This window comes from Nelumbo lutea, chromosome 3, assembly GCF_056320005.1.
Source record: "Nelumbo lutea isolate HS-2025 chromosome 3, American lotus-T2T, whole genome shotgun sequence".
Classification (NCBI taxonomy): Eukaryota; Viridiplantae; Streptophyta; class Magnoliopsida; order Proteales; family Nelumbonaceae; genus Nelumbo; species Nelumbo lutea.
In genome coordinates this window covers 19,430,057-19,502,145 of record NC_142686.1, presented here as the reverse complement: position 1 = coordinate 19,502,145, position 72,089 = coordinate 19,430,057, and the positions used below count along the sequence as shown (strand labels likewise).

General features: G+C 38.4%; 2 protein-coding genes across 3 annotated transcripts; one reads left to right on the top strand and one right to left on the bottom strand.

The window, feature by feature from the left end:
- The first annotated feature begins 16,090 nt into the window (after positions 1-16,090).
- LOC148863387 (dof zinc finger protein DOF5.4-like) lies at positions 16,091-17,584 on the top strand. Its single transcript, XM_088979301.1, has 2 exons — positions 16,091-16,263; positions 16,352-17,584. The coding sequence occupies exon 2, from the start codon at positions 16,361-16,363 to the stop codon at positions 17,270-17,272; it is 912 nt and encodes a 303-aa protein (XP_088835427.1). The 5' UTR covers positions 16,091-16,263; positions 16,352-16,360; the 3' UTR covers positions 17,273-17,584.
- Positions 17,585-22,604: 5,020 nt separating this feature from the next.
- BIG (auxin transport protein (BIG)) lies at positions 22,605-59,863 on the bottom strand. Of its 2 annotated transcripts, none has more exons than XM_088978536.1 (14): positions 59,440-59,863; positions 59,173-59,279; positions 52,318-52,483; positions 46,141-52,214; positions 40,166-40,783; positions 39,893-40,073; positions 35,668-35,902; positions 30,982-35,544; positions 30,675-30,897; positions 30,051-30,455; positions 28,193-28,336; positions 26,616-27,641; positions 24,828-25,331; positions 22,605-23,621 (listed from the first exon to the last, which is right to left on the bottom strand). In XM_088978536.1, exons 1-14 carry the CDS (start codon positions 59,678-59,680, stop codon positions 22,797-22,799), a joined length of 15,312 nt encoding a protein of 5,103 aa, XP_088834662.1. In that variant the 5' UTR covers positions 59,681-59,863; the 3' UTR covers positions 22,605-22,796. The 2 variants fall into 2 exon arrangements, with proteins under 2 accessions (XP_088834662.1, XP_088834663.1); XM_088978537.1 differs by having other exon boundaries at positions 46,141-52,211.
- Positions 59,864-72,089: the final 12,226 nt, after the last annotated feature.

The following is a 72,089-nucleotide window of genomic DNA, read 5'->3' as shown; positions in this document are numbered from 1 at the left end:
ATCCAGTTGTAGACACAGTGGACCTTTTGGTTCCACATGTATAGACCATAGAGCCATGCGGAGTGCTGTTTGGAGAGCGCGTGATGCGTGATGCGTGATGCAAGCAATAAGCTTCATTGTTAATTTGGTGCAGCTGGCCACGAGGACGAGGTGTCCATTTATGCAAAGTAGTAAATAAAGGGACGATGACCTTGACCGCGTCACAGTCGAGTCAGCTTCAAGTTTCATTCTCACATGCGGTTTTGTTCATTGTTTACTTAACTTGATCCCACCCCACCCAGAAAAGGAAAAAGGGATTCCGGGTTAAAAATAAATAAATCAAGAGGACGAACCCATTCACCATGTGGATTCCTTCAACCCTTAATTACAAGATCAGATTTGTTGCGCAGGGAACTAGTGATGAGGACTCACATAATTATAATCCCTCTGAAGTATGAACTCAAGATGATTTTCATAGTCAATTTCTCATGGGTTTGCACTCCTGTATCAGTGCTTTTCATTAGTCATTACTGAATCAGGCCAGATTATCATACATGGTTTTTATTTTATGGAACCAGACATCTGTGATTTTGGTTCAGGCACGAACCCAAGTAGTAATTGCTCAGTGTTGCTTCCAAACTCCAAAGCAGTATTAACCCCTTTTCTTTTTCTTAGCTTCTCTAGTCTTCCTGCATCAATTTGCTAAAATCACAAAGATTTGGTGCTTGTTTTTTTTTTCTTTCACACACTTCTACCATCTCTCTTTCCACGCCAGGAAAAAAGAAAAATCATGAAAAAGAACTTTGACACAATAGTATTAATATTTTGGAGAAGAGATTTGAAAGCTGTGTCAACTTCTTAATTTTACATGTTGGATGAGGTTAAGATTAAGAAGCCAACCTCTTTCCTTCTTTCCTTTATGCACTACTCTGAGTATAGATGATGTTCTATTGTCTCACTTAGGAGCCATAATCCAAATTCTAAAGATTGATCATTTTATGGGTAAGTACGATAAAGACTGTATTTTGTTTTCTATTTCAAATGAAGAAACAGGTTACGTCCAAGTAGGCCATACCAGAAACATACTCATTAAGAAGAAAAGGAAAATGCATCAAGGAGAGCGTCTGTACCGCCCTCCTTCTGGTACTACGGCCCATATCATATATAGAACATATCATGTGTTCTTTTGGGGTCCAAGATCAATTCATAAGGCCCCATTTTCCTTTTTTTTTTTAATACAGGAAATTGGATAATTGGAAGATCCCATGGCCTCTGATGATCTTTTCTGAGGAGTCGGAAAATAAGGAAAATGGGATCTTAATTTTTTTTTTTCTGATATCCACTTCATTTGAAAAGCTTAAACTGAAAGGATTGCATAGGGTGATCTCCATCACTGGGTCCTACCCATCGGTGCAGAATCAATGGATGTACTTGGAATAGAAATTATGGGAGGAAAGAAAATGCAGATGGGTGAGGGTCCCAGTAACACATGTTGGATGTTGGATCCTAATTCCTGAAAGCTGCATTCTTCATTGTTCTATGACATATGTTCAGATACCTCCAGAACATGAACTGTTGACAACAGAACACAGAGAGAGAGAGAGAGAGAGAGAGAGAGAGAGGAAGGGCTGTGGAGCTTTGGTCCTGTGGAATGTTTTTCATCAACCACATGTTATGAATTCCAGAAACCAGACGTCAACTTATCAATCAAATGGTTTTGGTAGAGAGAAAAACCAGCCTTACAGTTTTGTTTTAATTTACTCTCTCTCCCTCTCTCTCTCTCCAACGTAAGAAGTGAGAAGGTCTAGAATGGGTTGTCATTTTATATGACATACTTGAAACGTAAAATATAGACGCGGTCTATTCCAGCCTGATAAGGCGAGCAGATGATCTGCAAAACAAAGATCCTATGAATCAGAGCTAAGATTTGCCCGTGAAAATAAATGGTACGCACAGCAACAAGAGGCACTGTTTGCTTATTTCAACTGGGTTTCGATTTTCCAGTAATATTATAATAAGAAACGCTTCATATCATACATCTAGTACTACTCTTACCTACACCTATCTAAATAATTAAATTGGAGAAACTGGAATAGATAAAGCTTTTTCAACGACTGTCTTGACTTTAACCCAAAAAACGACAGTCTTGACGAGTTTTTTCTTCATGATATTAGAGGAAATAAGGAGCTAGATATAAGAATAATTAAGACCTTATAGATAGGAGAAATGCTAGTAAACAATATATCTAACTATTAGACAAACAGGGTCCTAAAGGTAGGGTTGCCAATGAGCTAACAAGACCCGATAGACCCGAACCAAAACCGTTCGAATTTTATAGGGTATCAGTCTACATTATATTGTCTGATCATAAGTGGGTGGGCATCAGTTTTGATTGTTCCAAGTTAAAAAGTAAGGCTATCAAATTATCAGTGATAATTGCCCACTCCCGGTTCAAGACCCTATAGTGTCTAGTTCAAAATGGCTCTGCAATTTACTTATCGAGTTAGGACCGGGTTTATCCTGACCCGGGTCAGTCAGAACCGACCAACTGATAGCACTACACCTTAAAGGCTACAGACATGGTGGGACCCGCACATGGGTGGCTTTTCTTGTTGTCTTTGTTTTCATGAGTCCCACAATGACTGTAGGGCCTTACATGTTCATCAGCATTCCTCAATTATATTATTAACTAATTTAAGACATATAATCAATATCACTACTTCATTCATCTTTTGGTTTATGCTGTTTTTCAGGGCCCCACCCCACCATGCTCTACAACTCCCTTCTCCTCCTCTTCTTTCTTCTATAAAATTATGAACTAGTTTAGACTTTATTTGTTTGTTTATCTCTTTCCATTTAAAACGTAACCGTGGAATTCTGGTTGTCGAGATACAAAGCTTGGTGGTGGGAGCAGATCACAGAAGAATCAAGGCCAAGATCATTGCAGTTTGATCATCAATGACTGATCCCTCTAGCTCTAGGGATTAATTAAATAATTATCAAAATATTGATAGTACGAATACATGTCTACATGGGCTGGGTGGCCCATTTTTCAGTTAAATGGCAACATCTTTGTTCTTATAATCTTATGCCTACATTAGAGATTTGAGTGGTGGAGGTGGGTGACGGGTGTTCTCTTTGAGTTGTTGGGATGTATTTGTTAGATAGAAAATAGACCCATTATTTGGTGGATAGAGGTCTGGCCCACGGGATCTTATTGGGCTTTCCTCCCTTCACATCAAGGCCTCGATTGCCCCTTGTTGTTCTCATGTGAGGGTGGGCCCCATATCATGTGCCTAATGGGCTTCTGAAAACATGTGTTCATCACTTCATGAATCATGACCCCCACAACATTTATTTGTTTTTTATTTTTATTTATTTATTTCTTAAAGAAAAGGAAATGGAAATGGAAATAGACTACAATACAGTTACAAGTGCAAGTTAGGCATTGAATACCAAAAGCTCGAGGTCATTAGATTAGATATTATAAAGAAAGGACAAGGCCCGCGCCCAACACATCTTTACAAAAATTAAAACAATTCTCACTCAAATCAAGCTTAATGTCTAAATTAACTGATAACTACTAACTATCAAATGTGCTGATAGTAGATAATAGTAATAATATATGCGTATAAGGCCCTCTTCTCCCTCCCCCGAACTTTTGTGGGCCCCTTATAAAGTATGATCCGTGGGCCCACCTAGAATTTTCCAAAACTCATAAGTTACCCAATTATTTATTTCACCATCCAACGGTAGAAAAATTGACACCTGGAGGATCCAAGAATCTTCCATCTGGCAAGGGCTTCTTGCCTTCTCGGTGCATGCAATGATACAGTAGCAGGCAACACATAAGAAGAGCAGAGTAACTATGATGCACAGCTCTTGGTTTGTATGTGTGAATACAATTCAATGAAGAGAGAGAGAGAGAGAATGCAGGACCAGTGTAGCAGCATTAATATTTTGAGTGCGTGGTTTTGGGAAAGAGGATTTGACTCGCAGAGGGGAAGTGGGCTCTGACGTCACATGGACATGGGGCTTGGCCTAGTGGAGTGACCCTACAAAGGGAGCAACTGTCGCCTTTCCAACCGACTGGACCATGGACGACTGGGGAGGAGATGAAAGGGCTAAGCCCACACCACAGCGACGTCCATCTCCACATACAATCCAATACCATTAGACCCCAACGTCCAATCTTTGGATTGAGAGAGATGTGCTCACAGAGTATAGTCTAGAGAGAGAGATTGTTTATGCATCCAGAAAAAAATAATTTAGTTTTATGTGTAGGGAAGTTGGAAGAAAAGCTTGTTTTTTTTCAGAAATAATCAACTGCCATGTCTCACAAGAAGGTTCAAAATATCAATACGTTTGATACGCCCGTAGGGGCGTAGGGTGTATCGGGTGAATCGATACTTTGTTTTTTACTTTTTTTTTTTTTTTTTTCTGAAACTGGTTCAGGGGACTGGTTTAGGGCTCTTTCACCTCTTGAACCGGTCAGACCCTGATACACTTATTGTAGGAGTGTATCAAAAGGGTTTCGGAATGATATATATTGACCGATACATATCGATACTTTAAAACTTACCCACAACTATATCATAAATGTTAAGAAGATAAGTCTTTAAAATAAGGAATGCCAAATACTGCCTGAGTTGCTTTGAGTGGTTTTGTGAGATTGTGTTTTAATTTATGGGTATATTTGACTTTTTCAACTCCTCTCTTAAATATAACGGTTAACGGTTTGGTTTATGTAGTTTGAGGGAGGTCTTAGTCCAATTTAAAAAAGAAAGGGAATTTTTAGTATTTACATGAAATTTTAAGTGAGGTTTAAGTCTTTTACCCTTCTTTTTGTTCAAGTTTTATTTTGCTTTGCTTCAAGATTTTGCATTGTAAAAAAATGAAATAAAGTAAAACCTAAAATAAAATTAGAATTTGATCAAAATTTGCTTTCAGTTCATTTATACTACAGGTTTAATTTAAAAAAGTACAAATATATATAAAACATGATTTTTATAATCGAACCGGACAAGATGATTGGACCAAAAAAAATAATAACATGTTAGATTCTCCAAAAACTAAATTTCACCTCAAAACTATTATTGATTTTGATAACAATCAGACTGTTCAACCCGATAACCAAACCCTAACCGATTCGATCACCGAATCGATTTTAAAAGCCATGTATTAAAATAATATAATATACAAGGCTTTACGCTCTATATATTTATATTTGGACTCCTTCCAAAGTGAGCCATCGTTTTGCATCGCAAAGAAAGCGAACCCTAATCTTGTATTAAACTGCAAAGTGAAGTTGACGGACGGGGCATTGGATTGACCCACCCACCGCCATCGCCACCGGTCGGGCGGTGGTCAGTGCACTGCATGCTTAGCCAGTCGGTACTATAATAAATGGGTGAGGAGAGAAAGATAAGCAACATTGGAGGAGATCACCATTGAATGTCTGACATGCCGTATTATAATCAATACTATTCAATCAGGCTCAGGTGGGGCTGCCCGCGGTACGGCCGTTAGTTGAAAACGAACCAACTACTACTAGCTTAGCCATCATCCTTTGAACGTTCGCTCGCTTCCATCACCTCTCCCCCTAATCCCTTCCTTATAAAAAATTATAGGAAAAAGTAGGGAGACACACGATCCAGAATTCTGAATTCCAGCCCCCTTACAATTACCCCTATCTCCTCCTAAATCACATCAGGATGCATTTCCCCTGTACGCCTAGTAAATTCTGAGATGGGCTGATCTGTACTTCTTCCAAAATTATAACACCTCATCCAAGGGGTGGATTCGAGACAGGCTCGAGCTACGCTCACGACTGTTCTAAAAGGCTTGAGTTTGGTTGAAACTAGAATCTTGAATTCGAGTTCAGTTTGAGTTAAAAATTTATAAGTTTGAATTCCGCTCAGTTTGAGCTTAATTTTGAGAAAAAATTATTTTATAAAAATAAAAAAATTATATATAAATTTTTTTTTGTTTGATATTTAAAAAATTAAAAATTATAATATTTTTATTATATATATTATTTTCTATCTACCTATCTCTATATATATATTCAAGTTGGCTCGTGAGCCAAACTCTAGTAGGTTCGAGCTTGGCTCATTTAATAATCGAGCTAGTGAATTGGGCTCAAGTTTGGTTGAAACCGAGCCGAGCTCGAATAGCTCGTGAAAAGCTCGGCTCGTTGCAACTCCTACCCTACCCCACAAAAAAAAAACCACCTCAAACTGGTCAACCAAGTAAAAAACAATATAATTCTCCACCATAGGTGTAAACCCGTGGCTCGCCACGATTTTGGATCGATTTGGCATAACGACACATGGGTTGTGTTGGGTTGAGGGTTTAGGTCCATGGGTCAGCAAGGCACAACACGTAGGGTTGGAAATAAGTTGGATCAGATCAGATCTGATATCGGTCCGTTAAGAGGTGGATTCAAATATTCCTCTTGATCCTAACAAATCAAATTGGATCATAAAAACCGATCCGTTAACTTAACTGTTCAAATTTGGATATTGGCTTATTCGATCCGTTGTAACCCGATTCGATCTGTTAATTATGAAATATTATATATTATATATTTTTTACATATTATATATGTATATTCTCTATATTATTTATATAATTATATATTATATATTTTAATATATTATTATATTATATAAATAATATAATATATTATTTTGTAAATTTAATTCTAATCAAATCGGATCCAATAATATATTCAAATTTGAATCATACTTTTGAAAATCCAACGGATCCTTATCAGATTTGGATCAGCCAGATTTTCTTAACGAATATAATCCGATATGCCCTTATTGAATCTGATCCAATCCGTTTGCAACCCTAATGGCACGACCCATGGGTCCATAGTGGGCCAAGCACGGCCCGCCCAAGGAACTAGCCATTAGGGGATGGCTAGTTTCAGTTTTTTTGGGGCTTTTTATAAAAATACCCCCCAACAGCTATAAACAACTATATAGGGAGAGTATCTATGTATTTTGGCTTTGGGGGAGAAAATGATAAAAATGCCCCCCATTAGCTATATAATAGTTAGTTTGGGAGGCATTTTGGGTAAAGTGATAAATGACTTTATAATGACCAAAATTCCCCTTACAACAACTAAAAAATGAATAGTTTTTAGGGTATTTTGGGTAATTGAATTATTTTCAATTCCCATAAATAGTCATATCCTCCTCCTCCTCCTCCTCCTCTCTCTCTCTCTCTCTCTCCAATTCTCAAGTCTAGATTTTTTTTTTCAAGTTTCAGCAAGAAGGTTTGCTCAAGTATTTCAAGTTAGCAATTTGGGAGGTTTGGAGGATTCAACCGTTGAAATCAAGTTGAGATTCTGAACCGGAAATCCGAGTAAGTGCAATTAAATTAGTTTTTTATAGAATTAAAAAAAATGGTTGACTAACCCAAAACCAATTCCCTAACATATTCAATGCCGATGATGTTCTGCAACATGATACTATTAGCATTGATATGGATGCTACAAACATTGTTGGAGTTCCCACCTCTATTACTGTTACTATGGGAAAGAAAAAAGGGCAACAAGTTAACTAGTGTGGTTTGGAAATTATTTAAAATAGAGGAGGTTGAGGGGAAGGGAAAAAGGGTTATTTACAAATAATGTTGGAGTGACTTTAACTATTGTGGCAAGGGTGGCATTGGCCACTTGGGTAGACATTTGCTCACCCATGAGAAACATGAAAAATAAGAAGGGAAAGAAAAATCACAAATACAAATTAGGTGTGGGGGTTTTGATAATTTTAAATATTCACAAGAAAACATGAGGCAAGAGTTGGCAAAGTATATTGTACATGTTGAAAAACCATTTTTATTAGCTAAGGATAGTAAACTTGAAAATTTTTTTATGTAATTTTGTAAATCCTCAATTTAAAGAAGTTTCTAGAAATACTATTAGAGCAAATGCTTTGAAAAATTTTTACTCATATAAAAAAAATTAATTTATATTTTATCAAATCTTAATTCTAAAGTTGCAATTACTTCTGATATTTAGACCTCTAAATCTAATATAAGTTATATTTGTGTTACCGGTCATTTTATTCATGGAAATTGGCTTTTACAAAAAGGAATTTTAAGTTTTACACTTGAATGGCCACATACTGGCCTAGCTATTGCTGTAAGTATTTCAAATACTTTACATGCTTACGAAATTGACAATAAACTTTTTTCTATTAATTTTGATAATGTTAATAATAATGATTTAGTAAAAAATATTTTAAAATATTAATTAAAACCATTTTTAAATGGTAAATTATTTCATATTAGATGTGCATGTCACATCTTAAATTTATGTATTCGAGATGCTTTAAATATTATTTCTCATCATGTTTCTAAAATTAAAAATTGTATTATATATTAAAAGTTTTGGAGCAAAAAAACAAAAATTTAAATATTTATGTCATAATTAGGGTTTAAAATATAAGCATTTTCTATTACATGTTCAACATAAATGGAATTTTACCTATTTTATGTTAGAAAGTTGTATTCCTTTCAAACAAATTCTTACTGATTTTTATAATGCAAAAATGCCACATGATATTATACTTGAGGAAGATTGAGAAATGGTAATTTGTATAAGAGATTTTTTACATAATTTTTATAATGCAACTAATGAATTTTTTTTTATGTTTATTACTTAACTAGTTGTCTTTTAATTAATCAATTATTCATGATTAGTGAGTGTTTTTTCAAAATATTGAAAAAATCCACAATTTACAAGAATTGTTGAAGTAATGGAAAATAAATTTAAAAAATATTGGGAGAACATTTCTCCTCTCTATTATTTAGCTACAATATATATCCTAGGATTAGAAAAGATGGCTTAAATATTTTACTTGAATTATATTTTGAAAATATGAATATTGAAATTGAAAATCATAAAGAAAAAATTAATAATTTATTATTTGAAATGTATAGCTTATATGAATTTCAAATGATAGGGCATAAAAAATCTGCAACTTGTACAGGTGCAACTTCCTCTTCTAAAACAACTAGTTCTGGCCAGTATTGGAAGAGACAAAGTTTGGTCTCTAATAAGTAGTAGGCATAAATTTGCTGCCACCTCATCAACAGGTTCATTTGCTGAACTTAATTTTTATTTACTAGCAAATTTTTCTACTTTAAGTAATTCTTTCGACTTGAAGGGAATGAATAATTTTGATATTTTAGCCTAATGGAGTGGATATGAAAAAAAAAATCTAGTCTTTACTACCATGACACATGATCAACTAACCCCTCATTCCATCGAAGTCTTGCTTTAATGCAGGTACTAGGGTGTTGGTGACAAGAGAAGCTATATGAATTATGAAAGTCTAGAGATGTGCATCTGCTTTAAAGGTTGGCTGGATGTTGATGATAGATTACAAGACAAATGAGGGCATGACACTATACCTGATGATTCACTTGAAGCAGATGATCAAAATAAAGATGGAAATGCAAGTGGAACCAAGGTTCTAAATATCAACATGGGTCTATACGCCTTACCAGTGTATCGGCCTGTATCGATACATTTTTTTTTGTTTTATTTTTTTTTCTGAAACCGGTTCAGAGGGGTTGATTTAAGGCCCAGCTAGCCTCTGAACCAGTGGCTGACCCGATAGAACCCTTGGAGGGGCGTATTGGTAAGCCATCAACACGATACGTATCGATCAATACAAGTCAATATGTATCGATACTTTGAACCTTGGGTGGAACTTAAAGAAAAATGATGAAGACAATATTTTTTTGTATACTCAATAATTTTGTAGCATTTTTTGAAATTATTGTAAAAATTTTATTCAATTTTATTTAAATTATTTGTTATTTTTTTCAACAATGTAATTTTTATGTTCAATTTGTAATTGTATTATTTTTTATATTTTATTCAATTTTGTTAAGTATTTTTTTATCATTTTATTGTTTAAATTTAAATGAAATAAAATTTCTATTTTTTTCCAATTTGTTGTCCACATGGGCCCAAATTGACACAACACAGGCCCATAGAACGGCTTGTAGCCTACTCGGCCCAGGCCTACGTCTCAACATGGGCCCATACGGGCTTTGACCATGGGCCATGCGGAGCCAACTCCCCAGCTTTTAGTTAATTATTATATATACATATTATATTAGAGAAAAATGATTAAATCATTTAAGTGATTCAATGTTTGAGTAAGACCATGGTCTTTGTAACCATGAGTACTTGCGTTCAAATCTTCACATCCTTAAAGTATTTTGTAATTTTGTTTTCAAAGCAAGTTTGGTTCCAAGGCCAACTCCGTTGAGGCCAATCAAAATTGGTTCTCCATGACAATTTAGCTAAGGCAAACCCCTAAACCCTAGAACTAGCTTCCCATCCTCATTAGGGTTTAATTAAGGTTGATGAAGTAAACCCAAAAACCCAAAAGTTGGTTCAATTCAGTTCTGAATTATAAAATATTCTTTTGAAGCATTGATGAAGTAAACCCCAAAACCCAAAAGTTACCCATCCTCATTAGGCATAAGTCACCAAGAAGAATCATTTTTTCTTGAAAAAATTGCATTTTCCTAAATTCTTATTTCCGAAAAATTTAGGTGGTGGCTCCGTCCTCGAATTTCAATCCTAAGCGTATGTTGGGTAGCCACACATTTTATGCTTTATTATTGTTGAGAATTTAAATAGGAAATTTATTAATTTATCATAACACATGATATACTCTAGTCATTTAAAGCATTCTTTTATTATTATTTTTTTTTTGCATTTCTGTACTAAAAAGACCAACAAAAACATCGAAGCAAATACCAAGAAAAATATATGAACATGAAATTTAACTTTAACTCTTTTAACCAAGACTAAAGTCCCATTTGGTTCACAGGAATAGGGGTTTGAAATTGGAATTGGAATGGGCTATTCCAATTCCAACTGTTTGGTTGAGTGGAATTGGAATCCAATTTCAATTTCTGGTGGAATGGCATTCCCCCATTTGAGGAAATGGCTATTTCCTTTTCATTCTTTGGAAATGAAATCTCATTCTTGCTGATTCCAATTCTCATTCTCATTTTTGTCTGAATCAAACAGACTATAGGAATAAACCATTCTGATTCCGATTCCAAAAAATTTCGGTTCTGATTCTAATTTAAATTCTGATTATAAACCAAACGGACCCTATGATAATTTGAGAGATTTGATGGGATTTTAAGATGATGGTAGAAAACTAGAAAGATGATGAAGTTGGACCAACCCAATCTTAATTCAACTTTTGATTGGGTCAAGTTTGAATTAGGCGCTGAGACTTCCGAATTGGGCTAAGGTTGACCTCAACCCAACCTAACGCACCCTAATTTATACCTCTACGTGTCTATTGGTCCAGCTTAGTTGAGCTAGATTTTTCATCTTAGAGAACTAGATTAACCATCCTCATATTAGTCTTTTATTTCACCCATCACCAATGTTGCTTGGCACGGTTTTCTGGATACCCTAGTTCAAAGCAAGGTTCAAAGTATCGATATAAGGCGTATTGGCTTGTATCAATGTTTTTAATAATTTTTCTTATTTTTTTCGAATCTGATTCAGAAGTGTCAGTTTAAGGTCCAGTTATCCTTTGAGTCATGGTCTGACCCGAAACACCTCTTATAGGAACAAATTGAAAAGGCCATGATATAATACATATCGACCGATACAGACCAATACACAAAGATATTTTGAACCTTTATTCAAATTACATTCATGACAATGAAATTTAGATTTTGTTCTAAAGCCGACTTGGTTACAACCCTAACGAATCCATACCTTGTGATTATGAGTTATATCAGCTGATTACTATAACCATAATGAGCCCCAAGTAGGAAACTATTTACCATGTGATCTGGATATTGAAAAGGACTTGTATACCAAAAGGCTATGATTTCAATTTCCTGTTTAACATAAAGATGGTACAAAAATCTCTTGACATTAATTTCCCTTATACCTGGTAATCCTAAATCTAGCAAAAAAATCAATTTTGTGTTAAATATTTTATTAATAATGAATATAAAATAAAAGAATGCTTATTTATATTCTTCCTTCCTGTTATTAGGAATGAAGCTCAGTCTTTTAGAATTATATTTTATCCAAAACTCAAATATGTAAATGATTAATTAAATAAAATAAGTATAAAATAGAAATGTAAATAATAATTAAGTTAAATAAAAAAATATTTTAAGCTTCATAAAAAGTGCAAAAGTGAAGGGAAGAATAAAACAAAAAATTACTTAATGTTTGATGAAGTTCTCCTATGTAATAATAACAATCAATAAAAAGCTATTGGATGTCTAAAGACCCAATTTTGGAGTAGTTAAGCAATTGGATGCCTAAAAAGGAAAAAACCAATTCAGGAGTAGTTGGTTAGAAGATGAAAACAAAGAGGACCTAGTGGATATTTTTTGTAAAGATTTTATTTCAAGTGAAAAATTATTGAGTGCCCATATTAGTAATTTTCCTTATTGTGAAAGAGCAAAACAGGTGGTGATCCATTGAGCCTCACCATGGGCATGGGGATTAGGTGTGACAATTTTCAGACCCAACCCATTTAACTCACCCAAACTCGTCTTTTTTATTTAGTGGGTTTGGAATGAATTGGGTCAATTTAATATGAGTCAGGTTGGATTATGGATATTCATCAAGTTTACGTGGATACCAATGATACAAGTTTAAGTTGCCTAACCATTTTCTCATTAATTCCCATTGTGTCTCATTTTTTAAGCCCGATCAGGCAAATTCATTTCAAGCTTAAATTACCTAACCATTTTCTCATTATTTCTCTTTTTTTTTTCTCATTTTTTCATGTCTGATAAGGCAAATTCATTAAGAAGCTCTCAGTGAACTATCAGAATGGATACAAACCTCCAAGAATTCAAAGCACACAGGCCAAATAAGAAATCTAGAAAAAGAAAAACCATAATAACAAGTTATAATGTGCGTCGTCTTGTTGGCTGATCTTGGCATAAAAACCATTGAGCAACCCAAGAGAGAGTTTAAATAGCTCTGCAATCCATCACGAACTGACGAATTCACCAAAGAGAATTGACTGTAGACTCCAACAGAGAGCTGTAATAAGTAATAACAACTTTTGTATTTCCCTCGATTAAAAAACCAAGCTCCACTATAAACTTCAGGCCTTCTAAAGAGGGCTCTAACTTCAGCTTCAATTCGGTCTTCAGGTATGGAGAGAGGAGGTAAACGAACTCATAATTAAGTTACCGGTATGGCTCCGAAGAACTAAACCCGCAGCAGTCCCATCGATGCCTGTTGCACCATCGGAATATCAGTTACATAACACCCATATGCGGACTCTCTCTCATTTAAATTCAATAAACAACTCATAATTAACTATTGAAATTAATTTCCGATCCCTAATTAATGCATTAACTCATATTTGATTACTAGAAATAAGAATGCCAACGGGGTGAGTTTGGTGTAGAGTTCATATTAATTTCTCGTTCTTCGACCTTAATTCTTGTCCAGGATAAAAATGATCCTCAATCCCTAATCCCCAATGGAGATAGGTTTTTTTGTCAACGATCCAAGTTCCCAAATTTTTAAATTATAATTATTTTTAAAAAATAATTTTACTTAAAAATACTTTAAATATATTTATATAATCGGAGTCGGGGTGGGATGGGAAGTTCACTCCCCATCTTCGATCAGGTATCATTATCAATCCTTGTCCTTACCCCCATTTTTGCCTAGGTAATCACCACCCTCGACTCTAATGGGTCGGTTGGATGAGCCAAATACCTGACGGGGATAGAAAAGATTACCATCCCTAATTGGAAATAATTATTAACTCAAACTAGTAATAACTAGAATTATAATTAATTCAACTTATAATAAATTGTTATAATTAATTTTGAGTAAGGTTGTATTTTGTATAGATATATGGTTCACCCCACCATGCCATGCCCAACTCAAAATAGCTCAAGTGTGACTAGGGTCTAGGGGTGTAAATGGATGGAACCCGAATTTGAATCTGATTAGAAAATTTGATTTGATATTTAGTAAATATTGAAAATTAACATTCGAATTCGACCAATTAATTATTTTAAGTAATTAATAAATATTTTGTTTATATATAGTATATAAATATGTAAATTATTTATATAATTTAATTATATATATATATATATGTTATATAAAAACATTTAAATATTGTATATATTATATATAAGAATTAAAAAATTGATCAAATTCAAATATTAATCGAATTGGATCAGGTCATATCTGAATTCTGATCGATTAGATATTCAAATTATTTAAATTTAATTCAATTATGCCAAATTTCAAGTTCAAAATCAGATTTTTTAATACCGTTAACACCCTAAGTGTGACATGATCCCGTCCAACCGTTGAGTTAAATATGACGGACATTAAATTGATCCAACCAAAACCAACTCATTTAACTTGATCCAACCGTTCAGTTAAATAGAATCAATGAATCAAGACGGACTTGGGTTGAAACAAACCAACTCATTTAATTTGATTTAAAATTAAGGATCATTGACAAATTAAGACATTAGATGATTTCACCAAAAAAAAACCCACCATGTTGTTGCATTTAAAATTTAACGAACAAACAAATATAGGTGGGTCTTCATTTATCCCACCTAATAAATTTTCACTTTTGGGTCAATACCAGAAAAACTTGTTCCCCCAACAGAATCTCTAATTTGGGAATTTGGGAGGGAAAGGAGGGGATTGTGAATACTGAATAGTCACTATCGAATGGATGAGAGAGAGCCGTGACCCACAAACAAACAGTTATCATGAGTAACATACAATACTGCCTTGCCTTATATATGCAGTGAAAGGTCACTATTTAATTAAGTTGGTATAGAATGGCAACTCCATAGGATACTGTTTCATAATCATGGACCCAGCACAGCAGCCTGCCACGTTTCAACATCTACGGACTACAGTTCGCTTATATGATATTATATTCATCCGAGGCATAGTTAGACTACTGTACTGTACTCCCTGCATACTTCCTACACCTACTACTACTACAGGTCTACAGTACTACTAGCTAAATAAATAGCTACACTTTCGGTAGTTTAGTTCCTATGTATTAGTTAGTTAGTTCCTAATAGAATAGCCAAGTAGGGATACCGTAAAGGAACTGTACGATAAGTAACACCCGTCGGCGTTGGACCTCCATTATTCACAAGGAACCCAACCACACAAATTTTCTAACACGTGAAGTAGTTGTTGTTACAGTTTACTGTTACGGACAGAAATGAGAGAAAATCCCAAATCCCAGCCGAACGGTCCGAACCCACTACCGGGTCCGGTTTGATGCATTTTTATTACTTAGGCGCTTTTTATAAGTTTGGTTTTGGGTAGGTAAACCCGGCAAGATCCGGTTCGACCAAAGAGGTTTGCAGTGACAATTGAGATGCGCATTGCCAATTTGCCATTGCGCGATTAGAACTTAGAAGAGAACAAAGCATTAACGATGGTGAAGTGACATCGACTAAATCACAATTCCTTCAAAGTACAGGGAGGTGTTGGTGATTAATCTAAAATATATATATAAATATAAAGTACGGGTAATTGTACCGCTATTTGCAGTATTTGTAGCAGCGCAAATATACATTGGAGTAACAGTTGCTCCGATGCACAGTAATATTCTGATCATCGACCGTACGTTAACCTCCACTGCCAGCAATCATTGGGCACCCACCAACCAAATCCAGCAACGTGGCTGCCCTCCCACCATTCAAAAACTGAAACCCAGCGAGGTGATGGCCGACAAGAAGATTTGTTAGAGACCTCTAGCCGTTCACGTGTCCAAAATGGACGGACCATTACTTGCCACCGTCCTACTCCCCAGCTTCCTCAACGCTGAATACAGTTCCCTACCCACTATGGTAGAGAGGGGGGGGCCTTACTCCCTCGGGTCCCACCTCCCCCGTCATCCAATTGTCCATTCAGATTCACTACCAAAAATAACCTTCTCCCATTGAGCAGTTGCGCACAGAATAGCAGGGTAGTTTCGGTAATTTAGTCGAGACTCCAATATTTCTGTCTTTAGAGTAATTTTGTGGGGTTATTTAAGTAATTAAACTTGGAATGAAGAAAACTTGAGGAGATGTGCGAGGATATTTGTCAGAGTATATGGTCGTAAATAGAGTTGTTCGGCAGCTTCGGCTACCAGAGAGGGAGGGACGGAGAGTGGTATCATCGCCGGAAAATGAGAAGCTTCTGCCGTGAATACCGCCGGAAATCTGCAAAAGAGATTCCTACAGAACCGTTTGGTGGATGAATTATGCCCTAGCTTAGGATTCTGTTACCGGTGTTTCGCCAGCCTTTTACCGGAACCTTACTGTATTGTTTTCTTTGTAGTGACCTGAAATGCAAGATCTCCGAACAATGGGGAGTGCAGGAGGTCGTATCTTCGGTGGAGACCGGAGACTGCGTCCGCACCCGAATCAAGCCTTGAAATGCCCGCGCTGCGACTCGCTGAATACCAAATTCTGCTACTACAATAACTATAATCTTTCTCAGCCCCGCCATTTTTGCAAGAGCTGTCGAAGGTATTGGACCAAAGGGGGTGTCCTCCGTAATGTTCCCGTCGGTGGAGGTTGCCGGAAAACCAAGCGATCCAAGTCCAAGCCCTCCCCAGATCCTCCGAAGGAGAAGAAAGCAACGACAGCCTCGCACTCAAGCAGCGAGAGTTCAAGTCTTACAGCGGCGACGACGACGGCGGCAACTACGGAGGCAGCGTCGGCGCCTTCTTCTTCGAGTTCTGCAGCAGGTAACACAGGATTACTGAATTTCCCCGACTCTAGGATGTTCTTGTCTCAGAACCCAAGCCCGAGCTTCGTCGAGACCTGCATGCTGGACGCGCTTGAGCAGCCGCCTCCGGACGGCGGTATCTTCGCCACCGAGACGGGAAGCTTTACGAGCCTGATGACGGGGTCAAATCCAGGGCTTCTGGGGTTCAATTTCCCGGATGTTTCACCGTTTCGGTTGCATACACAACAGCAGCAGAAAATGACGAACACGGAGGAGGAGATGAAGATGCAGGAATTAACGACTGGAGGGTTCATCGATCAGACTTTCCCTGTAGAGTTACCGGGGTTGCAGAACAACAGGACAAATGGCAGCAGTAGTGGAGGAGGAGCAGGGGGGGCAACGGGGTTAGATTGGACGAGCGGTGCTGATCAAGGGGGAAGCTTATTTGATTTGCCGAGCTCCGTTGATCAATGTTACTGGGGCTCAACCCAATGGGCTGACAACGATCAGGGTCTCTATCTCCCGTAAAACTCAAATCATTTTTACTGCCAACACCGGACGAAGGAAACGAAGGAAAACACGAGAACCCAAAAAAAAATTGAAAAAGAAAAAACAGAGAGAAACTAAAAAGTGAAAAGAAACTGTGCATCTGTGTAAATTTTTATTTTAGCTTTTTTTAGAGCTTACGTGGTTTTTGCTTGGGCTTGTTTGGTCATGGCGTTTGTCTGCAACTAACTTGCATGTTGGTTTCCTCATCTTCTTAGTTTCCTCTTTGATTTTATTTGGAGGAGTCACCAATTACCAGTTATGACTACTATTTATGGAATTTTTGTTTGGATAGAGTTACTGTTTAGAATTAATCATCATGATCATGAAATACATGGTAGATAATTAATAAAAGAGTTCTGTCATATGATCTTTCATTTTTTCTGGGTGACTGGAATAAAGAAGGAAGGAGCTCTCACTCTCGCTCTGCACTGTTCCATCACCTCATCTGATCATCCTTATGAACTGGGAGAAATCGGGTTTCAGAGTTGAGTTTCGTCTACTCATTTCCGATGATCGCTGAGCACCGGTAGTGCAGTTTCATTTTCTCCTTTTTTTTGTAATCTTCAAAGCAATGAATGAATAGTGGTTGATGGTCAGAAATCATGGTTGGTTTGTGAATAGGCCACGTTGTCGTCGTCATCATCAAGTAAGGAGAAGAAGAGAAAGAGGAAGAGGAAGAGAGCAGGATGAGCAGAGCAGAAGGTGGAGTGTTTGGAATTGGGGAGTGGCGCATGGTGTGCGATCGTCATCGTCATCGTCCTTGCTCCTTACTCCTTACTCCTTAGTGTGTGTGTGTGTGTCGAGTGTCGTTGGAATGGAGAGAGAAAGAGAGAGAGAGACAGAGAGGGGTACTTGTGGGGACCATGTCACGCACCGACCCATTTCGCGGTTGTTGACCCCACGTGGCATTGTCGCCACCGGACAGGGTGGTTTAGTCTTTATTCCTCATCCATGTGGCATTACGTGATTAGATGACGCAGAGAGTCGGTTTGTTTGTTTCACTCTCTCTCTTCGACCTTCAATGCCCAATGCATTGTCCATCTCTATAGACTTTAGAGTTTAGACTACACACTGTGTGACCGACGTCGTCGGTAACGATGACGTTGACGTGGAGCCACATTGTGCTTGGGTTTGGGTTAGGTTAGGTCAGTGAGGATTCAGGAAGCGAGTATAGGGGAGATGGGATGAAGTAGGCACGTTTCCCACGCTTTCGTCATCTCCCCCGCAGTCCCGCGCCGTTAGTCCGTTACCTCGAAAGCCGGTAGCGCCGGCGGCGGTGGTGGGTTCTTAGTATGAATTGAATTGATAGGAGAAGGAATATGGAATAAAGGTATTCAAAATCTATGTGATGGAATTATGGAAATGGAAGGGAAGGGTTCACTGCATAGCTTTTAGTTTTAGTGATTAAATGGCAATCCATCAGTTGAGATTCAGACAATCTGACTCTCCACTCTCATCAGTCATACTAAAGCTTTTCATTTTCTGCAAGTTATTCTATAACTATTCTTGTCTCTGTGCCCAGGTTTAGAAGTGGAAATCATCGTCATCTTGTCAAATCTTATCCCAACCATATTGGGTCGATTACATATTTCACCCATTCATTCTATTTAATCTTATATTCATTTTGATAATTATAGGTACACGCACGCAAGGTGCCAATCAGTTTGATTTGATTGATAAGGTCTTATATTGATTGTAGCAGAGACTTAATGGAATACCATCTGTGCACCTGGGGCGTTTGGAGATGGACTACCCCTGATTACTGATTATATAATCCCTTGGATCAAAAGAAGTAAATTCTTGCTTAACACTGCATTTGGGTTTTCTTTGTTAATAGAGCACTACATTTGGGTTTGGGTGCAATGCATCATTTTTTCATGAGAATGTTTTAATATGAACACGAAAAGATATATCAGGATCCATGTTGGGGAAAGTTTTAATAATAGTTGCTAACCTAATATAACTATCTTCTTTTGTTCGGGCTTGAAACCAGTGTAAAACAAAACTAATACAAGTCAATTTAGGTTTAAAGGGGAGTTCTTTTTTTAGACTTTGGAGGGAGAAAAGTTATGGGATTTTGGTTTTAATTGACCAAGAATCCTATGTTCATTTTTTAGATATATGTGGGGATTAAGGAAAGTTTATTTTCTTGGGTAATATCTATCTCCTAAGTGGACAAATAACTTTTTCACCTAGGAGAGAAGTTGCTAAAACTTGAATGGGACAAAAATGCCCCTTTTAATAATGGATTTTTATGGCCAAAATGGTCATTAATTTATTCACCTAAGAAATAAAAGAACATGGATAAATACACTTACTCGAATAAATATTTCCCAAAAAAAATTTACTCAGATAATTGTATTTACACGAATAAATAATTTACCAAAAAGCAAAGGGGCCTAAAAGTGGAAAATGAGTATTAAGTACACAGCATACCTGCTTCTAATCAGTAAGGTCTTGGTAATTGGTTTACAGATCTTGGAGTCGAGTATATATTTGTTAAAAATTCAAACTCTTCGAACCCGATTCAGTGGAAATAGGGTTAAAAGAATTGGATGAATATGCTAATATTGCACTTTACCCTCAAAGTCACGGCACGGATTTTGTATTTATCAGTTTGGCGTAGTTCCAGTCACCACCTGATTGAATTCAAACTAATTAAAAATGATAATTCTACATTGAAGTCACTATCCTTTCAAGTGACCTCAACACAAAGTCATTGCATTATTGGATTAAATGTTTAATATCAGTATGATAAGGATATTCATCATTATCATCATCTTCATCATCATCATCTCTCTCAACCAAAAAGTTTAAGCCGTTTAACAATGCCCCCTGTGCGAAAATCCATCATGCTTGAAGCATGGATAAGCAAAGACCCACTCATACCTTATACTTAATTAATTATATTGAAGGAATGAAGGCAGTGAGGATCGATCATTTGACCACTTGATCAAATAGGTTCGGATACTGCCTCAAGGAACATTCAAACCTAAAAACTTAAGCTATAAAGTGAGGTCTCTGTTTTTATTCTCTAACAAAATTCAACCAAATTTGTTGTTATAGAAACCATTTCAGGGTAACTATGTCAAGAATCGCCCCAGCTTCATTGCTAAGACCAATTCAGCTCCTGGACAAGCTCTTCAACTTCGCAAAGATGGAGGGAGATTCTATTTGAAGCATATTCTTTATCACCTAATGTTTGTAAGTGGTCCTTCTGCTGTTCTGCACCTGTCCATTCCCAACATCACTACCTCTAGCTCAGACTCCTAAGCCACAAGTGGGTTTTGCTTTCAGCCCCTCAACAGAACAATCTACAGACCTGCTTCATTCAATTGCTTTTCTTTTACCCTGAATTCCACTGCTTTAACATAAGGTTTAAATTCAAATTTCTGTCTTGTCATCATGTTGTCCAGGAATTCTTTGGACTTGAAGTATTGAAAGACTGTTTGGTTAAGTATTTGGTGGCTTTCCAGCCTAGCACAATAGTGGCTTTTGCCATTTCATCTAAGAGCAGAGCAAACTTCTGTCCATTGAGTAACCTCCTAAAATGCTTAATGAGTAGACACTCTTCAGAAATACATTGAGTTACCTCCTCAGTAACTCAAGTGATATTTGGTAGAGCCATATCAGCGATTCAAAAATCGTTAATGAATTTTCTGTTTGGTTGACTGATTCTGAAAAATCAGTAATTGTTCAGAAAATAATTATTAAAATTGAATCTAAAAAGGGAATCACCATTTCCGATGATTCCTCTTTTCAGGCCAATTTAGATTTTTCTTTTTGAATGATATGGCATCTGGTGTGGACAAGGGAGATAGTTCCTACAAAAAAAAAAAAAAATCACTACTAATAATTACTAACAAACAAATTCATTGCCGATTTCTCAAACACCAGGTGACATGGCATCAATGGTACCGAACGAACAATTTCTCTGATATCTGAGAAGTGAGAAATCAATGATTTATAAGATATCTCATCAGAGGAATCAATAGTGATACCAAACATCACCTCATTAAGGTTGGTTCTAGGAATTCATATCTACACCCCGCAACGTCCCACAACACATCTCCATCATGTATTGAGAACATCTCCCGATAATAATATAAAAAATGATGCTGTAGGACATTGTGGGGTGCCCCCTTGTGGGGTGCATATCTGAACCCTGGTTCTAGCCTCTTACAAATGGAAGAACATATATTTTAGCCTCAAGTTAGGTGAAATTAATAATTTCATTTGTACCATAAAATCCAAATACCTCCTAAATATGTTTCTATTAACTTGGGGTATTAAAAGTATAGGGAATATTTGATTCTACATGTATATGTGTGAATAGCGCATTCATGTGAAATATGTAGTCCAAGTGTTTACATATCTTGTTTATTGTTTTATACAGCATAACAATTTGGTTTGGAGCCCGAGGCTCTTTTACAGAGATCTTATCATGGTCGGACATAAGCGTCCAACCATCTCTTCATTTTCATATCTAAACCTTAGACCCCTAAGCTTTAACCATAATCGCTAAAATTAACATGTAAAATGCAGTTGGTCTAACCGGATAAGAGCCAAATATTTTCCTTCAATTATCTCCACTGTCAACACCTTATATATGATATTGAAAAGGACCAATTTCTATCAGTTTCATGGTGATGGATACAATAAATAAGCGTCATTACTCAATACACGATTCCAATTATTTGAAACAGTAACCAATGGTCCTCTATTAAAGATGGATGAAAAGGTTTTCCTTTACCTGTTTCTTTGGGCTTATTTGGAAAGCCATTTCGAAAGATTTTCCGGGCTTTCCAAAGATCATTAGACCAATAAACAGTCTATGTTTCGCAATAAAAGATGGAAAACCAGTGAGACCCACGTCTCAGCTAATGCTAGTCCAAAATGGCCGAAAATCAGAAAGCTTCAAATGAAACCTCTCATCCCTCTGGCACCTAAAATCTTTTATTCAACAGCCCAGTAGACCAGGATACTTACCCAACAGTCTTAGTCTTTATAGACAAAACCCCAAAAGCTCAGATAAATATATCTTTTGGCCATCGAAGCTGTTGAACTTCCTAAAAATACTTGCTACATGGCACCTTTGCTTTTGCAAGTTGGTCACCAACACTAACGGGATGATCTGTGGTGGAAGATTAAAAACTACCCGTGGGACAATTTAGAATACGTGGTGGAATCCCGTTTCCTATTTGCTGAATGACGCGCGTTTGCCATAGAATAGATTGATTCCTTCATGGCAGAAACATGTGGTTTTCTAAAGAAATTCCCTAGTTGACCCATGTACAGCTACAAGAGGCAATTGAGGAAAAAAGGGGAAGCAGACTTCCTCAACATGGATTCTATCACTGCCATTGCTGAACTACAATCACTTCTCGGTGTATGTCAAGGCAAGTTAAGGCAGAGAAGCCAAGCCCAATAGTAAAAATGAGATATTGCCTAATTACAAATTAACCAATGTTGAGGAGAAAGCACAATACATCCCAAATTCCCATCAGTTTCTTCCAGTGTTGATTGCAGCATTCACAAAGTCCTCGCAACGGGAAAATCCGCTGGAAAGCACATCAGACAGCATACCCATTACATCCAACGCCTCCTGGAAGTCTGCTGCGGAAGTCATATCCTCCAGCCACGACAGTAGCTCCTTGGAGAATTCAACCATCTCCCTGACATTAACCATTTTTTCCTTCATCACTATCTCCCACCCTTCCAAAGTACCACTGCTATCATCACCCTCCGTTTCAGTGGATGTTCTTTCTGCACTTTCACCGGCAGCAGCATTCCCTGATCTGTTGATCTTGAAGAACCTTTGCAACTGCTCAATCAGTCCAGCGTACACAAGTATTGGCTGAATAATGAAGAACAGGTTATCTCCTTCCCTTGCTGGGCTTCCACTACTGCTACTGCTTGATTCTGGTCTTACAACTGCCGTTGGATCAGAAGAGAGACGGAGTGTTGACCTGCCATGGATGTGCTGCATGTATGTTTGATATATGCCACGCTGCAAGAATGCACGTCGATGATGTAACCAGGAATCATAGGATTCGGTAAGCAGAGAGTTCACCATCATGAACTGCACAGTTTCTTCTGTTCCAGCAGATGGACGTGTCCCAGATGGAGTTGCAGGCTTGGAATCAGATGAAGAGAACAAATAGGTTGAGATGGCCCTTGCCATGGTCCGGCGCTGATTGGAGCTTCCTTGATCAAGAAGATGGCATGCCATCTGGATCATGAAAGGAAGGAAGCGAGAATTGCTTTCCCTACCCCCACCTTTGCTGTCAGTGCTGAATGAAGCACCTGTTGCAAATCTGGCCAGCATCTGCATGAAACCAAAAAAAAAACATACATGAGAAAATTAGGTTTCTCCTAATGGTGAGCAGAGTTCAAATGACGAGACAATACTTTTTCCTCCTATTTTTATAGGTACAGATCAGCACCAGGAAGATAGTTTACTGATTCAAGAGGACAATAGAACTGGATTTTGACTCAAGGAGTTTTACCCTCAAGTCTCAAGTTTATTGGTGTTTCAAGGACTTCAATATACAAATTCAGAGTTGTAAAATAATAAGTGAGAAATTCTTTTATCTACAAATACTTGTTAAGCATTAGCAAGTAAATGCACGGAAACTTCAATGCATTTCCTGTGTTCTGAAGTTTGAGCTGTTTTTGTAGTTTAGAACCTCCCAGGACATTCAACCAATCAGCTAGCATAACTCCATCAATACCGATCTGTTACCCCTACCAAGATAGGTGGTTGCCCAATATCCATGCTACTTTGAACAACTAGGGTATCAGACTTGGTGGAAACTCAGTAAGAATGCAGATATACAACCACCTCCCTCAATAATAAACCTACCACATCCTACATTAAACAAATTTTACATGTCAAGTTATCCTTATATCCTGTGTGCTTGACACATCTACACAGAATTCCAAGGGCGAAGTGGATAAAATAAGTAAATATTAAAACATCCAAACTTGTGTTTTAGCCATTAAGGAGCTCACAACCACATTAATGGCTTATCCACTAAAAGACAAAGGATTCAATTCTAACACTTCAACTATTATCAGACGGCTCCCTAACTGAAATACCACTAAATCAAGTACTGCTTATCCCATCCAGTATAAAAAACTAAGAGGGAAGTAAAAGAAGAAAAAAATGGTTAATAAAAGCATAGTAGGGTGTGTTAATAACAAATGTCGTGCCAAAATTATTACTAGGGTTCAGGCAAAAACCAGGGGTGGAACTAGGACCTACAGCTTGACACGTGTAACCTTCAGATCCTGGATTTGTCTCTGCAAACACCCTATACCCTTTACAAACTCATATTTCTATTCTTTGTCTACACAACCCAAGTTCTGGACTCTGTAAAAATTAAAGAGTATCCACCTACAGATCCTTCCAAGTAAAGACATGCAAATGTTCAACACAAATGGGCAATGTTAGATGCTCTTAGGCATAACATTAAAATCAAATATTCAAAGAAAGATGTTAAGAAGGAAGATGCTCCATCATAATCCATACCAAAACAATGTCAAAAGTCAATAATCGAAGCCGGCTCCCATCTGCTCGTCCAAGGGCATTGAGATTGTCCCAATACTGGTCAACACAGCGGACATACTGTGCCATTGGGACAGAAGGGCCTTTCAAAGGGAATATGCAGTTGCAGAGAGTCTCATTGTTTCTCAGGGTAGCACCTTCCCACTCTTTCTTTGGATTCTTCAGAGCAGCATCAGCTCGCTTCGCCTCCTGATGGCACTGGAAATGTATGATGTTGAAATGGCTAACAGTTGTGTAAACACATTCACCACGAGTATTTCCTGAAGTGCCAACTCCAAGGTTTACTCGCTTACTATAGGAGTAAACACCCAAAATGTCATTGGGCCTCAAACTGTAACCCTCTCGGCAGACCATGCATGCTAGCCCATCTTTCTCCTCTTCTACATCGTCCAGGCCTTCAATGGTTGGCCGTGCAACAATAATGCGCTCTCCTCCATCAGAAGCAAGTTCTTGTCTCATACCAAGCCCCTGTGCAAAGAAAGCAAATCAAATTTCATCCATGCAACAAGGAAAATATTATCTCTTATTTTCCTTTTCAGCAGTAGCAGTGATTTAAAAAGCGTGCCTCAGGCACACGTAGGCATACAGGTGAGGTGCATTTTAGGGTAGGCACATCACCCAGGTCCTAGGCACAGCACTTTCAAAAGGCGTACACCTGATGCGCCTTGCGCCTTTTGAATATGCTTTACATGTTATGTTTATGAATTTTAATTTTAGATAATAGGTTTTCTAAAACATTAATTTTAAAATTTAAGTTTATATTCCTTATTAATATTATGTTTAATATTTTTTTGCACTTTTTTTTTAATTTTCTGACAGTTTTTTTTTATTTTTTGGCAATTTTTTTGTGATTTTGTGCCTTGCGCCTTGTGCATTTAAAACACTGAGCAGTAGTAAAAGAACAACCAGAGCCTTCTGTCACCTGTTTGGGGTCAGCCAAATACACCCACGAAGCAAAGTTATAAAAAAAAAAACAACAAAAAAAACAAAAGGTTAACATAAAAAGCAGTTGCAATATGCTAGCCATCTGCTTGCAGTCTGATGATGTATAAACCAGCACCTCAGGAGCAAGAAGCACAACCAAGGTCCAAGGGCTTCCTAAAGTTTGAGCCACAAGGCATAGGCTGAAGCACGTGCCTGAGCAAAGAGTAGCACACTAGCACCACTTTTTTTTCTTTTTGGTAGAAGTCAGGAAAGGTGCACCACGCATGTGCCTTTTGAAAAACACTGGAATTGGCTTGAACCAATCACATGGCAACCACTCCTCTAAACCCAAGTTCCCACCCACCCAAAGAAAGGAGAAAAAAATCCATGCATTTATTGGCAAATCTATAAGTCAACCGGCACAGGATGGGTGATCTGTTGTGGCTCACACCTTAGGTTATTTTCATGCTTTCTGCTAAAGTTTGAGGAAAACCTAGAGTAGAAAAAGTAAAGGTAAAAAAATCTGAAAAAAAAAAATCATTACCTAGTGTTCCTTAGATATTTACCAAAAACGCTGAAGAAAGAATCAATCATCTTTGTACACCTTTTATTGTCAGTTATATAGCATAATGTCTATTGTATTTATCAAGAAATTGGTAACCTTTTCTCAGCAAATATCAGCTATTGATTAAATCTATTAACTTGTTTTTTTATCAGTTTTTTATCTATTAACTTGTTTTCGAATGAAGATTAAATCATTAGATCTATTAACTGGCCTATATTTTCAAGCAGATCATGTTGCAGTGAAGAGTTTGAATTAATAAACACCTGAAGCAACTCTTCTCTCTTCCTCAGAGCTCGACGGCGCATCTCATCTCTGGTAGCATGCCGCAACTTCTGAACCTTTACCTCTAGGAAACCATCCCCGTTACCCTCCTTATTGGAGAGAGTGTCTAACAAATTTTCAGCCCTTGCACCTATCTCATTTTCTCCAGAAACACCCTCTAAAGCATGAAGCAATGGTAAGATCCCACCCTCATCTATACACCTCTGAGTAGGCCAATGCCCCCTTGACAATCCCCTCAGCATAGACAAGATAAGTGGGATGGATGGCAGTTTTAGACCCTGTGCCCATTCTGCACTTGACTTGAAGCCAGCTTGTCCTGCAACTGCAAAACTCTCCCTCAAGTACCTCACAGCAACACCAGTAATCTCCTTCTCCAAAATAATGTCCTTCAATCTCTCCCCACAAGAGCTTGTCTTGAGTGACTCTGAGACTCTAACAAAGTTCTCCACTGCAAACCTCTGTTTGTCTGCTTGCTGAGCCATGTCTTCATCCTTGGGATTGTCATGATGCTGTTTCTGCAGACGATCAAATTCACCCCAGTCTTGCAGATAAGGGTTAAAATGCTGGATGAGTGCCTCCATTGCTGCTGTCTCTCCGTAAGTCAAATAAGGCAAGATCCTTGCCACCATCTCCGTATTCCTCTGCTGCTTGTTGGACTTCTTGAGACTAGAAGGATGGCATAATCTTTCCAAGAACATGAGGACTATCTTCTTGGCTTGTTCACCAGCACCTGCTTCCTCATTAGTCACAGTGAGAACACTTTGGGTGATGCTAATATCACTCTCATTTGCTTCCATTGTCAGGCTCTCAACAATTAAAAGAATGCCTTCAGCTGGCTCCATAGCATCCACTGAGAAGGCACGCCTTGCTGTTTCAAGAAGCAGACCTAATGCACCTAAACATAACAAGGCCCGTCTGTTCTCTCTGATCTTACAACAATACATAAGAAGATTAAGCACTGAAGCCAACTCCTCTTGGTTGGACTTCAACTCATCATCCCGTAAACGCTGTCAATTTAAACGTAGAAGAAAGTTACATAAATATCTATATTGGTTAAACCTCAAAACATGCAAATTGAAGGACTAGTTCTATACAAGGAAAATAACAGAAGGCTGGAATGAAAAGAGCATAATTTGTCACTGAAACTATCACAACCTACAAAACATAACAATAACACTGGATTTTCAAAATACACCGAGTATGTTATGAGTTTTTTTCCCAAATTGGTAAACAGGTTCTTGGATTCCATTTCCTAGGAAAGCTAGATGGAGCTGAAGAGCAGGTAATTTTTTCAGTCAAATGAAGGATTTATATATTATGCACACATAAGAAGGTTACCAAAAACAAATTAAAAAAAGAGTTCCAAATAGTTAAAAATGAGGACATTGAACACCTCAAATTTACGGCATAAAAGAACAATGAAAACCAGACAAAGGGAATCTGACTAAACTAACACAACCAACAGCTCCTAAAAATAAAAAGCATGGGAAAAACAAGCATTCAAAGCATATAATTACTTAATTAATAGAGAAATTGATGCGAAATGTAATGAACCAACCTGGATCATGCTCAAAATGATTTCCAGGCCTCCATACTCCCGAACAGCACCAGCTATTGCAAACTCAATCTCAGGATCCTGTGACTCCTCTCTCTCCTCCTCTAATTCTTTAATCATGGGCTCAGTTGCTTCACCATCTAATCCCTGCCAATAAAAAGATATTGAAAAAAATAAATTAAACGGTTTTCAATCAAATTCTACATGTTAAGATTTTTCCAAATACAGCTGCATGCATAAAGAAGTACTCCATAAATATGAACAAGTGTTGAACTCCACAAATGCATTTAGATGCACCCTAGATTCCAAAATCAGATGTCTAAATTTGAATTTTATAAAGCTTGTCTGCCTTCTTGTATGTAATGTACAAAAAGGAAATGAGATTTGCACAATATTGGGGAACATTTCAATCATAAAAATCTTAACCTCAAGTTGAAACTTTTGCAATTACAACCTTCTGGAGTACCTAGCATGGGGAAATTTTAATGAATTGCTTTATAGATACATAGTAATACCACTATGATGGCAAAAACAATCATAGTGAACTAGTTATGATGGTTGTGACAACAATAATCACAATATGCTATAGAATATAATAGTGATCGTGATGATGGAGTCAAATTGGTATATCAAAGATAGCATGGCAATAAAGATGGTAGAACAATTGTGAAGGAGGTGGTATGCAGGTAATGGTGAGGATGATGTTGAGATATTGTTAAGGGTGGTCACTAGAATGATGTAAACAAAGTGATAATAGTGGTTCCTACAATAATGAAGTTAAGGATGACATTGATTATAAGTTGACAAAATATGGCTTTCTCAAGCACAATTCTATGTGTGATGACAATGTGGGTGGTGATAATAATGATAATAGAACCTGTAGCTAGAATTGCTTCTGTTGAAGCTGTTAATGATGATAATGGTGATGGTACAATGCTGATTATTGATAAATTCCACTTCAAATTTTGTTGATGAACCCAAGTTAAAAAAAAAAAAAAAACACAAATAAAAGAAGAAAGATGGCAATAGCATTGTACTTGATAAAAGTATGACAGCAAGAATGAGTCACAAGGTAGGTCTTATCAATGATAGGTCTTGTTGCCCATTGAATGCTAAAAATTTTCCACCCTTAGAGAGAAAAGAACCCAAAAACAAACTTCTTACCTGGTTGAAGCACAATATTTAATGAATTATTGTTACAGTGCAGCCCAAAGAATAACAGTAGCACATCAGAATGGAAGTTGCAGTAATGAAAATAAGAATTTTGAAGATATAGAAAGAAGAAAAAGAAACAAAAGAAGAGAAGGGAAAAACAAAAGGAGAAAGGGAAATCTACGGTGTGGGGGTATCTTCTCCACCAACAGATTATGCTCCTCATAAAGAGTTGCAGAAACCTAAAAAATTTTATCCTTCAAATCACTACAACAGGAAAAGATGAGGTATAGAACCATTTTTTGGAGGACATAAACCCTCAAGAAGGAAAACCCTATCTTACTCTCTAAGGAAACAAACAGGGCTAGCTGTGGTGGATCTTCTTTGTGGGATGAAAGGCCAGCAGACTTGCATCCACTCCTTATAATATCATGCACAACCATTGCTAAGAAATACTGTCAGAGAAAATATTGAATTTTAACATTTGGCATACAATTTCTAATTGTCCATCTCCATCATAATGATGTAAAACCCAAACAAGAAAAGCTTTTAAGAAGAAAACTTTGGATCACAATGCCAACATTCAACTACAAGAACCAACTGGTAGAAATTTAGACCCTTAAATTTCAAATATCAATATAATTCTTTTCTTACAAACAAGAGTAAATAGTTTAGAATAAAAAAGCATAACTCTCAAATGCATACAAACCTGAAGCCGATAAGTCACTGTCATAGGTGGACAATCTCTGGCAGCTGGGAATCCACTGGAAGATAGCAAAGCAGTATTGCTCATGGTACTTTGTGCCTGAGTGTGTGATTTCTTCCAAACCTGCTCATAAACTTGAGAGATGCTCAAATCAAGGGAGATAATATTTCCAGCCACTAGCAACTCCATGCCATAGTCATCCTCAAGAAGACCCAATAAATCTAGCTGATGGCAAATCTTGTTTTTAACATCACGCATCAATGGTCCAATTTCAGCACTTGAATAAGGATTCTTAGTCATTGATCCCCTGATAAACTCCTCTTGGGTGTGTGCCTTGTTCAAAACCAAGAGATAAACAGGCTCTGGCTTTGAAGGACAGATCAAATTGCATAGTTGTTCCAAGATAAACTGCATCAGAGGTCAAAATATTATCAGGACAGGAAGTTGGATAGACTCTTAACTTTTCCCTATTACTGAATCTGAAAATATAGAAGCTAAGAAGCCACCATTTCCAGAATAAGAAGCCATGATGCAAGAAGTTTGATAATTTGCGAAAATGCAAAAAGGAAGCTATATGAAACAGAAAGAGAATGAGCATGGCAGAAGACTTCATCCATTTGTCCATACCAGAGAAGTCCGTCCTTTTCTCTCCTCTCCATGGATTTGCAATCCAGAAATACAGGCCCTAATGAATTGCCGCTTGTTTTCACTGCTCTCAAGCAGAAGACTGTCTAGAAGTTCTTTTAGAAGTCGATTACAGTCACTTATTAACTTTGTCTTCTGTATTATTAGGCCTCGTATGACAAGAAGAGCCTCAAGGACTTCAGATAATAATTCATCTTGCATGAATCTGGCATTAATATCATATTGGTAAGAAACTAGAAGATAAGAACAAATTAACTGAGAACAATAGGAAACACAAAGAGCATCATACCTAGATCGGATATTGGGAACCTCAAGAAATTTGCTAAGGAGTTCAATAAGCTTGTGAAGGATAAAACCCTGTGATATGTCAATATGGAGGCTCCTCTCCTGGGACTCAACATTACTTACTTCCTGGGTAATTAAACTGCATATTGTACTTAGACATCCCCTTGCAGTCAAGAACAGCCGTGCATCTTCTGAATCTATCATTTTAAACAGCAATTCAAAATAATCTGCAGCACTTTCACCAGCAGATAGTGTAGCAGGTAGCAAAGATATGAGCAAGTTCAATAATTGGAACTGTCTTGCCAAATTCTGTCCACAAAGCAAACTAATTAGTGTGCACATTTCTGACCTTATAGATTGTGAACAAGCACTCAGTACCAATTCTGACACCCATGAGCCCAACTCAAATGTCGGCATGTCACTCTTGGCCCTTCTACAAGCATGGCGTTTCCATCTTAGTGCATACTTGAGAGCTAGGTAGTCAATCCTCTGAGGTCGAGACCTCTGGCTAGCACCTTTAACTGCCTGAGACACTCTATATTGCCTCCTGACAAAATCCAGATATGAAGCTCCTTTCTCCCATTCAGAATAGCTCAAAAGTTGAATATCCTGACTCTTTTGAGATCCCTCCCAATGCTTCTCGGACAATTCAGATTTGCTTCCACTGACCAGGCCGCTCAAACACCCAGCTGAGTTTGTATTATTGCCATCCTTAACCTGAGTAATTGGAGATGATTTTCCAATCCCCTGCTCTTTGTCTGCTGTGTCAGGTTTTGGAGGTGTACAAGCCTGAGATATGATCCTCAGACAAGGGAGGATAACATGTTCAGATATAGCAGGATGCTTAGCACCCAATTTGATGGAAGAAAATAACAACTGAAAAGCAACGCGTAACCTTGATTCCCAAAACTCATCTGCTATAGCACACGTCTCTGAAAGTAATAACAACTCCTCGCGGGTGGCTAGTGCAATGTCTATGGAACGATGATGTTCAAGGCAATACATGACTTTCTTCTGTATTAAACTGTTCAACTCAGCCACTGCATTTATATCACCCTCAGAAAAGGCACATAGTACAGTCCTAGCCTGAACACGAGCTGTTTTAGGGCCCTGATGAATATTGTTTTCAAACAACTCAGTCAGGATGCCAGAATTAACAAGCTGTTTCTTACATTGTGGGTGCTTTGATAGAACTTGTAACAGCTCTAGACATTGTGTAACAAAAGTAGTAGCACACCCATAGCAATTATTTGGAGATCTTGGAACTGCAAATCTTGATGAAGCCACTGAACTATCAGAATGTTTCTGATGCAGATAATTCATCAAAACCCTACGAAGCCCTTGCAGTGTCTGAACACTTTTGCTGACTGAATCAAAAGCTGCCTTGCACTTCTCACCATATAGGACTCCCAGAAGAGCAATCTTACGGTTTATCTTGCATGAAGGTCCAGGCAAAGAGACCATCATTTGCTGCACAGAGTCTTTCTGTTGAGAATCCATTTCATTCTCACCAATGCTAGAAACAAGCTTAAGCAAGGGTTTCTTGAAGCCCAAAAGTTGCTGGTATCTCCTATGAGCATTTTCAGATTCAGATTCAATAGCTGCCAACCCTTTCTTCATATCTTCATCATTCTCCATGTTATCAAATGAAAAACTTGGCTTTGCCATGAAGTTGAATTCAAAGCGCCCATACTTGCTGTATCCACACTCGTTACAAAGAAAAGAATCCAGATTCTCATAGTTTATGTTCCGGCATTGTCTACATTGATATGCATTTTCGTGGCAATTGCTGCAAATGCCATGTTTATCAGTAACAGATCTGCTGCAACGGGGACACTGCAATGATTCAAGGGACGATGCTTGAAGATTCTCATAAAAAGAGTCCAATTCAATCATGAAATTACATGCAGTTAGAGGGATAGAAAAGTCCACTTTAAGCTCCGTCTGATTAAAAGCAAGATGACAACTCTTTGCACGCTTCCACAAGGACCAATTGTTCTTCAACTCTGACAAGTCTGCAACAGGCCTGTTGTTGTAGTAAAGGTTTAATACCTTCACTGATTTTGACTTGCGAGCATCATGAACATTCATTGTAACAGTCTGGATGGTATAGCTCCCATTGCATTTCACTATTATACGGTTGTCAGTGAATTTAGTTTCAGATTTCAGACTTTCAAGTTTCATCCTGCTGTAAGGAACCTCTGGACAGCTGCAAGTTACACAAGGCTCACTTTCAAGATAGTACCCATCAAATTCCACCAAGGCACTCAAGGTGTTGTATATGCGGGAATTAGGATGATTAGCTAAAAGCTCATTCTGCAAGTGAAGCGTCTCAAAGATACAATTCATAATATCAGGGGTCAAGCATCGACTGATGAGTTCTGTGTCTTGTAGCTTTGAGCTGTTATCTGACACCTTCCCTAGCAACCAAGTGACAAGTTCTGTATACTCCATAATATTCTGGCCATACATAGGCAGGCTTTTCGCTTTTTGCAAGAGGGCAGTTAACATAATCTCTTTGAATGACTGCTTTCCATGATGCCAAACACCATAAAGAACACATTTTGCTTCAATTCGAACAGAGCTTAAATTCCATTCCAGTAGAAAACAATCTATGAATTGCTTCAAGATACTACCATCCTTGTCAGCAAAGACGTCCACAGCCTGTTCCATATCCAGATATGACTTCTCCAAACCAGATTCAGTTCCATCCTCACTTTTTTTCTTCTTTTTTGGATCTAAGGATTGTGTACCTGATTTATTAGCACTTGTTCCTGCATCTCCTTCAGCTTTCAGTCCAGAATGGCCAATGTCCTTTCCTGTATAAAAGGCCCAATTGAAAAGCTTAAGAGTCTGAATTACAGACTCTTCACCAAAGAAGAATATTCCATTCATCAAAAAGGGCAGAACATCGCCATGTTTTGAGCAGTACTTCTGCCAATTGCGAGGCCTGGCAGCAGCTACTTCAGCTATAGCAGATAGGCACTTCACTAGCTTAACACTCCTCTCATATGTAAAAGGATTTTGAAATCCACCAGATTTATTAATGAGTTTGTAAAGCTTTTTGACTTCACTAGATAACTGCCAAGAATCGCGGACATTGTAATAATGAGTTTTGCTTCCACATAAGTGCAGAAAAAGCCTTCTTGCATACCTCCGTACAAATGCAGTATGTGGATTGTTGATGTAGTTGCAGAAAACATCCTGATAACCATCTAGCTTCAAATCCTTAATGGGTGATGTTTTGTAAGTCTTGTCCTTCTCCCCAGCTTTTTCATGCTTTTCTGGTCTAATCAGGCTGTACAAAAGTCTGAAAGTGTTCTCCAGTAGAAGCCTGTGGTAGTCCATGAAAAAATCTGTACGATGTGCTTTTGCATATGAATCTGAAAAGAATGGGGAAAAGTTCCCAGCTGGTAACTCTCTACGAACTGTTAGTAAAGCACCACATCCTGAACCAGGATTCAAGCCTGAAACAGCTTCAGAATTTAAGGTTGGGGATTTGAAAACATGCACCAGCTGCTGCAAAATATCCATCAAGTAATTAACAAAGGCTTGCTGCCTAAGTGAGCAGCAGGCTCGAAGCAGTTGGGAAGCAAACTCATTTTTATCCTGATCATCTGTGGAAGATGGAGCACTAGCAGAAGCTGAGGATGGAGTTTGTACAACACTTTTATCTTGTGCATCTGCATTAGCACCTGCTTTTGAGAGTGAACTATCGCTACCAGGTTGATGCCAGTTTCGGAGCATCAAGGTGAAAAACATAAAAACAAGATATAAAACTTCTCCAAAAGAAGAACGGTTCTTTGCAGAAAAAGGCTTATTCAGGTTGATCTCATCCAGGAACCATTTAATAAATTTCTCCAAATCCAAATTCTCAGGTTTTGAGCTATCCATAAAAGGTCCACCCACAGCAGATGACAGTCTATAGAAAAGCTGCATAACAGGAATTGCTCGGATTCCAGAGGTCATTTCCATCCATCCTTTCATCTGTTCAATGAGTTCAGAGATAAGCATAGAATTTATAGCCCGTTTGGATGCAGAAATTGAAACTATTCTCTGGTCAGTTACAGATGCAGGAAATTCTGCAGCTTCATTGGGCTCTAATAAGTGGATTGAAGGAGGAGAATTCTGTATGTTGACATCAGCTCGGACCTGCAATAGGTTTGCTTCACTTAAATCATCCATGGAGAAATGAATCTCATTCCCATCTCCACCTAACGATTCAACTTCAATGGGGATTGCAGTCATTGGGTGATCTCTAGAATGCGGTGGAGGAAGTCGATCTGCATCCAATACTTCATAGCATGCTTCACATAAATCAAAATCTGGGCATACAGTACAATGCCAACGGCGTCGAAGTATAGGAACAGTGGAACAACCATCACAACAATATTGAACAGATGACGTCGCAGGATCTTCTTCAATCATGACCTGTGTATTCCCACCTGCCGCACTGGCTACACCAGAAACTAAAGGTGCAGATACTGAGTTATCTACAACATCATCCGTGGCCAACATTGTCTGCTTTGGAAATGGAACCTGGAGCAATCTTGAAGATATAGCCAAGCTAAAATAAAATGGAGAAAAGAAAAAAAGAAGAAATATAAAATAGAGAAAAGGTCAGTATCACACATAACGAAATTTAAATAAGATAGAATAAATGAAAAAGGAATATGGGGGAAACAAGAACCTGCTGGAAGTCTGAACAGCTTCATATGGTGAAAATAATAGTTTCTTGAGTAATTCAACAGCAGGTGCAACAGATCGTCCACCCACTTCATTTCCATGTAAAGCCAGGCACTCAGCATAACTATATACCAGTTCCACAGAAGGTATAACAATGCTGTTTATGGTTTGTGTATCAGGTTGCTCAATATCCAAAATGCCCCAAAGAACTTGCATTAGCCCATCCACCACACCAGAACCTATACAGGAGAGTAATGAAATGAATTGTGTAGCAGAAATTAAATAAAAAATAAATTGCACATTGTTCTAGTTCCACTGACTGCCACCTGCGGCCTGCCATTAGGTACTTGCTGAAATAGTAAAGCCTCAATTAGAATAACAATTATGACCTAGGTTCTTGACAGCCAACTTGATAGTAAGGACGCATTGAGAACTAGGTTATCCGTACCAAGGATTTTGTAGAAGCAACTCAGTAACTATTTAATAAGATTCATCTAGACATGACTGTTTCCGATCTACTTGGCCAGATTGTAAATCTAAGCTTAAGCCAGCTCTGAAACATAAATCCCTAGCTTACAAAGTCAACCTTTAATACCCCAGTCCCCAACTTAAGTTTCCATAAGGACAAAAAATGAGAAGTATATCAAATAAGTTAAGACCTTGTGGTAGTATTGGTGAGACTCCAATTCTAGCAAGAGAAAGAAAGAGAGACTAGTTATCTTGTATCGATAGAGTCCGATATGCCGAATTGGGTGCATCAAACTTTGTATCAATACGCTTCACTTTTTTTTAGTTTTTTTTTACAAACATGTTCAGGGAAGTTGGTCAAAAGCCTAGCTACCCCCTGAAGGTCTTACCCTGAAACTCCCCTTATTTCGCGTATCGGTGACCTACTGATACAATACGGGCCGATATGTGACGAAATTTTGAACCTTTCTTAATATTATTCCTCCAGACTCCAATTCTAACGTAAGAATTCAATCCTTCTGTTGTTCTAGGTTTATTCTATTTGAAATAGTTTTACAACATGACCTAGCTGCTATAGAGAATCTCTGGTCTTCTTCTAAGATTCATTAATGTTGTTAAATGCTGTCCATAGAACCCAGCAAAAGAAAAATTCATTTGACTGCTGTCTTACATAAAATTTAACATAAATATAACCCTAACACATTCATAGAATTCCAAAATATCTTCACATGCATAACCAAAAAAACTGAAAAGTCAAAAATGTTACAATCTGCCAATGCCAACATGCATCATGAACTATGATACGCATATACAGGTTGTTTGAAAGAATGAATAAATATAGATGAAATTGATAAATATTTTTTTTTACTAACAATTAATTACTTAGATAGGATTATCTTTTTTTGATCAATAACACTTTCATTAATTCATCAATAGAAGATTTACAAAAGGAAGACAAACATGCTTATCTTCCAAGAGCAACAAAGAACCTCAAGAAAAGGAAAAAAGAAAGAGAAAAGAAAGAAAACACACTAAAGTTACTGCTTGGCCCAAAAAAGTGAATCCTTTTCTGCCCATTGTTTAGCTAAACCGTCAGCTAGGGAATTAGCCAATCTTTTAGCCCAACGTATCTTAACTACCATCTCTCACACCAGCCACTTGAATTCTTCCTCTCATTATTGTACTTCCATAAGCCATTGTGATCTTTAAGCAGCCACCCTATCACCACCTCTGAATCCCCTTCAATTAAGAGTTTCCTGATGTTCAACTCCTTAGCTTTTTGGACTCCTTCCATAACTGCAAAGATCTCAGCTCTAAGGGAGTCACCCACTCCAATTGGGCCTGAGAACATGGCAGAAATGACCCCATTTTCATCCCTAAAAACACCCCCAATCCCCGACTGTCCCGGATTTCCCCTGCTGCACCCATCAAAGTTTAGTTTCACGAATCCACTAGGTGGAGGGGTCCAAGCCACACTCATTACTGACTTACTTTGTGTGCAACTTGCAATTTCACCCCACTTCCTCAACATGTCATCCACAGTGTAATCTGTGAAAAGCACCAGAGTCCTGGAGTTTCTTTCTTCCCAAAGTGTCCAACATACTGCAGCCCTTAGTCCTCTCCACATTGTCCTTCCCCTTTTTATCCGCCACCTAAAAAAAGAAGGGGAAAAAAGGCCTTGCAAGTCTGATGGGAGGTTCCAACAACAACCAAATAGGGACAAAGCCCATTCCCAAATTGACCTCGCAAAATGGCAAGACACCAGTAGGTGAAAACCAGTCTCCCCATCCGCTTTACAAAGAACACACCACTGAGGTGACAAACAAGTATTGGGTCTCTTCTTTTGGAGTAAATCACCAGTGTTAATTCTTTCCAGACAGGCTTCCCAACAAAAATTACCAACCCTATGAGGTATTGCTCTGCACCAAACCTCATCAACAAAAAAAGGAGGGAAGGTAGGACTGGTGGACTGACTTAAGACTTTGAAGAAAGAAGCACAAGTAAAAATGCCATTGGGAGAAGGTGTCCAAATTCTAGAGTTCGCCCTAGTGGGGTCTAAGACAACGTTATCAAGAATTGCAATAAGGCTCAAAATAATGTCAAAGTTTGAGTCCCTCAAATCCCTTCTTAGACCCAAGTTCCACCCAATCCCAAAAATGGAAGAGGACGGAGTGGTAAAAGACAAGATTGGCTCATTTTTCAAATCAGAAAGAGCAAACAAAGAAGGAAACTGATCCTTTAGAGGGGCACTCCCCACCCAGGTTTGTTCCCAAAATTTTATAGAGTTACCAGAATTCAAATCATACCTGATATTAGGGGAGAAAACTGGTAGTAGGTCATGAATGGCTTTCCAAGGAGAATTGCTTGTGGTCCTAGCTCTGATTCCAGCGTCCCATCCATTATGCTCCAGCCCATGAATACTTGCCACTATTTTAGCCCAAAGCTTCTCCTTCTCCAAGGGGAATCCCCACAACCACTTTCCCAACAGAGTCATATTCCTTCTCCTAATATTCCCAAGCCCCAAGCCACCACATGTCTTACTCCTACAAACTATCTCCCAGCTCACTCTATGATCCCTCTTTTCCTCTCCCGATTCCCACAGAAAATCTCTCAATAACTTCTTATCATCAGAGAGATAAGACTATTGATAAAGGACTTAGTTATCAGCCTCAGATGGTTCCATAGATTAGCCAATGAATTGACTGATACAATGGCAAAACAAGGGGTCAGTGGTACCAATCAAAAAAAGGGGGATTAGTAGAGAACACTTGTTTTGACGCCAGGTGGGACTGTGGGTACAAGTAATGCAACACAAACTACACAATACAAAGGGATACAGATGGAACATAGAGTAGGTGATGATAATCAGCTAACATAGGGGATGCTTGGCATCTTTGTATATATAACCAATCTTCATTCTAATCAATAAAATAAATGTTAATAATCAAAATATCAAAATAAATAAATATCACAAACCTCAGAGCTTTTAATAGTGAAATTTTCTTATGGTCCATGAAGCAATACAAGATAAATCAAATCTAGATTTCAAAACATGGAGTGTAAATAAGCTGCCAATGATTCAATAAAGTGTTTTGTTGACCAGCGGATAGAAGAGTTCAAGAAAAGGAAGGAAAGCCAAGAGCGAATAAGAGAGAACTTCAAAACTCCCATCAACTGTAAAGTATGAAGTAAATAATTTGAGATAAGAGGGGCATGCATCATTGAATAAATATCTAATATGATCTTGATATCTTCTAGACAAAGAGTGAAAGGGGCAGAATAATACAGTTTAATATAACATGGTCCAACTGGGCCAAAAGAAATGAACAATTTTATCAGGAAGCTTTTCTAACATTAAGCAAATGCCTTCAACTTGCAAATTATGTTGTAATATTATATTTATACCAAGTAGGCAAAATCTACACTCATTGCCATGGGCAAACAAATACAATCCCTTACATAATGCCCACATTCACCCAAGTACAGAAATTTCAACCATTCTTTTTTAACAGTCGTTTACACCTAAAGGTGCTTTTGGAGACATGTATGCAACCAAAGATCCACCCTGCACAAGGATAAGCAGCAAAGCAAAGAAGAAACTTGGTCAAGGTTCACATCCATTCAAGTGAATGGGAACCTAACTCAGGCCCTTCACAGAAATCTAATTTACGCCGTAGAATTAAAACAGCATTAGTAGCAAAAGTAGTAGAAGCATATTAAAATGGAAACCAAAACTGGTGGATCAGGATAAATAAGAGTACCATTTATCTCCAAAAAGGTAGCCAAGTTCGACCGACGGTGCAATGCAATCTTTGAAACTGCACGAACCTGAGCTGTGAATTCTCCAACTACCCATCCTGCTGTTGCACCACCAACTCCCAGCCTTGATAGAAGCATAGGGGAGGATTTTAATACCCCATAAAGGCGCATGGTGTCCTTGACCTGAATGACAAAATTCCAATCAACCATTTAAGCAAAAAATCCAATTACCAGCAATTCAAAGTTATAGATAGAAAATACAGCGAGGCAATTACATAGTAGTATATATCCTTCTTTGGGAAAACAGCCTGCAAAACATGACAAGCAGCAGAATGCAACAATGGTTCTCTGTCACTTTCAAATATCGTTTCTAGCAACTGATTGCATTTGAGTTTGCTGAGCTCCAGTTTTACATCCTTAATTTCTGAACAACCCTGTGATCTGCACAATGAATAAAACTTAGACAAAAGCTTCAGTTCATCTGCTATAACTTGTTCCTGAATGGGAGCAGACTGAATAGAACGACACTTCTTCCCAGCCCCTGATACCCCCGAGTTGGAACGAAGCACATGTGCTTCCATATCCAACACTGCATCCATCTTCTCTTTCCAACCAAATTCATCCTTAGATCGTCCATACACCTCCAAGGAATCTATTCTGGGCAAAGATGAGCGATTGAAAGTTGGACCAACAGAGATTGTGAACTCTTCATCAGCAAGGAGTGACTCAGCAACAGTAAATGGAATATCATACCAAGAACGCATGCCTTCATCCAGTTTAATTACTCGCTGGAAGATGGTAATATCTGAAGGAATATGGTTTGCAGAGGTATTACCCACATGTACACGGAAACCAACCATAACTATATCAGGATTTGAATTAGAAACAGTTATCTGTACCCAAAAAAAAATGAAGTGTTAAATTCAAATAAGTTCAAACATAGGGAAAGCATTCCCATCCAGTACAGTTAGTTGACACAGAAGACACTAATTTCTGAATTAAAATTAGAACGACGGTTATCTGACAAGAGTAGCACAGTGCTTGAGAAAGATTACATATAAACTTGGTATCAAGCCATAAACATTAGAATATAGTTAAAAGAGTTAAAAGAGTCATATTTGCATATAAAATTACATGAAGAAAAGAGATAACAAAAATATAATTTTCAGAATGTTAAGGATATTTTAGAATGACCAAGTGTTTGAAAAGAGATCTAGATGAAAAAAAAGAAAGGTCACAAAAAAAGGGTCATTTTAAGGTAAGCAGAAACCAGTGCCATCTAATGCACGAATAATGCAAACCATAAATAGCTCCATATCCTAATAGGATCTAAATTTACAACTAATTTGTTCAATTTGTCATTTCATACACTGGTAGGTGTTTTGAGGCAACTTTCACGATTCCTTGTATGTTTAGCAAATCCATAGAGAGGAATGAAGATGTTCTCGTGCACATGTTCTTGGCCCCATTACAACCAGTAGCCGATCTAAACTACAATCAGTCTTGAATGTAAAAAAAAATGATGAAAAATTGAAGAGAAGAAGAAGAGAAGAAAGGAAGAGAAGTACACGAAGAGAGTTTCAGAAAAAGAGAGGGAAGGTAACGATTTCTGCCGACCCACTCTTAGTATTTATATAAGTGTAAAAGGGTCGAATTGCCCTTATTGCTTACATGGCAAATAGAATAAGAAATAACTAATAATAAAGCTGAAATAACTACCAACTAACACCGTCATATCTAACAGAAATATTGCTGCCATATGAACATTGCGGGGACCACATCAGTGGGGTCCACATCAGTGTTCTCTACACTCCCCCTCAAGTTGGGAATAGCTATTTGTCATTCCCAACTTGTATAGATCTGCCTCTAACTTCTTCCTTAGAACTGTCGCCTTGGTGAGAAGGATCTGCAAACTACATGCTAGAGGTGATATACGGAAGCCGCACTTCTTGAGATGAAACCCTTTCTCTGACAAAATGTCGGTCTACTTCAATATGCTTAGTTCTATCATGCTGTACCGGACTATGAGCTATATTAATAGCAGCTTGATTATCACAATACAGCATTAAGGGTTTCTCATAAGCAATACCCAACTCCTCAAATAGTGATTTCAACCATAGGATTTCAGCCACACCATTAGCCATTGACTTGTATTCAACTTCTGCACTAGAACGAGAAACAACACACTGCTTCTTACTCCTTCAGGAGATCAGGTTACCTCCTACAAAAGCACAATATCCATAGGTAGACCTTCTATCATCAACACTCCCACCCCAATCAGCATTTGTATAAACCTCTATCTTCATGTGATTATTATTCTTGAATAGTATACATCTACCTGGGCACCTCTTCAAATATGCTAATATAATATCCTCTCAACTGCAAGTGAGTAGTCCTAGGAGAGTGCATATACTGACTGACAACGCTAACCGCATAATTGATGTTTGGTTGTGTGAGACTAAGATAGAGGAGTTTTCCAACTAACTGTTGGAACATAGCTTTATCTTCAAGTGGCTCTCCACCCTCTGCACTGATCTTGTGATTCTGGATCTGATAAAGGAGGTAAGGGCTCTCCACCCTCTGCAATGGGAAGGTCAAGGTCATCCAAAGGAGGTAAGGGCTCAACAGTGGAAGGTATCTCAGTGGAACCTAGATCTGATAAAGGAACTATAGTACCTGGATCAGGATTCGAAAAGGAATTGGGACTGGCCTGGATTGTTGATGACCGAAATCAACCTGCCTCCACCGCCTGTGATAGACTCTCAAATCCCGACACCTTTGACACCCCTCCCCATTACATCCCTCATCACTCAATGGAACAGGTAAAAGAACTTCTGATGAGTTAACCCCACACTCACTACTCTCCCCTTGAGGAGAAACCCTAGTAGGGTTTATAGCAGCAATATCCCTTTTGAGTTTGTGCATAACCGAGAAAAATACATTTGGAGGCCTTAGGATCAAATTTGGAACGATAAGGTCTAAGAATCTGAACAAAGCAAGTACAACCAAAGGTTTTAAGGGGAGCAGTAAACAAGTTTTTATCAGGGCATAGGAGAGTAAATGGAGACTTCATGTCAAGAACCTGTGAAGGAACTCGGTTAATGAGATACACTTCTGTAAGAATAGCATCTCCCTAGAAACGAATAGACACATTGGAGTTAAACATGATGCTTCTGGCCACCTCCAATATGTGCATGTTCTTCCTCTCAGCAACCCCATTCTACTGTGATGTATGAGGACAAGTACTTTGATGGATACTCCCATGGTCAATCAAATAAGAGGCTAATTGGTTGGCAAAGTATTCTTTCGCATTATCGGATCTGAAGATTTTGATTTTGATCTCAAATTAGGTTAAAATCATCTTATGAAATATCCGGGACAAAGCAGGAACCTCATCTCGAGAACGCATAAGGTAAACCTAAGGAAAAATGGGTATAGTCATCAACAAACGACAAGAAATATCTGTACCCCCCCCCATAGCAGTGATGTGGTAAGGACCCCAAACATCGGTATGCACAATATCAAAAGGATTATTACTTCTTTTATTACTCAATGAATAAGATGTTCTACAATGCTTTGCAAGCTCACAACTCTCACATCTCAAACTAGACATTTGAACATACTCAAATAAATCAGGAAACAAACTCTTCAAAGACCGAAAAGATAAATGACCCAACCGATTATGCCAAAGCATAACCTGACTAACAGACTGAGAAACAAAAGACTTCATATCTTCACTATCTTCCCAGTGTAAACTCTCTCCAAGTAGATAGATCCCATTCGTCTCACGGCCAGTCCCAATCACCTTCCTTGTCTCCAAGTCCTGAATAATACATCGGTCAGGGAAAAAGGTTACTAAATAATTATGATGTTTTGTAATGCTACTGACTGAAAAGCAAATTAGTATTAAGCTTAGGAAAATGCAGAACTGAAGATAAGGAGATGGCATTAGACAACTTGATGTCTCCCTTGCCAGATATTGGAACAAGGAAACCATTAGCAATGGACACTTTATCTCTGCCAGAAGAAAAGTGATAGGTAGTGAACAATAATGGTAATCCAATCATACAATGTTCAATGCTACCTGGAGCTAAAGCATGATAAGCTGAAGACGGAGTACATGAATGAGCAAAAGATGATAATGGGAGCTTATGGCGGCTGAGACGATTGAGTTGAATTGCCAACTTCCTTTTCCAATTGAGTCAGGCAACCAAGACAGCAGCTAGGGTGTCTAGAGGTGTGCCTTTTGTGCCCGATGAGGAGGTACAATTAGTATTAACAGCCATATTAGCATTACCCCTTTTGTTCCTGAGTTTTGTTGGGACTAAATGAGGGTGCAGCTTCCAACAGGTGTCTTTAGTATGCTTGGGTTTCTTGCAATGTTCACATACTAGATCCCGCTTGTCTTCCTTTTTTATATCCCTCTCCTAGTCTCTTCACGATGCACTAAGGAGTATGCTTGTGATAGGGTCACACTGTCACTTGTCAGTAGTTGTTGTCTCACAATATCATACTCAAGATTCAGACCAGCTAGGAACTCAAAAACCCTATTAGTCTCAACCTGATTTCTATGAATCTATGCATCCATCTGGCTTTCCCACTCAAGTGTTTCTAGGTGGTCAATTTCATGCCACAAAGATTGTAATCTGAAAGGTATTCTCAGACATGTTACCAGAATTGCTAGTCCTAAAAACACCTTCCCCTTGACTCTTGAACTCCACTCTTGATCAAGAATTAATAAAAAACCCTTTTTTAATAAATGTAATAGGAGAAACAACACCCCAACAACTGATAACAACCGGCCTAGATCTTCCAAAGAACACAGAAAACAGAATTCTGAATGAAACCAGTTCAAATTCTGATCTAAAACAAATAACAGTTCTGAATTTTAGGGTTTTCTCTCAAAACCCTAAAGAAAACACAAAGATTTTCTAGCCGCACCTTTCAGACTAAACCAAGATCTTTTCTAAAGTTAATCACACGAAAAAAGCTTACTTTATGAAAAATTCCCTGGCCGCCACCTTCTGGTTGATGCAAAACCCTAATCTTGAGGATCCGAAGCTTCTCATGTAGTCGGCCTAAACAGACTAGCATAAGAGCTCCTAGGTCGGCTCTGATACCAAGTAGTCGATCTAGACTACAATCAGTCTTGAATTTAAAAGAAAAAAGTATGAAAATTTGAAGAGAAGAAGAAGAGAGAGGGAAGGTAATGATTTCAGCCGATCCACTCTTAGTATTTATGTAACTGTAAAAGGGCTGAATTGCCCTTATTGCTTACATGACAAATAGAATAAGAAATAACTAATAATAAAGCTGAAATAACTAACTAAAATAACTACCAACTAACACTGTCATATCTAACAGAAATATTGCTGCCATACGAACACTATGGGGACCACATCGGTCGGGTCCACATCAGTGTTCTCTACACAACCATTTAGAGCAGAAGCCCAGATCAATAACCCTATATTGTTCATTTCATACACTGTGCTATAAGGTGGCTCTTACTATAAACAAAGGTCCAAAACATTTAGAGGAATTCATAAATTATAAAGAAGGGTAAAAAATGACAATTTCTACTATATGCCTAACTCCATACACTATTTTTTTTTATTTGGAAAAGATCAAGTAATTTTATTCAGCTCAGAAAAACATACAATCTGGGATCAGACCCAGAAGGGCAGCCTGAAAACCACAGCAGTTACACTCTCCACCAGAAATTAGAGCAAGAAAAAAAAGACAATTTTTGAATTTTGAATTCCTTAGATACAGATACCAGAAATCAGCTTGCCCACAGCTCTCTGAATGATATCTTCGGGACTCATAGCCTAACTCCATACACTATCATGTCTTGGACTTCTCCCGTGTGCATAAAAGCTTAATCTTTTACATCTAAAAGAGAGGATAAGGGACACTTTTCCACAGAGACAAGCTAATGGCTGGATTTTGATTAGTAAACACGAGATGGCATAACATGTGTGACCCCTTTGCCTACTCTACCTTAGCAGCTAAGTGCAATAAAAAAATACCACAATAGCAATTCAATAAATTATCAAGGAGTGCATTTGTTCCTTCACATACAACCTAAAAACGTATATAACATTATAACTCGGATAAAACAAACTAGCATATGTTCACAATTGCAGGCAGAAAAATAACAACCAACTCAGAGCCAAAAGGAAGAAGAACAATAAAAACAATTTACAAATATAACTATAACTATAATTCTTTCTGGGAAAGAAAGTGGCACCTTAAATCCTGCAGGGCTAGGGCTTTCTAGAAACCCGTCATCAGATGCTAAACTTTGCTTGGTTCCTTCAGAGTCATTGTTTCTGATGGCATCACCACTGAGCTTCACATCTGCCGTTATGCAAACTGTTTTCTCAAAAAAATCAAGTGGAAACTCAGGATTAGAACCAGCATAAACTTTATTGCTAAGAATGCCAGATCCCAACTTTTTTGCTTGATCTGAAGCTACATTTGCACCAGCATCAGCCCCCACAGGAATATGTGTGTATATGTGAAGACTGCCATCATCATGTAAGACAAAACAATGTGTTCTGTCTTTAGACAAAGGCTTGTAAGCACTTATCCCAACCAAAGGCAAAGCTGAGCCTACTGTCTGCCGCATATTCTGAGCAACCAACTCATGAGAGCCCATTGAAATGGTAAGTGCCGCATTTGATTTCACACTTGAGAAGCATATGAACAACCCACTGCCCACCAATAACTCTTTCCAATGATGCAGTCCTGATGGTCTCCTGCCATCTTGTTCATCCTCATAGACAGCAGAAATCTCAGTTAGAGATGTTGCATTAGCATCTAACTGGCCAATCAAGGTAGTTCCATCAAGATAAGATATGAAAAGCAATCTGTAAGTCAATGAAAAATACAAAGAAAGTCCTTTTGATTGAATGTCTTTATCCTGAATCTGGATGATTTCCTTCAGTGCTTTGGCACCAACATCACCTTTCATCAACAACTCTAGCCTGAACAAGCATCCACACTCAGATAAAACAAGAAGAAACAGCTTCCCAAGGGAAGCAACTACAAGAGTTGCATCCACTATTAAATCATCAGGCAATGTAAAATAGTGCATAGGGCTTATGTTATCCTGAGACAAATCATATATCTTGACAAACATGTTTGTGACCACCATTAGTTGAACCTGAGAACCAGGTACCCAATCTATCCTCCGTATATATGCACCTTGCAAAGCAAGTTCAATGGCAAGACGATCAGTCACCTCACCACGATGATTAACAGTAAGCACCTGGCATTCCTCATAGCCTGCTACAGCAAGATAATTTTCTACAAGTGGGTTGAACAAAAGATGTACAATTTCAAAGCGAATGACATTCTTTGAAATAGGCTTAATGTTGGTCTTATCTGCTGCAACAGATGCCATAGCAGCCTGTCCAATTAACTGCCCAACGTCAAATATAGCAACTTTGTCACCCTCCCCAGCTGCAAGACGACCTCGAGTACTAATGCTTAGTAGAGATTTAATAAGAGAGCCACTGGCTAGATGGGATTTGAGTTCTCTTGCATTTGAATAATCTGCCCTGATCTTCATGTCTAGCGATCCACTTTTGTATGCTTTCTTCAACTGCAGAAGATCAACACCATAAGACAACATCTTATCTGCACCCAAGATTACCTTCTTATCCTTTGAAAGGTTGAAGTCTCTTCTGCCAACTACAGAGGGCATCAATTTTCCACAAAGTTCAAGCAGCTGACCTTCCACATCAAGATCTTCAAGTAAAGCTGGGATTCCATCTTGTACCTCTTCCGGAATAGATAACTTGAAGGAATTCTCAGTATCCACATAAGTATCATCATCCAGATCTGAATCACTATCTGGAAGTTGATCTCCATCCTCTGAGAAAGGTAGAAAAGATTGAAAGTTTCCAGAATTACGAACAGGTGCACTATTGCTTCCACTAAACTTTCGAGGCTTCAAGCATTGACAACTGCTTCCTCTAACACCCCCCGCTCCACAATCACAAAAGAAGCGACTTGAGCGAGAATATACAACACGATGACCACGGTGACAAACTTTGGCACACACAGAGCAACAACCTTTTGAAACAGTTAAATCACAAGTATAACAAAAATACCAATGTTGTTCCATGAAATTGCTTCCACTAGATGTAAATGTGCATACTTTAGAGGCAAGTGCCCTCTCACTGTTACCATCTTCCTCGTCATCCTTGTCTATGCTAGCCAACTCACCATCAGAGGTACCATCATCCTCATCTTCATCAGCAGAAGTTGCATCACAATCAAGAGATGCAGATCCCCTTTCTTGATTGGCAGAAAGAATCAAAGTCTCAGAATTTTTTCTTGAACTTACTGGTCTAGAAACTAAGGATCCAACCCCAAGACTATTGCTGGACAAATTCTTTCCAGAGAACTTATCCAGGTTCTTACTAGCCCCACAATCACTCAAGACAGACCCAAGAAAATCAGAGAGAAACTTTAACCCTTGAAGAAGACTCTCATCACCAGCCAATTTCTCCATTAGCATCACAGTCTTCTTCAAGAGCTGCTTCATCAAGGACTCCCCATTTGAAAGTTGAACCATAAAATGAAAATAGATTTTTGATGTATGAACATCATATGACATGAATGCATTATCAAGTGATGCCAGCATAGCTTCAACAAAATGCCTGTGGAGTTCCCTTGATTGCATATCAGAAGGTTGGAACACAGCGCATTTAATAAAGCTCATTGTTGATTCCCTGAGTGGAGTTGCAAACCCAGCTGAAGGTTCCCCAGAGATTCCTAAGAGCCTCTTTTCCAACCAACTGGACAAGCATGGCAAATCCATTAAAAGAAACTTCTTTTGTACCTCCTGTTTGAGACCAGGACAAAGTTCTCCAGATAGAAGTTCAATAAAGAAATTAAGAACCTTCATATTAACTGATTCAGAGAAACATTTATCCAGTGCATCAATAAGAACCAACAAATTATCGCATTGCCCACAATAAAGTTCCTTTGCTCTCTCTGTCACCTCACCTTCAGCACCAACAAAAAATTTGAAAACACCAGTTCTAGAAGGGTCTTTTCTAAGGCCATCAAGAATTTCAACAGCCTTGGTTATTAACCATTCATGTACATCGCTGTCAAGTACTTCTCTAGAATTGGCATCCTTCAGAAACCCCTCCATGTGCTTCATCAGGAACAAGCAATTGTAGTCAGACCACTCTTGGCACAAACTCAAGCCATAACAAATAGCTTCACACTTCACATTAAGGCATTGGAAGATCCTGTCAGATTTAACAGTCATTACTGAATCAAGAAGCTGGCGAGTTACCTCAACCTCTAAGCAAATACTTCCTCCTATATCTTTAATTTTGAGCAAGCCATCAATAGCAGATATGATCCCTCTCACAGTAAGAATACATGAAAGAAGAACACCACTAGGAGTTTGGGAATGACATGGAAAACCATGTAGCAAACAATGCAGGAAAATATGGGCCATGTTCCCCAAACCTCTTATTGCAATAATTCCATCCAACTTTGATAAAAGGTCGTAAACAGACTGAAGCTGGCAGCAATCAAATCCACTCTTCTCAAGTAGCTCATCCTGTGCACATTTGTCAAACCCTGTGTGCTTGAGAAGCAACAGTGGTGAAAACCCATCAGCATGGCATATGCCATGATTAAAAGTAGAAATAAAGGCTTCTTGGTAAGCCTGCAAGTATCTCTTCAACAAAGATGAGAGCACCTCTAATAGCCACACAATCTGATTGGTCTGAACTACCTTTGCAACCAGGCATTCAGTAAGAGTCAGAAACTCATTATCCTTGGATATGTGTGGAATCCAGAAAGTCTCCAATCCAGAGATTCCATGCTTTACAGAATAACCCCAGATACCAACTTCAAGGATGGAGAGTACAAGAGATAACCATGCTCCATTCCTTAAGAAATCCCAGCCCAGGTCAGTAAGATTATCTGACATTGGCACAGCATGCAAGTGTTGAAGCAAACCAAGTATGGCTTCTGGCAAGCTTACATCCTTTCCAGTGACATCAGTGTTGCTTAGAAGTAAATGGCTAAAGTGAAAGAAATATTCCGTGTTTGATGTATCAAGCATATGCACATTGTTTTCAAAGGAAAGTACATTGCATGATTCAGAACCCATGATACCCCAACAAAGGGAAAAGATGTACCTTTCAAGCATGAGGTCTTCCACTGCTTCAGCTTTTTTGCCTCTCCAAGACCCCAGAATCCATGAAAAGCAAGCATACATCTCATCCCAATTCAAACATAAGCTTTTAGCACCCTGATCATCTCTGCAAACCGAAACAGGAACAGTGGCAACATCAACCAGTTGATGAAGTAAGCTGCTAAGGAAAGGCTCTTCTTTCACACATTCACCCATTACATTCTCAATTACATATGATGCCCATGATGGCATATAATCAGTTGCATAATTAGAAACACCAGATCCAGAAAAAGTGGCTGTTCTCATTTTGGATCTTAAATCAAGGAGTAACCAGGAAGGGCAAGCAGACGGACACAAGATCATATGTCGCAGAACCAAGATCAGCCTTGAAACTAGTAAAGCCCAGCATGACAGTTGCATACTGCTAAATCCAGCTGTAGGAGCTCTAATTGACAATAGTGAAGAAAACATTAATTTTGCAAGAGCCACCTTTTCTTCTTCAGCAGATAAATGGAATGCCATAAGAAGAATTTCAATGTGATAGATAGAAGGCAAGCTTAGAAGGAGTTCCTTAAGACTTGGACATTTAAAATCAACAGTCATTGCCTTCTCAACAATAAAATTTATATATTCCTTGTAAATTTTGGTTGTCAACTGGCTACGAGCCAAACCCATCCTGCAAATAAGCGTGTGAGCTAGTAAGGTGAGGGTGCATTCATTGTAGGCAAAGATGCCATTTTCCACATTTAGGATTTTATCAACAAGATGTTCTTCAAGAGGATCAGATAAAGCACGACGTGAAAGAAGAGAATGTAATAGTTCGAAGCAAACATCATTAATATGCCCAAGCTTTCTTTGTTGGGGCAAAGCTGAACCACTCTCAGAAGTCTTTTCTTCAGACAAAGAGGCAGGGCAATTAAATATGTTAAGCAGGAAGTCAATATGATTCTCATTAAGTTTCTTACAGGCATCCTCATAAAGAGAAGAATGCCATTCGGGAGAAAATACATATAGCTTTAGAAAGTTTAATAGTTCCATTGCTGCCTGGATTGGCATGTAGAAAAAGCTGGAGACACAACTAACTGCTACAGAAGGTTGATCATGTCCATCTGCAGACCCAACACTGCGACCAGCTTCAGAGAAAAGATCTCCAAAAAGAGCTTCATCCTCATGGCTAACTGCACTCTCTGGCTCTGAGGTGCCACCAGTTTTGACACAACTGGAATATGACCTCTCAACTTTTGGCCTTAGTTTCACGCCTTCGGAATGGAGGAAAAATGCAAGATGCATTAAATTATCCACCCACTGATTTGATGGAGGGAACATTATTTTCAATACCTCTTCACATGTGTACTTTTTAAGCAAAGAAACCTTTCCAGAACAGACAGAGTATGAAATAATATTAATATCAGAAGCAACATTATGATCAAGAAATTCTGTATCAAACTTCTTCAAATCAAAAGACTGTGTTGTCCACTTCTTAACATCCTCTATTAGATTCAATAGCTGCACAACAAATCGAGGAAAGTAAACCAATGGAGGCTTTGAGATAGCAGCAGACTTGTTATACCTCCATATATTGGATTCCAAAATGTTCAAGATAGAAGCCACAATACATATCTGGATATTATGAAAGACATTGCTGTTGCAGAAGACAACTCGGATAAACAGAAGAAACTCCTCCAACAATTGCAACATTAGACTCTCAAAGCCATTCTCAGCACCAGAATGATAATTTACAAACTCAAAATTGATACTGAACAAGCTAGGTAGTGATTCAGCACAGGATGCAACTGCTTGCAAAAACTCAGCATTATACTCAACGCAGGAGATGTCCCTCGTAAGATTTCCAAGTACATTTATAATTCTTGAGCATAGTAATAATTTTCCATGAAAAATGGCACCATCTGTCTGTTCATCAAATGCTTTCAGTGGCTCAAGGAGGTCTTTGAAGATTTTAATAAGGCGCTCTACACATCTCAGATGCATAACTGCCCAATGCTGACATAAAGAAATCATGTTATTCAGATCCTGACAGAAAGCAAGTCCAGTAAAATGTGTTTCATGCCTATCAGATTGCAGGCATTCAGAGGATAACGTCATTAGAACCCGATCCATGGGCTTCTCCACCCTTGAATAATTGATACCTTCTCCAAGAAGCATGAAAAACAATATCAGATAGAAGGTAGAGAAGAAGAAGAAAGTAAACAAAAACAGAATAACAGACAGAGTTAACAAGTTTAGCTCAGGTACCTTGGATATTGCATGTAACATGTTTATCCAATTCCACCCCACCAGAATTAGATGCAACTACTGGCAACAACTCTTTAAGAGTACTTACAGAAATAGGCTGTGATGCATCACATTCCTTAACCATTCCATCAATTAATATCAATTCCAACAGTTGTGCCACATTATTCTGTAAGCAACATAATTAAAGATTAGAGAAGAGGCAAAACTTGGCCCTTGGACAGCATAGCCACAGCTATTGGAAACTACTTTGGTAAACAGTAGATAGCTTGGAACTTAATCCAGTTAACAAGTCCATGCTTATACAGCTCTTCTTGAATGATAAGACTAACTTCTAAATAACAGTCAAAGGGTTAAAAAAAACTATTCATAATATAAAATAGGGTAAAAGACTTAAACATACCCTAAGTTTTCAAAAATTGACTTAAATATACCCTGGGTTTTTCAAATGAACTAAATATACCATGTGAGATGACCCACTGGACCTAAACATACCATCCACTATTGAAACATTATATGTTGTTAGCATATGATGTCACATGATTAGTTTAATATTTTAAAATCCTACTTTGCCCTTTCTATTGTCTTCCATGTGATTAGGCCCCTGTATATGGTAGCATGTTGGAATAGCTTGTTTCTCTTTTCTCTTCCAAGACTTCAAACACAAACTTCTCAAGGTTGAACCAACAAAGTTTAACTAGGTGGAGGTCTCAGATCCCTGTTGAAGAGCCCATGAATTCCATCAATAAGGATGAGACAATTCCTAGTGAAAATAGAAACATAATCTCCGGTTAGGAGCTGAAAGGTGCTTTACATATTTTGAAAAGTGACATTTACTCCCAAACCCAGATAGAAAATACAAGATCTTAGATTTTTATATGGATTCCGTTTGAATAAAAGGCACTTATTTGCAAAAAATCCTAGATGGGAAAATCCATTCTTTCTGAATCATTTTATGGGTTGCATCAACCAAAAACCACTCTTCCCAAATGGAAAAGTTGGACTTTTTCTGATATACGACTTGGACTGCAAATAGTAGGCCTGGATCATGAACAGAGTAAACTCGTTAATCAACCCAAATGGGAAAAGACAACCTTTTTTGAGGTTTTTTGAGGATAAGACCTCAAGGAAATGGGAGGTGCAGAAGGAAGAAGAGAAAAAGGTGAGCTATAATTGCTGCAAGACTTATATTGCATGATTGATATGAGAGCTGTAACAAAATTTAAATCAAATATGCGCATCCAAATGGAATCTCTCTCCCTTGTTCAGAGCAATGAACCAAAAGACTTCAAGGAGACAAGAGGATCTTTATAGAGAATATTCTTCAGTCAGGAGCCGTTACTTTCTTGTCACAGACGCTGAGGTCTGCTACTATCCATTACTTCCATGGGCCAAAGTTGTTGGTCACACAGTTAAAGATTTGAGGGTTCAAACTTATATTCTCCCAGAGGCAATTGCTCTAAGAGCTCTGAATCAGTTCGCCAAGATGCCACTTTTGTTGTTGGTGGTGGTGACAGGAAGGTTTCCAATAAGTCATGCTGATGAAAGGTGTGAAACATCTGGGGTTTTGATTCATAGGTGCAATAGCAAGGGAGATGAAGATGAAGAGAGATATTGTAGGGCAAATGTAGTCGAGCGCTCGGTCTTTCAGTCTTGGCCAAAGTTGCAGAGAGTTGCCAATGAAGAGATGAAAGAAAATGAGATGTTGCAGATTGGCATTAGCATCAACAATGGCAAGAAGTTGCAGAAAAATGGATAACATCATCTTCTACACCAAAGGGACAATGTTGTCTTTTTCTTATTGCCGTTTATGATAACAGAGACAAGGTAAGTTTAAGTCCTATGAGAAAACTGAGGGCATGTTTAAGTCAATTTCTGAAACCTTGGGGTATGTTTAAGTCTTTGACCCTATAAATATATGTAGTAAAAAAACAAAGAGCAAAAAATAGTACATGTTTCAACTTTCAGGAAAAACCAACATAGTAAAAAAGATGGGATGTATTACCAGTACATGCTTCGAGTATTTTTTTCTGGGAAATGGTAACTTACATTAAGAACAGAAGGCGGGGATAATAAGGAGGATATACAAAAAGAAAAAGAAAAAAAGGCCACTCAGAATTTACATAGGCAGTATTCACGCTATACAAGAAAACTCTATCCACCCTCAACTTGGCAAGAATATCAGCCAAGAGTTTATTCCCTTGGGATCCATCTAAAGGACACAAAAAGCTCAGTAGAAAGCTCTTGGATCTCATTAACAAAACGAGTACATCTCCACAGCCCTGTGGCAGAACTAGATACCCAACTAATTATCAATTTAGAGTCACCCTCCATAGTAAAGGCCTGGCTTGAAATGACTTGGCAATCCTCAAAACCACTAGAAGGGCCACTAAAACCCCACAAGGTAGAACCATTGGCATCTGAAATTTGGCCCCCAGCTCCCATTAAAACCTCTGCAGCTGCTATCAAAATTTAAAGAGAAATCGCTGGAGGTTCTCATGTCTAGATGTAACTAAGGCCGAAGGTCAGCATCTGAATTGTGCAGCACTGCATCAATTTTCTTATTGATTTTTTTTATCAATGCACCGTTAACTTAGCTTTATTTAATGATTTGGAACAAGATAATAATTTAAAATGGTGTGCCTATGCTAATTTTATCATTTCATAAAATATCATTCTATATTTTTGCATATTTTACAATGTTTCCATCATGTTTATAATTTTTACAATATTTCCATACGATATTTCTGACATTTCCAACATGTTTCCCATATTTGAATGACTGACATCTTAAACCTTGTATAGGACTATGTCTCATTGAATGGGTTTTCAATACCCAACTGGATTTTCAATACATGGGTCTTGCCCTTGGAGGCAACCCTAGAGGTAGAACTTTCTGGGAGCCAGTGGTGCAGAAATTATCCTTGGGAGGTATGATTATCATTGTAAATCTGCACTCACAAATCTCTCATTCTACTTCATTTCTGTGTTTAGGATCCTTGTTGCAGTGGCTGATAGGATTTAAATGGATTATGAGGGACTTTCTGTGGGAACCCAGGGATGAAAAGAAAACCTATCAATTGGGAATTGGTTTGCAAAGATAAGTTGAGGGTAGGTTGAGGATGGATAGATTAGTTCAGAAAAATTCTGCTTTTTAGATAAATGGTTGTGGAGGTTTCCTTGGGAAGCGAACTCTCTGTGGTACAAGAGTAATTATGAATATTCATGGTGTGGAGGTTTCTCTTAGAATCTTGTCCTTATGAGAGGTCTAAGGGATTCAGATGTGCAGTGTGCTCATGTTCTTAATCTCTTGCAGCCTTGACAATCTTGGGCAATGCTTCTTTTCACAATTCATTGCTTGATTACGAGTAACAGGCTCAGTATTACAAAGACAAACTGGCCCAAACAAATAATCAATGCATCACATTGATTTGTTTCAAACTGAAATAATGCCCTGGTTCACCCAATCCAAGCATTCCTTGACTGCTCTAGCTTTCTGCTAACACATCTAGCAGGTTGTTTGCACATCTAGGATAATCCACTTGAATGAGGTATTCAGGTTTTGACCTAGCAAAAGAGCCTGTCTTTCTAATGGGCTGACTTTCCATGGAATGTTCTCTTTTTCCTCCTTTTTGGGCTTTGGTTTGCAGTTCTACTCCAGAAGCTTTTCCAGTCAAATCCATTTGGTTGGGCCCTACCCCTCCTAAAATTAGAGCTTTTTGTTGGGAAGTATTATCACATGAAAAATCAATTCTTGTGAATCCTTACAAAGGATTGCAATTCTCCTCCTCCAGAAGCTTTTTCAGTCAAATCCATTTTGTTGGCCCTATCCCTCCTAAAATTAGAGCTTTTTGTTGGGAGGTATTATCACCTGAAGATAATTCTTGTTAATCCTTACAAAGGAGGAGATCTAATTACTACTTGTCGTCACACAAATTAATTCCTGGTAATGGTTTTGTGATCCTTTTAGTTGCAGACATAGCAGGTGGACAGTACTAATGACAAGTATACTAAAACCATCTTTCTTCAACACTAGATGGTGGAGAATTAAAGTCATGTGGAGATGTATGAGAGCTTCCGTATTTGGATCCTTTCAGAGGAGAGAAATGCAAGGATACTTCAAGAAAAATAGTACAAAGGAAGTTTCATCAAGATTGTGCAAATAAGGGTGAAAAACTGGATACAAACTCTACAGATCTTTGACCCATTCTACAAGGATGATATAATTAGAGGACAGATAATGTTGCAAGCTCTTGAACCTCAAGAACAAGAATCTCAATGATGTGAGTCCCTCCAGATTGCAATCAGGTCAAGTTGAACTTTGACAGATACTGCATAGTGCATTGGTAACCTGGAACCATCAGGACGTGGAGGATGCTTCAGAGATAGAACAGGAGCTATTATTGCGACATATTTGGGATGTATAGTAGATGGTGACTCAACAAAAACAGAACTGTTAGTTGTTCTCCAAGGTCTGAAAATAAGCAAGTACCTAAGTCTGCAGAATGTATTGGTTGAAGGAGATTCAAAAAATGTGGTGAGGTGGCTGAAGTACAATTGCAGTCAGACTTGGCAACATAGGCACACTGTTAAGGGGAATCAAAAAGCTAGTTAAGGGAATGGTTTTGAACTGGCATTGGACTTGCAGAATAGCAAACAAAGTAGCCAATTCCCTAGTCAGGCAGGGTTTTCACAGGAATCATTTGTATTGGGGTGTATTGAACTGATGTAGTGTGTAAATAGTAAATGGGGGCAGGTAGTAATTAGACTACCAAAAAAGTTGTACTTAAATTTTTTTTACCACAATTAATAACATTTTATTGTTATTCATCAAGAAAAGAACAAATGATAGGAAGTGGAACTACTTCAAAACATTAGGAAGGAGTTACTTCATAGAAAAAAAGACAAAATAAAAAGGGTCATTGTATAGTACTTTTGAAACTTTTTTGTAACAGTAAAAAGGAAATCAGTAGTCTTTTTACAAGACATGAACCAGAAGAGATGGATGCAAGCACTAGATCAGTTTGTTCACTTTGCTGTAGCAGATAGATTCTCTTTAGCCTTCTACAAGAATTTTGGGTACACAATTACAAATTACTTGATAAGCATGTCTAAGGAATCAAAGATAAATGCAACTTTCATCTTCCTCGTCCCTAAAGTTCAAGGAGCCTCATCCCTAAAGTTTAAGCAGCATTTCATGTATAATTGACTATCATTGAATTTTCGTTATGTATCGTAGTGCACATCTCATCATTGGAGAATACTGGGGCAAGAGACATAACAGAAATATGGTATGAATCAGTGAAGAAATTCTTAGGAACAAGAAAAAAGGATTGGAAACATTGTGTTGAATTGGGCAATATATGGTACAGATTAATTATGAAGTTCTAATGGTAAAACTTAAGCAGACAATCGGGACCAATCGGTTTTACTTACTCAACTAAGGCTGAAGTGTTGGCTGCTCTCACAGGCAAATACCATCAAATCGCTAAGGGACAAGGAAGGGGATCCTTGGAGGTTAAGCCATTATTTTTGGCAGAAGCAAGGGATTCCTTAGACAGCTTAAATGCAAACCTGTTTTGCATCCCGAGGGAACTAAATCCTATTGCAGATGGCTTAGCTAAATTGGGTGCTTGCTTAGAAAATCTGTATAGTGATAGGATTCCTCCTTTGCAATCTTTGGGGTTCTCCCTTGCTTTGTACATCCTCTCATGTACTCCCTTTTATTTTAATAAAATCTGATTAAATTTTTCTCATAAAAAAATCACTCATGAATAAACTCCTACAATAAACAATACAAAATGATTATTTGTCCCTTAATACTACAATAAACAATACAATATGGTCCTTTCATTCTTCATAGAAATTAAAATGATGTGGCATAACTCAGGGTACAAGTATTGTTTCTAAAGCATCTGAAGCCTCAATCATGGCCCAAAATCTGAAGAGGCAATTAAAGCTGTAAAATGGTTTACTACATAACAAGTCATAGATATTCAAGTTCAACATGAAGAATGAGCATCCACATCTCTGCAGACAAGGAGCTTTTGTTCTGCTACATTGATAAGAGACACATTACGAATCAAGTTATTTGCCAGAAACCTCCTTCCAAGATTTGCCACAAGTATCTCAAAAGTTCAGCAGCATTTCTCCTTTTGTGTGATACTGTGATGGCTTTATTGACAATTAAGATAGCCTTGATTAGATAGATAGATGTGATATGTCTGTGAGCCCTTAAAGTTAAAAGACTGATTGATTAGCATGAAGGCCCTGCCTCCCTTAATGTTGGCATCTATGTGTATGTCTAGGTTTTCCCATATTCATGGTCATAAGCTTCGCGTTTCTTCATACTTCTGTCTAATTCCAAAAAAATAAAAAAACCACCCTAACTCCCCACGTCCACCCCAAGTAAAGGGATAAGAAAAAGAGTTCACGGAATGGGCGATTAATAAGAAGGAGGAAAACCAATAACTGAAAAGTAAGATAAAGATGGAGATTTATATATCAAGTTATCAACATATCAACAAAGACGGGACATCCATAACCTCCATGAGACCTTTATATGCAAACCAACTAAACTAGATATCAGCCGGGAAAAAAAACAACCAAAAAAATAATGAAATGTTGCGGGCACCAGTAAAGAATCTGGAATCATTTGGGTCACCATTTCCAATCAAGCAACTTCCCATTCCCCGTCAAGTGGAAGAACAATTTACATCACTTAAGCGTATATGCAACCCAAGGGCAACGCAACGATTGAGTGAAATGCGACAAATGATTGCTGACTACATATAACTATGATAAAAAAAAATACGAAAGAAAACAACTTGTCTGACTTACGAAAAAATAGCTATATACCTGAAGACTAAAATCACCATTTCCAGCCATCAATTTCTCCAGACAACGAGTAGAGAACTCGAGTGACTTCTCGAATATAGCAACGATTATTGGCTCCGCATTTTCAACTGTTCGCAATGTCACAAAAAAGAAACAATAAGGCCACAATGGAGAAGAAGAAGAATACGAAGAGTGTCATAAATAAAGGAAAATACTTAAATCCAATCAAAATATAGAAGTTCAAGAAAAAAATGACTCTTTGAAAAATCAAGGAGACGAATACAGTACCGGAAAGAGATCGAGTTGCAGAAACAATTGACTTGGCAACCGATACCACCGCCTGAATCTGCAAGTGGTTCCAGGTCTCGAGCCCTAACTTTCCATCTCCGATTTCTTCAATTCCTCCTGCGAGGATCGAATAGAATTTCTCGAGACCTGCTCTGATCAAATCAGAGTTAGGCCTCTTGAAGAGATCTTTGGGCGCCTTCTCTTCGTGGAGAAGTTCCACGAGTTTGGCGACTTCAGCCATGACAGCCGAGCAGCAAAACTATTGGAAGTATGTACTTGATCAACACATTCGTAGTGTGATCCCCTCCGGAGTATAACAAGAGTGAAGAGTCGGAGAATAGCCGCTAATTAGAAAATTGTAGAAACGAAGATTTTTTTTTGCGGAATTTTTAGGTACCAGAGAGAGAGAAAGGAAGGGCTCTTCAAAATGGTCCCGTAAGGCAGACGATCGTTGTCTATGGATTGCTTTACTTTTACGTCATTCTAGTTTTATGTCGGTCTTCTTTGGTCCTTTCGCTTATTTTCCTCTTATATTTTTTAAATTGAAAGTTAATTGATGAAAACCATTATTAATCCGACCGTCCATCTCTCAATCCACTTCATAGGTTAACATGATGATCTGACTGAGACTGTCAAGTTGACATGGCCATGTGATTTGCACCGCTTTAATTTGCCAACTGGCTCAGTGGAGACTAGGGATCCAACCCCGATCCCGCCTTACAAAAAGCCTTCGAACTCCGATCGATGTACCTATAAACCTCAATCTGTAATGTGGACCGGGCCGCCCCACGCACAGCTTTGGAGGTTCAGGCGCTGGGTCGAAGATCGACTTCAGCCAGGACAAGGCCCACTCGAGATATCTCTATCTCTGTAATTATGTGCTTTATTTCAGGGACTTCCAATGCAGGAAAGGCTGTTAGAATGGAGTGGGCACAGGTTTGTCGTGATAGAAGCCATCTCCTCGACACGACCTGAAGGTCATGTTAGATCAGGCATGATATAGGGTTGATTGGGTGAGGTAGGGTGTAAATGGATCAAATTAGGCAATATCTGAATGGGAATCCGATTAGAAAATTCTATATCTGATGGATATTAAAAATTAATATTCAAATTTGAATTGATTAAATATTTAACTATTCGATTTGATTTGAAATTGACCAATTAATAGTTTATTTTTATAAAGTATATAAATATAAATTATTTATATAATTTAATCATTATATATATTATAAAAAAGCATTTAAATATTTTATATGTTATATATGAAAAATAATTGGTCAAATTCGGATATTTATCGAATCAAATCAGGTCATATCCGAATTCGAATCCGATTAGCTAATTAGTATGAATATGATATTCAAATTCAACTGATTACAATATTCAAATTATTCCAAATTAATCGAATTCAATTCGATTATGTAGAATATCAAATTCAAAATCTGATTTTTGAACACTATTGGCACCCCTAGGTTCATGCATGGCCCAAAAAATATATATATATATATATATATATATATATAATGGTGTATATTAAAAATTATACATAATAACATTTTAAGTTTTTTTTTTTCAATTTGTCGCCTGCCTTGTTAATTTTTTTCGCTTTTTAATTTTCTTAAACAAAAAAAAAAGAAAAAAAAATCATGATGACCTATGGCCCAAGCCCACACCAAGCTCCCTCAGTCACTCTTTGCACATTCTTGCCAAGCAAGCATGGCTGCTATAGTGTGATCTGCCAAAGTGGGTCATGCCAACCTAGGCCCACATTACATCTATAATCCTCACAGAGTGTGCCTCACACAAACCTCACGGTTCATCAACCTAGGCCCACATTACATCTATAATCCTCACAGAGTGTGCCTCACACCAACCTCACGGTTCATCGTGGCCATGAGGAACGCCAACCTCATAATTCATAAAATTAAAGCATGCTCTACGAAGAGCAAATCTGAATTCTTCCTAACGTTTTTTTTTTTTTTGAAGGTAAAAGAATATACATGAGGTTTTAGAAATTCACTTAACCATATTTCGAGGTTTTAAAGTGAAATTAGCATATATATTATGACTACTTGATTTGACTGAACAATTAAAAGACTCTTTTGCCCTTGTTATTCTTTGAGCCTTCAAAAAGAACCGACAAGAAGAATAATCCATCTTTACTCTCTTTCATCTGTTAGACACCTTCCAGTGAAACACTTGATTCTTCTCCACGGAGTGCAGATCTAGGCAAATAAGAAGAAGAATAGCAAAGAACTAGTCACATGTATGGCTTCATCAAGGTTTCGCAAATAAGAAGAAGAATAACACTTGATTCAAGAATCTTAGTTCAAGAGCTAATAAATTATAATGCATACAACCAGTTTTAATTAAGCAATTATAGAATTGGAATGTGCATTCTGTCATTTTAAAAGTTGTATTTGCATATGAAGCTCAGCTTTGAAATAGTATAATACAAATATGTACAATTCATATACATATAAAATAATACAAAATACAAGGTTTCGCACTTACGTATTTGCATTTGTATTCCTTTCAAAATGAGTTTAAGGCTTAGTTTGGAAGGAATACAAATACTGTACAGTGTAAATACATACAAAATACAAAGTTTTGCACTCTATATTTGTATTCATTCCAAACTGAGCCTAAACAAATTTAAGATTTTAAACTTTACAAATAATTTTAATTTTTCTACAAACAATTACAAATTTAAAAAGTTACATAGTGCACACAAATAATTTTAAATGGCATTTTTGTAGTCTAGGAGGATATCTCAATTGTTTTACAAACAATTATCTATATATATAGTGTGGATGTAGTGTGAAACTTGTTGAGACTAAAATTACCCTATATTTCTTTGTTTTTGAAAGGGTATAAAAGCCATTTTAATGTAGCTCTGATGCCATATGTAATGGCTACTAAAATGGCCATATTTGTATATTTAATCCATCTTTAATTATAATGGTTAAAAATGTAAATTCATTTATTATTTTTCACCTTATTTAATCCCCTCTCATTAGGTCTTATACTTAAGGTATTAGATCCCATTTTCGCTTATTAAGCCATATATTTTTAACCTATTATTCACTAATAAATGCTACTAATTAGATTTATGTCAATATTTTTTAACAATATAAACTCATATATTTTAAAACTGACTCAAAAACAAAAACATTATTTATCCAAGTGATGGCTATGCAATTCAACCATCCAAATCAAATTAGTCAACCTATGAAGTCATAGTTAGGTGATCAAATTTTTAAAATATAAATAAAAATATAGTAAATTATAGAAAATTATAGAAAATTAGACATATTTATGATATTTTCATTAATCAAATTAAAAAATAAGTGTGATAAACAATAATTGTTTTTATTGATAATGAAAATGAAATACATAATTTAGAACTAACCAAAAAAATGAAATGTAAAGATTAATAATAAATAGTTAAACTTTTGGGTTAAATGTATTAACCTTTTATGTCATAAATAAAAAAATAAAAATTAATAAAATATAAAAATACATAAGTTTTGCAAAAAAAAACATTCAAACACATGTATAATATCATATATTTTTCATATTAAACAAAAAGTAAGTGTATCATAATTATTTTTATACACAAAAATATAAAAAAAATGAACACATCTATAATTTTTATATTTACAATAGTATTAAAAATATGAATAAGATTATGGAACTTTCTTTTGACTAAAATCAAGGTTTTAAAAATCGACCCAAAAACAAAGCCGCTTTGGTTTTTGATTTCCAGGTCAGTGCAACTATCTCTAGTTTGAGTGGATCAACCTAGTAAAATGCAAAATATAATGTAACTTTTTTATTTTAATTGTTACATTATGATTAGGTTAAAGTCCACCATATATATATACATTATTATAAGAGAGGAGTGTGAGACTTTGAGAATGAGCAAGTTGGTTAAAGTTGAGAAATGAGAAAGAAGAAGAAGAAGAAGGAACCACTAGTGACAACTATCTCCATGTTCATCATAATCGTCGCTACAACACCATTTGCCCTCTTCTTACATCTCTCTAGTGCCTTTTTAGATCATAAATTGTTTGTTTCGATGGTGTATCTCATATTTGTAATATAAGATTGGTGTTTATTCTCACATCTCTTGCATTGATTTTTTTTTTTTTAATTTCTTAATTGGAGTTACATTTTTGTGTTGTTGTTGTTACAACTTAAAAAGAACTACATAAATGAAAAAAAAAACTCAAAATCAAAATAGAAAAACTAAGACCCCTAACTAATTTTAGCCATTGGGAATAACTGAACAAGATTATGAAAAATTTAGAATTATTTTGAAAGCAACATGAAAACTGTTAACCAACTAGGTTGAACATTTTAATGGTTAAACCATATGGGTCAGTGGTTATTTGACCATTTTATTTTTTTTCTAAAATAGTGGTTCATGGCCAAAATGGAACCGGTGACCTTATTGGTTCATGGGCCAAATGGTTCAATCATCCAAGTTGAATCCATTTTTTTAAACAATGACTAAAAAACTCATTTTTTAATTTAGCTCATAATCAATTGTAAGGTTTAAATTGCAAATTAAACCACTAATTTTCATCTCATCAATCCCCTCTATTTAAATCTTTACATTTCTTTCCGATAAATGGACAAAATAAAAAAATATACCAAAAAGATAAAACACTACAAAAAGAAGAATCTAGTCAAACAGGTAGGTTTGTCAATGATACTTGAAACTTCATAATACAATCTAATTATCACATATTTGACTGATGTGTTTATGTAATTAGATTTGGATTTTGCAATCATCATTTGGTTAATAATAAAAAAATAATATATATATATATATATATATAAATTTGTAAAAATTTGTTGATATATTATTATTATAATTATCATCATATAGAATTATCACATGCACCCTTACTAGTAAATATAAAAGTTAATTGCATAGTGCATACAAATAATTTTAAATGGCATTCTATCATTCAACAAGCATTTTTCATTTTTTTATACAAAACAATTATAAATTTTAAAAGTTGTATAGTTCATACAAAATAACTTTTAAATGGGTAGACATATGAAGATAAGGTTGTAGTTGTTAACCTCGCTAAGATGCCAAATCTAGCATCCAAAAATTGAAATTGATGTCCGACCAATGATAGGGATAGCAATTTTCCCCATCCCCACTAGGTACCTAACCTCCCCAACCTAAAGGGGTCATGGATGGGGATTGCTTTGGTGGAGTAGGGATGGGGACGAGGAATGAAGTCCCCACCCCATCAAACCTATATATATATATATATATATATATATGATAATTATTACCTTTTTATATGTCAAACAAACGCTCGCAAACATGAACCGCAATACAAATGGAGCCTGAATGAAAAAAAAAGGTGTTGTATGTGAATTTGCATTACATAGGTAATCAAGCGAGTTTTGGGTCAATGAGAATAACCATCCTTCGGGTTTAACTATGATATAGAAAATATATGATATCTAAAAACTTTTTGACTAATCAACTAGTATCATAAACATGGTAGCCAATTAGGTGTTATTTATCAAAATTCATGGGCTACTCTTCCTATACCATATCTAGAAAGGTGTTTAGATGGAACTCTAGTGTTATCCTATATTCATACTAATTGATAACATGTACATAGGGAGTCCAAATTTGCACCTCACACTGACCTCGCAGCTTGTACTAGCCACACATCGGAAACATCTCCCATATTTATTATCCATGGAAAATGTTCCCAATACAGTGTGGTCAGTGGCTGTGAGGTCGGTGTGAAGGAGAGCGTAAGGCATTAGCATTTGGAATCTCATTATAAAGTTGATTTTTTTTTTCCATTTGATACTTCAATTGTATTATTTCTTACTAAAGATGATACCACGTGGCAAAATGGACGATGTGCAGTATGCCCTAGTAAGTCTCAAAAATGTAGCCTGACTTGGGTATATCTGACTTATTGCACACAACATGCCATGTGACAAGATGATGGTGTGCAGTGTGTCTCGGTGAGCCTCGAAAATGTAGCCTATCTCGGAAAGCTATGTGTCTGACTGACTACTACTACAATTTTTGTTCACCGGTTGCTCGCTAAATTCGAAGGTTTTTGGTTCACCAGTTCCTATAGAAGGGGCTTAGAAGATTGTAGCATGTTGAGCACCTATGGGCTTAAAAGAGCTTGAAATCCACTTCTCTAAGTGTACACTTATGGTTTAGCTAATTGACTAAGTGTATCCTTATTGTTTGAAAATTGACTAATACTTCCTTTACCATTAGCATTCATTATTATTCCGTCAAAACACTTATACACATGAGACCACGTAGTGTTTAAAATTCTTTTAAAACCCAATATTACCCCTCCTTTGTCCTCTTGATTATGCTTTATTTAGATAAAATCCATGATTTTCTTTTTCAACGCCGTACATCTTTTCTTCTTCCCCTTTCAATTTCCTCTTGAACCTAGCCATACATCTTTTCATGGTGAGGGGGTGTTCACTGTTAAATCTTCACCTCAACCTCCAGAGTATGGCACTGTTTCAAACGTAGTATTGGGCTCCATTGAAATATAGTATGGCACTGTTTCAAATGCATATGGGATTGTTGCTGCTTTTTTTTTACCAGTGGCACAGATAGAATTACCGCTTTGAAACAGTGTGCTTGCTATCGTCTGTTTCAAGGCCAACGTTGGTGAATTTGGTTACACCTTTCAAACCACAATTGCTTGTGGTGGTTAGTTCAGACCACCTTCAAATTGCTTTACTGAGAGAGGAAGTTCATCATCAGTGATGCGAGTTGTGATTCATGAAGTGAGGCATATCTCATACCACCTTCGAGTCTGCAACTCTGAATTAACAACCTACCTACTAGATACCAAGATAACGGAAAGTGGAGTGTAAGGAGATAGTGTTTTCAATGAAAGGAAGCATGCAATATAAGGCTGCTATGCTTTGATAGTATCAATATCATAATGGGTGAATGGCGATGTAATATGAAATAGAAGCTCAAGAAAGTGCAACACGAGATCTAACCTGTTGAATATATAGGTCATGCTTCCATGGTTGCTTGTTAACGAATTGGGAGTTGGGACCTCCTTCAGAATATCCTACCCATCTTCCCATGAGCGGCAAATACAAAAGGAAAGAGCGAGAGAGGAAAGAAAGAAAGAACCAAAAGTATGAAAACTATCCATACTTACGACCATCCAAAGAAACATGATGAAGGGTGATTTGGCCCGACCTAGTAAAAAGGGGACACGCGGACGCAACCTGATTAAGAGATGACAACTCAGCCTGACATGCCTAGTTCGTCATAGTTGAGCTCGGACATCCAACCACCTCGACATGGGGTCACTTTGGGACAAGGTCGCCTCGGAACAAGGTCACCTCGGGACAAAGCCACCTCGGCCCCAAGGCACTTCGGCATTCAGTCTAGTTTGTAACTAAAAAGTATCAAAAAGCCTTCTGAGAATGTAGAGATCGTCTGTGGGAAGACGATCAAAAAGCCTTCTTCACAATTAACAACTTTCATCGGAAATCAATGGCATCTTCCAGTCACGCCGGACAGAGCAGTGAAATGAACGTCTCTGGGGGGTGATGTAGTGCGATCTGACTGCTCCCTGCTGAAGGGTGATCTGGCTTCCAGTCGGACGGTGAGTTAGGTAAATCTGCAAAACAAGATCCGAGAACCCGGGGTGGCTAACCCGACGAGGTCGCTCTGATGCTTAAATTAGTAATCTGGTGCTAGTTGAAGAGCTTTGAGAATGTAGAGAGCTAGAGAGCAAGAGAGCAAAAAAATCATGCGTACCTTGTGCCCTCGGGGTTTGAGCCTTTATTTAGTTGAGTCCTCGCGGGTCTTGCGGAACGGTTCCATGATCTCCGTCATGATGGGATCCGTTTCCGCTTTAATCGGGAGATAACACTATCAACTAATAAAGCTTATCAATTCCTCTCGAACCGGGTGGGGAGGAGATAAGGCTTGTCGTTATGCGGTGTGATCCCATGAGGTTTGGGGTCTATTGGAGAGATTTTCGGGATCGTCACGTAGTGGTCTGGGTCAGTATCCCCGAGCTGATACTTTTTAGTTCTCAACTGGACTGAATGCCGAAGTGCCTTGGGGCCGAGGTGGCTTTGTCTCGTTGTGACCCTATGTCGAGGTGGTTGGGTGTCCATGCTCAACTATTGCGAACTAGGCATTTCAGGCTGAGCTGTCATCTCTAGTCAGGTTGCGACCATGTGTCCCCTTTTTACTAGGTCGGACCAAATCACCCTTCATTAATTGCCCCCACTCCTCAAGCCAGGGGTTTCGGCCCGGCGCAAGGAGTTCATGACGAGTCTAGGTGGATTTGGCACAAGGTTTAGGCGGTTTGTCGGGAAAACCATTTGGTCGGACATGCTCGGACTTTCAGCTCAACCAATAATAACCCAGGTCGCGTCGGGTGTACTCGTGGACGTCACGCTGTTTATGGACTCTACGGACATCAAAAACGTGCTCAAATGATTTCATCCTCGAGCATCGTGCAATCAGTTTTCATGAGAGTCGTTGGATCGAGCAGGTCTCAACTGTTGATTGCCTCATGGTGAACTATAAATAGGGGGCCAAGGGACCCCTCTTCTTCGCCAAAAATGCTATGATTGAGCTCTCCCGAGCTCGCGTTGGAGTCCTTCAACTCACTACTTCCTCCTTTATATTCCGATGTTGTTTTCCTTTTGTTGAGTTCGTCTTTTCTTAGTTTGTTCTCCTTTCTTGTTCCTGTTTCAATCATGTCTAGTGCTAGCATAGATAGGACACTTGGCGATTCTAGTGAGCTCGAGGGTGCCGAGGTGCAGTCCCCGGCTCCCGCTGGCGAGGTCAGCTCCTTGCTAGGTAGTTCCCTCCTTTTCCCTTTGGAGGAAACCTCTTTACCTGAAGTTGGGCCATCTTAGCTTGAGGAGCCCGAAGCTCGGGAGGAGGGATCGACCTCCAGAGAGAAGGTCCCATCTTCTTCTTGGGGTCGGGATTCAAATGACTTTGGGCCTTCTACTATGACCTCAGATAGGCTGCTGTCCTTGGTAGCTTGTTATCATCTCCCTGATAACCTAGCTTTTAGTATCCCTTTAGGTCAGTACCCCTGGGTTCATGGTCACCATGAGCTCGCAGTTTTCGAAGAGCAACTCGTAGTCGGGCAGCGCTTCCCGCTCCACCCATTTATTATAGAAATAATCAAGTTTTTTTACATCACCATCGACCAACTACGCCTGAACTCCATCCGAACTATAGTAGGTACCATCTCCCTATTCCACGAGTACCACCGACCTCTGTCCTTATACGTCTTTAGTTTGATCTGCTCAATCAAAAAGAACTCTGCTTGTCTGCGCGGGGAATTCTGACAAAGTTACTACATCTCTCCTCGCCCTGGGTTCAAAATCCTGTTCGGCAGCTCGAACAAAGTACCGACCTGGAAGAGAAGATATTTTTTTGTTCGGAACCCTGAGGGATGGCCCTTCTCGACTCATTGGAGGGTGGCTTTCAAAGACCCCGGGGTAAGCTTAGATGCAGAGACTAGGGTAGTCGTTAACTCTTGGAGGGACCTCGGCCTGGAGATGAGAGCTTTCTTGGCCAAGGAGAAACTTGTGTGAGCTAGACTAAGCCCTCCTAGTAGGCCTCCACCTCGACACTTATTTACTTTGAATTGTCTTTAGTTTGTGACTAACATTTTCTTTTCCACTTGCAGTGGCCATGCCGGAGGTCGATGAAGATAACCTTCTGAAGAGATTCCAAAGAGGGAAGAAGAGGAAGGCCTCAAAGAAGGCTCGCCGGGAGGCCAGTCCTTCTACCCCTGTTCCGCCTAAGGCCGCTGCACCGGAGCCGATCTCTGTCGAGCTTCCAGAGGAGGAGATCCATCCCCAGCCTCCCATTGTGGACCTGGACGAAGACCAGGATGAAGGCACTCTGCCTCGCAAACTGGAGAGCACTTCCGCGCCCAAACCCCATCTTCCGAAGGAAAGTATAATGACCCCTCGGCTCAGGCTCCTCAAGAGTAAGGGCGCCATTTTTCCTACTGAGGTTGCGGAGTGGGCCGACATGCCTACAAGTCAACTCGGAGGCTGGGCTGCCAACTATTGCATGGTGGTGAGTATTCTTGCTTTACATTTCATTTCCTTGTATGCTTTTTAAGTATACTTACCTCTGTTTCCTTTGCTAGGTGAACTCCGCCATTCACTCGTTGGTCTACCAGTCCGAGGTCTACCTGAAGCAAGCTCGGGAGGCCGAGGATAAGCCACGAAAACTTTACCGCGAGCTGGACATAGCTCGAGGTGAGGTTCTTCGGGCTAATAAGGGAGCTCGGAGTCAACAGGAGCTGGTCCTGGCACTGACTAAGGAGAAGGGGAAGCTTCAGCGCGAGAATGAGAACCTTGAAGCGATGATCCGAGATTGCACCGAGATCTTTGAGACCGCCATTCAAGGAGTCTCCGAAGTTCCGCAACCTCCAAGTCGAGTATGAATCGAGCTCTTACTGGTCCGGCTTCAAGCTATGTAAATATCTGATGTGGCAGAAGTTTCCCGAATTGGACCTCGGAGTCGTTTCTATGTCTGACCTTACTCCCAAGGTGGCAAAGGTGGCGAACGAAGAACCCGGCTCCTCCGAAGAGGAAAGTGACGATGAAGTCCCCGAGGCGGGCCCATCAGGTCGATAGGACACGAAGGAGGAGCATATGGAGACTGACCTGCCTGGTAGTCCGAATGCATGATTCTTGCCTCTTTCCTTGGACCCTTATGATGTACACCTCGGGCCTCCGAGCTCGGGTTATAATGAAAGTTTATGCTTTTTCTTTCTTTTGTACTCCAAATTTCATATTAATGAAATGATAACATTTTGACTATCTTTGTGCAAAAATTTTCTAAGTGTAAATAACTCCCAAACTGGCGAACTAAACCAAGTAGGAGTAGAAATGTGTAGGTTACCCCGAACTGTCGAACTAAACCAAGTGTAGGTTACCTTGAACTGTCGAGCTAATGAGCTAGACAGGGAGTAGGGGTAACTTCGCATATTGTACGTCAAGGTGGGTAGACATTGTAGGGTATATACCCGACCTATCTGCGCACGGGCTACTCGCTTAGGTGTCGGTTGTCCCTTAGAGCTAGTAGGGTCAACTTGTTGTTATATGCCAAGGTGGGCTAGACATCGTAGGGTTTATACCCGAACTGGCTTTGCCTTAGGCATGAGGGCTGATTTGCCTATGCCGAAGAGGCGACTAGGACTTGTCTACCTATGCCGAAGAGGCGACTAGGACTTGTCTGCCCATGCTGAAGAGGCGACTGGGACTTGTCCGCCCATGCCGAAGAGCGACTGGGACTTATTCGTAGTGCCCAAGTCATATGTCAGCTCGGCATCATGGCCCTTGGGCTTCTGGGAGTGACTCGTAGTCCTCTCTCCAGTTCAGCGATCACAAGTAGTATCTCCTCATATTATCGATGTTCCATGCTTGAGGTATTTGCTTCCCTTCCAAGGTCTTGAGCTAGTACGTACCTTCCGAATACTCGTCTTACTCGGTACAGACCTTCCGAGTTTGGTTCGAGCTTACCAACATTGGGCTCAGGTACCATAACCTTCCGAAGAACAGGTTGCCGACATGGAAGTGTCACTTTATGAACCGGGCGTTATAATACCGAGCTACTCTCTGTTGGTAGGCTGCAGTTCGGATGTATGTCAGGTCTCGTACTTCTTTCACTAGGCCTAGGTTAGTACGGAGCTCATCATCATTTGTCTCCTAGTCGTAGGCCTCCAAGCGTAGTGTAGGCACCTCAATTTCTGCAGGGATCACCGCTTCTATGCCGTAAGTGAGGTTGAAGGGAGTCTCATCTGTGGCGGTCTTGATGGTGGTCCTGTAGGCCCATAGCACACTGGGTAGTTTGTTTACCCACAACCCTTTGGCTCAAGCTAAGTGAGCTTTTAGTCCATGGAGTATTGCTCTATTGGTGACTTCTGCTTGCCCGTTCGCCTGGGGGTGTGCCACCGAGGTGAAGTTTTACTGAATTCCCATCTCAACACACCAATTCTGAAACTTGCCATCCTCGAATTGCTTCCCATTGTCGGAGATGAGTACTCGAGGTAGCCCAAAGTGACACACTATGTTCCTCCAAAAGAAGTTTTGTATGCTGCGGGCTGTGATCGTTGTTAGGGGTTCCACTTCCACCCACTTCGTAAAATAGTCCACTGTTACGATCAGAAATCTCCTCTGTCCTGTCGCAGGCGGGAATTGGCCAAGTATGTTGATTCCTTACTGTGTGAATGGCCATGGGCTGGTGAGGTATTTGAGGTCAGTAGTAGGCCGGTGGTGGATGTTGGCATGCCTCTGACACTTGTCGCACTTCTTGACGAGTTCGAGTGCGTCTGCCTTCATTGTGGGCTAGTAGTAACCTTGTCGTAATGCCTTCTGGGGGAGAGCCTTGCCCTCAAGTGTCCGCTGCACAAGCCTTCATGGGTATCATGGAGAACGCTCTCAGACTCTAAGGGTTGCAAGCAACGCAAGTAGGAGAGCATGAAAGATCTTCTGTACAGCTGTCCATCTATGATGACGTACTTAGCTGACTGACGCTCTACCCTTCGGGCCATATTGTGTTCCACAGGGAGGGTCTCGTGAAGCAGATAACTCACGAGCGGGTCAAT

What these genes read in the sequence shown, in the direction of transcription:
- LOC148863387 (XM_088979301.1), top strand. Translation starts at nt 16,361, where the DNA reads ATGCAAGATCTCCGAACAATGGGGAGTGCAGGAGGTCGTATCTTCGGT.
- BIG (XM_088978536.1), bottom strand. Translation starts at nt 59,680, where the DNA reads ATGGCTGAAGTCGCCAAACTCGTGGAACTTCTCCACGAAGAGAAGGCG. An exon ending in TCATTTTGAGCATGATCCAG is followed by an intron (nt 27,642 to 28,192) that starts GTTGGTTCATTA and finishes TTAAATTGACAG; the next exon opens with CGTTTACGGGATGATGAGTT. An exon ending in AGAGAGAAGAGTTGCTTCAG is followed by an intron (nt 25,332 to 26,615) that starts GTGTTTATTAAT and finishes TTCTTTGCACAG; the next exon opens with GGGCTTGGTATGAGACAAGA.